At 44.5% G+C, this 72,089-nt stretch overlaps 1 protein-coding gene across 1 annotated transcript; it reads right to left on the reverse strand.

Moving 5' to 3' along the window:
- Positions 1–11,934: 11,934 nt before the first annotated feature.
- Positions 11,935–52,501, reverse strand: LOC149748310 (E3 ubiquitin-protein ligase PDZRN3). The gene is made up of 3 exons (XM_089919557.1): positions 51,307–52,501; positions 36,195–36,281; positions 11,935–29,796 (listed from the first exon to the last, which is right to left on the reverse strand). Exons 1-3 carry the CDS (start codon positions 52,027–52,029, stop codon positions 29,659–29,661), a joined length of 948 nt encoding a protein of 315 aa, XP_089775683.1. The 5' UTR covers positions 52,030–52,501; the 3' UTR covers positions 11,935–29,658.
- Between the last annotated feature and the right edge of the window lie 19,588 nt (positions 52,502–72,089).

Consider the following 72,089-nt stretch of genomic DNA (forward strand, 5'->3'; position numbering starts at 1 on the left):
AAATTAAGCAGGTTTGTGTCAACAGAATTTTGACTCATACCAAGAAAAGATCTCAAGAATTGCTTCATTTAGCATCTTCCTTACACAGAGAGGGGAGCTGGAGTCAGGTCTCCAAAGGAAGTCTCTCTTTTCAAATCCGATAATCACAACAATAAAAACAACACATCCAATCTGGTTGCTCACAGCTGTGTGTTTTCTAACTTTTGACTGATTTCATGGGTGGTCACATGGACTGTCTTCCTCGACCTCTTATCCCTCTTTCAAAAATTTTAATCAGTTCTTCCCGAGGATCAAAGTCCATGTGGTCAAACTGCGAGTTTTGCTAACTCCTAACTCCGCTGGGTGGAAATCCAATGCTACGTTTTACTCCAGGAGACTCTGGTTGATTAGAGAAAAGAAAAGAAGTCCTGGATCAATTCACCACAACGCTTAGAAATACCGTGAACTTCCCTCTGTTCCTTGGAGTGTGCCTCCAGACCTCACATGGATGGCAGGGAATTAAGCTATCTGCTGATCTCTATGTCAACAACCCCCATAAATCACACTGTACATTCCGGCTGTCATAGTGCATATAATTCAGCCACAGCTGAATTACTGCGCCCCAGTTACAGGCACACCAGAGTCACTGCAAGCAGTAGGACAGAAGTATTAAAAGGAGCCACTCATCAGGAACTAATAAAAATAATCACACCAATCCAAGAGCGGTCGGGCAAAGAGGGAGATGCTTGATTTTGCAAAAGCCCCCTCCCACAGCTTTCTGATAAAAATGCAGATTCCTTCCTGCATTTGAGAAAACACTACATATATTCTGCTTGGATTTCAACAGTTTAAGGAGAAATGTGGAAAAACTTCTGGAGTTTTGAAAGGCACTTACTAAAGCTTTCATGCTGGAGACCTCGGATAAACCAAAAAAATGCCACGAGCTCATCAGCAAAAGGGAGGTTTTCAGCTCTCCTTTGGTGCCCCACAGCGTGTCCCTGGAACTGTGGCTTATCTCAAAGGCTATAGCAAAATACAGAGCTTGCTGATCCGTTGGCTGGAAACCAGCAGCGGCTTGTACAAATGCTGAGCTGTCTTCCTTGCCCCAAAAGTCTCTTTGAGGTCCGAAGGTGACCATCTCCTGCAGTACAAGAACCCAGAGCAGACAGCTAGGCATGATCTCCAGGGCTTTCTGTGGCCAGGGAAGAACAAGAGTGTGTACGATGCACCCCAGGATTGGTTGCTTTTATTACAAGGTGTAGCAAGTGACAATCTGGAATGCTGGAGCCCCGGAGCACCAGGACAGAACGTAAGGGACAGACTGGTCTCTGAGATGAAATCTAGCCACAAAGCCAGACCTACAAATCAGAAGCAGTACTTTCTACCCGAGGTGAGCACACCACAGCCTGCAAGCCAAACCTGGCCCACCACCTGTTGGTTTTGTTTTGTTTCAACCAAGTTTCACTGGAACCTAGCCACATGCATCTGTTTACACACTGTCTGTGGCTGTTTAAACACTAAGATATTGTTGTGTTGATTAGTTTCAAGGGACTATATGGCCCCCAAAGCTGAAAAGGTTTACTATCTGGCCCTTTTACAGAGCGTAAACCCCTGTTCAATGAGAAAATGTCAGTGTTATGGGCCATTTTCAGTCTTCCAAATCTACACAAGCCCTCCAAAATTACCTTTTATAAGGCTTCTTAATAAGCCCAAAAATATACAGTTTACCCCTCCCAGCCATGGGTCGTTACCACACTAGGCCCTCAAATTCACCCATGCTGTGACACTTTCAAAAAATCACAGCAAATAGTGAAGGGTGTTTCCACCCCACTCAAGACAAGCTGTTCACTCCTGCCTTGCCATGAATGCACACTTCTGGCTGCCAGGAAGAGTGTGTAGCTGGATCTCAGCACAACCTCTGGACATGAGCAGTTTGCAGGAGGCAAGAAGGCCTGGAATTAAAAGGGCAAATACCCGTTACTCTACCATCATGAGAGAAGTAACAGTTGTCAGGATTAACGAGCTGGCTCTAGCCCTGTCCCATATTCGACACTCAGCCTCTAAAGGGAAAAAAATGTCCAACATTAATTACCTTCTAGGGCTAAAGGCCGTCCTCTAAGTACATTCTAACCCCCATACTCAGAGCCTCTTCACTGCTAATCTCCCCATGGAGAAAACCTGCCCCAGGGTAGAAGTGCCTTCTTGGCTAAAGCTGGATAAAGCTTCTAAAACCCAACAGAGTATGCACTTGACCACGTTAATTAGGCAGCGGGAGGCTGTGGGGCTGAGAAATCCTTCTCAACTCAGCCTCCTTCCCCAGACGCTTCTTCCAAAACAGAAGGAAAATCAATGAGTTCAGTCAAACAAGCACATTGAGGACTGCAAAACAGCCAAAAGGGAGAAACCAACATTGACTCAACGTAAGAGACAGGAAGGCGATTTTTAAAACGAATTCAGGTTTCTTTCTTTTTTTTTCCAGCTTAGTATTTTTCTTTAATCGATGATACTCTGTGTGAGAGACAGTCCAGTAATACAGTTCAGAGCATGTTTTTTTCTCTATGGCTAAAGTGCCTTCTTTGGACCTTGACTTTGCATCTGATGTGGCACGAACCTTTTTCATTTCTTCCCACACATCTTTGATTTTATGGTCTTCAAGCATGACTTTCTCCACACTGGGTCCAAGAGTTGAAAATGTCATTTTTAGCAAACAAATTTTCAAGGTTTCCTGTTTCTCCTTCCCGCACCTAGCCCGTTTCTATCTCTGGCAGTTCAGTCCTCGCTGAACAAAGGCTTCATTTACAACACAAGTCCTATTGGGACAGCTGTCATATACAACTGAGTTTTCTACCTCTCAGCTTCCCAAAGAGCTAAGTTGTCACTCCTTTGAAGTGTGGGACAAGAGAGCAAAGTGATGGTTTTTTAAAGAAAGGGGGAAAAAAGTTAATAAGTTAACACACAGAAAATCTCCAAGCTCTGAAGGATTTCATCTTTATTGCAAAAACCAGTACTTCTGTAATTCGACATGATCGCCTATAAAAACAATGAACACAACCAGCATTATACTGTACTTAAAAGGAAGCACGGGGTTTATAATTACACACGTAATTCTTGAGATGGCTCACAAACAACTACAGAGCAAATACGATATGTGTGCTGCTCACAGATCACAAAGGTGCCTAGAACCTTCTGGAAAAGCCATCCTTGCAAGACCAACTCGAGTGTAACACCTTATACCGCCAAGAGTGCTTGGAGATCCCATTTCTAAGGCAAGTCCTCTTTCCCAACTAACATCGGTGACAAGCTCAAGGAAGAGCCACACAAGAAGGAGTCGCTCCTAGAACGTTCGTCTCATCTTTTTCTCCCAGAAATCTAGTGACTTTCTCAAGGAGACACTTGAGAAATGGCACTCAGGTCTAATGGAAAACTAACCATCAAACTTGATCACGTTGATAGGTGGGCCAAAACTGGGACGTGTGTTTAAAGGACAAAGTGCTTATAGAAGCACAAGAACTTTCTAAGTTCAGAATGAAGAAACACAAGAGCATGTGACAAAACACACAGGGCTGTGTTTGTACACCTTGACAGTAAAGCCTGGTTCCAGCCCAGCTCTGCCACCCATCAGCACGTCCTTCGGCTTGACGTGGCTCCATTTTCTCACTACACAAGGAGGAGACTGAATGAACTGGTCTCTAAGGATCATCCTACTGTTTCTACAATTCTCTATGTATGTTGATCAAAATCAGTTTCTGTATCGTAACTCTGCAGCAACGCTCTTAAATGTTATGTTTGACTGCCAAGAACACTTGAAGAGTGATGTAATCTGAAAGTTAGGGTGAAATATTAGAGAGAGAGAGAGAGAGAGAGAGAGAAGAGGGGCATCAGGATGAAGAAGGAAGGGAGGGAAGAAAAGGAGAGAAAGCCTCAACTAAGTCACCTTTAGGTATCTATCATTCTGCAAGGAATAACTATATGCCCTTTAGAAAAAATTACACATGTGTGTATGCCCCCGCACATACATAGGTGCACACATCGGGGTAGGGAGTCACCTATTTCCTGCCCAAATCATTCCCTTACCGCACCCTGCCAGCCACCCCAAACTGGGGAATTGAGCTCTAGCAGGAGTTAAGGACAGATGAACCAAGTCCAAAGTGAGACTGATTAAAATAATGCAGTTGACATACCTGATGAGAGGAGTTACCAAAGCCACTGAAAAATAAAGCTGATTAAAAGGACAGTCCCCTACCTAAATAACTGATACAGGCTGAGGCAAACTGCATCTTCCAGATCTGAGCTGCATTCTGCCCCCACCACCAATCTACAAATCAAGACAGCTGCATATCTTTCCCGGATGCAGTGTGCCAAACAACGATGCCACAGCCCTGGCTCTTAGCGGGCACTTTCCATGTGCCTTTCTCTGCATGTAAAAATAAATAAGTGATCCAAACTACAAAAATGCAGAGAAACAAGTTTTCAGGATGATGCAAGGAGAATTCTAAGTCTCCAGAATACTAACAAATTATCTTTTCAAGATAATTTGTCAGAATACAAGCATCGACACCAAACATAAATTCCCTGAAAAGCCTGCTGAGATCATCGACCTTTAGCCTTTTATTATTTTGTGTGTTTAAGCTCACTGACTAGATATACTTGTTGATAGAAATCAAGACCTGTTTACCCCGGTTCCTGCAAAAGTGGACTTTAAAGAACTGACATCTTGTTGGTGTGGGTTACTATCCATTTAGAGTGGTATTTAAGAGCTGCAAATAAAGAAGTCAAGGTCCTAGAGATAAGTACAATTTCTAGAGAAAGCACCACGAAACTGAATTATGGGCAAAAAAAAAAAAAAAAAATCAGGAGTGGGGAGAGACAGTATAGCGGTGGAGGAGTAAGACGTACAAACTATGAAGTATAAAATAAGCTACAAGGATATACTGTACGACACGGGGAATATAGCCAATATTTTATAATAACTATAAATGGAGTATAACCTTTAAAATTTGTGGATCACCCTAATATACACCTTATATAACATATAATACTGTATAACAACTATACTTCAATAAAAATAATTTTTTTAAAAGAGAAAAAGAAACAGGATAAACCAAGCATAACACGCATTTTCAAGACACCTATCTTCGACGTGTCTATTAGTGAGGACTACAAGGTTATCAAGACATTCACTGTGCTGGCCGCACTTTAATCTGAAATGTGATGTGATATTTTGGGACATAACTCAAGTAATACTTTCCGTAAATGGAAGCACTCGCTCATGCATCGTTGACGTCTCATTCGATAGAAGGTCAATTTCCATTCATTCCTTCTGGCAAACACGGTTTCCCTGCTCTCAAAGCCCAATTGAGAGCTTAGTGTAACGTCTTTCCAAAAGCATCCTTGCAGAATGAAAAATCCGGAGGAGCGCGTGACTGGCCCAGGGGATTAGAAACTGTTACATGACGAGCTTCTGCATTGAGTAGGTCTCTAGGGAACATTCTGTTCATGCTCTCTTTACTCATTGACCCTTTAGATTGTAAATGGAAAGCATGCATGCAAACCCTACATGTAATCAGAGATGCAGGTGTTTACGACTACTAGGATTAATAAACAAAAACAGGAAAACAATGTTTACAGAGCCCTTGGTGCTGGGAGAATCCATGCTAAGTGTGTTGGGTGCCGGACCCCATTAACTCCACCTGCCAGACAGGCTGCCTTTTCCCACCCTGATCTTTACTCCCAGGGAGGACCCCCTTTACAGAACAGGCTAATGGGCCCCTCTGCTCAGCTGGCTTCAGTCACAGCAGAGGAGAAGAAAAAAACAAAGGAGAAAGAAGACCTCGATATTTGTCCTCCTTGTGCAGTGGCTTCTCAACAGTAGCATCTTTCCAGAGACCAGCGCTCCTGTCTGTGCAGCCCGCTCCACAGTGCCCTCTCCTCCTGGCTTCTGTACCTCCTTCCTGCCCTTCAAGCCAAAGCGGGTCACAGCACTGCTCCTAGCCCAGGTTACTGCCCCATCACCTAAGTGTCCCTGGCACTAGGGGTCAACAAGCAATGGCCCATGAGCCAGACCCAGCCCAAAGCCTGTTTTTGTTAATAAAGTTGTATTGGAAGCTACATCCCTTCAGGTGTGTGCTGTCCACGGTTGCTCTCACACCAGAACAGCAGAGTCAAGGAGCTCAAACAGAGGCAATGTGGCCCCAAAGCTGAAAATATTTACTATCTGGCCCTTTATGGAAAAAGTGTGCTAACCCCTGCCCTACACTCTTCCCATACCCTTGAAAAGATGCGTCTTACTAACCTCTCCTGACTTATCCCACTGCAGGTATGCCGTCTGTTTACTCCTGGGATTCTGAATGCCACTCAACTACTCCTGTGGAGTACCTTTAGTTACTATAATTATTCCCATTTCACAGGAGACAAGGAAATTTAAGATTCCTTCAGGAGGAAATATTTAGGTGAAAGGAAAAGAGAATGAGAATGAGTTACCAAAAAAAAAAAAACAGGCCAGCCAAAACGAAATTTAAGGGCACGGGGGGAGAGAATGACCGATTGATGAAGTGTTAAAAATCTGTTGATACGTTAAGCATCTGGAGGATTTTCCTCCCTTATTTAAAAGATAAATTAAGAGCAGCCAAGAATCCAAGTTGCTTTGACAACTGATGAGAAGCCTGCATCCCTTGCCATTTCTTGCTCTTTCCTGTTGGATATGAGAACCATTCATACTTCAGTGAGCATAAAATAGATTCTGCTACAGAATTCTTTCTTCATTCATGAACGGTGGGAAAAACAATTGCATGGGTTCTTGGCGAACAGAGAGCTACATGGTTAAACGCGGTCCCACTTGGCCAGTCCCTACTCCCTGGATTTTGCAAACTAACTCAGTAGTTTGCCCCATCCCTCGGTAGGTAACATCTGAGTCAACTCTGAAGACCCAAATCTTCCAAGGCACGCTGATCCTGGAAGGCCCCACTCCGTGTGGCCTGAGACCAATCAACAGCTACTACTAGATAATAATAAATGGTCCTCGATTCCATTTACCAGTTATTTAGCACTTTAGACACGCCAAGGCCTATGCAAACACTTCATGTTCTTCTTTTTTTTTTTTTTTTCATTTACTGACCCAACAAACTTATTTTTTTTCTTTTTTGCGGTATGCAGGCCTCTCACTGTTGTGGCCTCTCCCGTTGCGGAGCACAGGCTCCGGACGCACAGGCTCAGCAGCCACGGCTCACGGGCCCAGCTGCTCCACGGCATGTGGGATCTTCCCGGACCAGGGCACGAGCCCGCGTCCCCTGCATCGGCAGGCGGACTCTCAACCACTGCGCCACCAGGGAAGCCCCCAACAAACTTATTTTTTAAAACACTACTGTCACTTTTATTTTTTTGGATGAGAAAATAAAGGTGAACAGGTATTGAAAACTGGCCCAAATTTATACAGAGCCTAAACTTCTACTAGCCTTTCTGAATGAGGCACATCGAAAACTGTCGCTGCATGAGAGGTGTTGTCACTCCTAAGAAATGAGCAACCTGCCACTGACATTCCGACTATAACAACAGGACAACTCAGAGGTCACTTCGTAAATCACGGCACCATTGTTCCTGGAGCTCCCGGTGGTTGGAAACTATTAATGTGATCCCAACCCTAAATGGACAGGTAGAATGTTTGCTCCGCGGGATCTACTATTAGGTACAGAATGTGTGTGTGTGTGGGGGGGGGGCATGTTTACATCATAATATTAGACTAAGCTCCTTCAGACCCGTAGAGAAAAAGTTATGTGTGAAACTTCACTGGAGAAGCAATAACTCCAGATAAACTTATCCCAGAAAAGGAAGGTCCTTCCCAGCACTCCGAGTCACCATCTATCATTTTCCGTGGTGTTTGATACCTCCTACCTTCAAGTCCTTATTTTGGGCAGTGCTCCTGTGGATGTTCCTTTAACCAGTTGGAAAATGGAAAGGCTGTTTTAGGACTGAGTTGATCTTGGCTGAAGGAGAATAATGATTTTCAGAGCTTTGTCTAGACACTGCAAACTTAAGAATCTTTAACAGGGGGCTCAAGGATGGGTTCCAAACAGTCTGTGTGTCCCATGAAATTGTGTGTGTGTGTGCATGAGGGAGAGAGAGGGAACGGGAGAAGATGAGGGTATGCATTTTTTGGCAAAAAAACCCCAGAACTCTCATCAGATCCTTACGGGGGAGGGCGTCCTCAAGAGGAGTCCCCTCCTCTTCATGCCAGCGGCTCACACAGCCAGGTGGGCCCAGGGAGAGAGGCCAGCAGGTCAGCCTGGAGCCTGTTCCTCTCCCTAACAAGCCTACAGCACTTCCCATCACTCTTTGAATGATGCCTTATTCATCAGTGACTCAAAATCATCCTGTGATGTCACTATTCCCCACAGAGTGGAATCCGACACAAAGAGGAGAGGGCTGGATTGGACTCCATCCAAATGGTGTAGCTACTCAAGTAACATGGGGCCTCTTCTGCGGCCGTTTCACCTATAAGGCAACTTCTTGACATCCAGCCTAAGACACAAAATAGGGTTTTTCTTTCATCTTGACTTCAGTATGATGAAAGAAAATGAAACAAAATATGCATATGGACCTCTTCACATACCATCTCTGTGGTTTGGTAATTCTCCATAAATAACTATGTTTTGTTACTGTTGTTATTTTTCCAGAGACTGGCTTGAATTATACCTTGCTTCGTAACAATAAAATTTACCTCAAATGAATTCTGAAATACAATACATCCACCTTTGCAGTATCCAGTCCAAAGCTTCCACAGAACACATCAGAAGCAACTAGCAACTGTTTTTATTTTAGTAAAATGCCGTTTTTTTGTGGAAAGGGTACGAATTCTGGGGCTTGAGGTTTACCCAAGTATAAAATTTCAAAGTTCATACATACTCTCGTATACAGAAGAACAGGCCTATGCAAAAGCATAAGCAACATTCCTTCGGGATTCTTCTTCGTACAAAGAACTGTGTGTGTACGTCAATGAGTATGTGCACAAGCACGTGTGTGAGTGTGAGCGCAAGCGCGTGTGAGCGCAAGCGCGTGTGAGCGCAAGCGCGTGTGCGCGCGCGGCTTTCTCCCAGGCAGCTGAGTAGGCAAAGAGAACTGATGGTTTGCTCACTACGTTTACTAATTTCTCCCCTTTATAAAACAAAAACACTCCCTGTGCCATGACCGTATGTCCTTAAACATTATCTTTTACTACAGAAGCCCACAATATCACCAGTGAACACCCAACTATGTTACTTTAGCCTTTGAATTAATGTGACTCTGCTTTTGGAAGCTACGTCTTTCCATACCAAGCCCTGGGGTTTGTGTGGTGCGTCTGTGCGGGGGTCTGAACATGTGATCACCTGTTTCTATGTACTTTATGGGAAGTCTTATCTCTGATTACAAAGAAACATTTACTCATTGTGGAAAATAAAATCTCAATACTCATATGAATATATACAGCACATAATCAGCTTTTTGGAGTCCAAGGACCAGGTCCAAAGGGAACATCCACAGGCATGTTATGACGGCAATGTTGGCAGGTCCAAAAAATGCAAGATAACTGAAGGACGTATCAGTACATGTGGCATCGAATAAGCTGGGGTCACATGCGTGTGATGAAACAGCATGCATTATTAAAGCTGAGGAGTTATCCGTGTAACTGTTGGAGGCCTGTGCACGACACAACGTAAAGAAAGCAAGCCCAAAAATGAGTTCCACTGTGTAAAGACAACGATCTAAAGAAGAAAAGAAACGTCTAACACCCCGTGTGTGTGCATGTGTTTCTTTTTCTCTCTATTCACAGACAAGAACATGTCCCAGGCTGAAACACAACTTACCTCAAACACAGGAGGAGGGAGAAGAGAGGAAGGTAGGTGGAGATCTGCCTTTTTGTTTTAAAACTTCTACTGTCTCAGTGATTGTAGCAAGAACACATAACTTTACGACCTGGGCAGTGGTAATTCAATAAAAGATGCTAGTTAAGAAGAGAACTGTATATTTTAATAAATATCGATAAAAAGGTCTCAGCACCTATCCCCTCCTATCCTTCAAGTGAGGTCACTGCCGGCAACTCGCTGTGTGCAAATTCCCATTATTCTTTATGCCTACATTAACTAAAATAACTTTTTAAAACAAAATAAATTATATATATACAAACATACACATATATAGTTCTGTTGTATGCCTGTTCACTTAATGAGGCTTCGACCCACTTTCCATGGACATGGGATCTGGCTGGGCAGAAACGTGACATCAAGGTGAGCACACAGAGAGTCAGATGGGGATGTGGATCCTGTCAGCCTCAGCGGCCAGCTGTGAGACCCCAGACAAAGCCCTTCACCTGAGTCTCAGTGGTGTCAACTCTATGGTGGGAACAACGCTACCTGCTACTGCAGGGCTGTGGAGAGAATTAAATGAAATGACACATTAGGATAATGAAGTTCCCTGCTTGATATATAGTAGGTACTCAACAAATGCCAACCACCACTAAGAACGATGTAGTATTAAAAATGTCACTGAATACTTGCTGTGTACTAAAAACTCTTCTAAGAGCTTCTAAAATCTTGAGACACATTAACTCATTTAATCTGCACACAATTAATGAGATAGGCACCACAGTCCTCATTTCTCGGACCACAAAACAAAGTCCAGAGAAGTTAAGTAACTAGCCCAAGGCTACACAGCTAATTGTAGCAGAGCTGGGCTCCCAACTCAAGCAGCTAGCTTACCCTTATCCACTCCACAAACTGCTGCTTACTGCTGACATTGTGGCAGGAGTTTACAGAAGTAAGTTCTTCTGCAGGAGCATCTGTGTGGACCATGTCACAACAAATGAACCACACTAGCTAAAGCAGCCTCGGGCTAGCGGGTGATTTTCTCAGCACTGGTTCCCAGACCTTTTCGCTTGGGTACACAGGTGTGCACTTACCCGGACATCCCAAACTAGCCCACCTGGGACGTGCAGCACTCTCCCCCCATCTCTCCCCGTGTGTCCCACCAATTACACTCTACAAAGGAGACCCGTCAGCCAGGAGATTCTCCTTCCCCCATAAGCACTTCCAGCGTCCCGAACTAAATTTAACCAAATGGAGGGGAAAAAATGGCCCATGTAAAATAGGACAAGGTGGCCTCAAGTCTGCACCCACCTGAAACAGTCCTTCACTGGACCACCCCAGGAGTCTGCACCCCAAGGGGGCAGCCCTTGACAGTGGCCAGGCCTAGCCCACACAAGCTAGCCCATCACTAGCTTATGATGGAATGAAAGGTCTCACGGATCCTGATCAGGAGAATCCTATGACCAGCTTATTAAACATACAGGCGACCCCAATGTCATATAAAAATAACTTATTTCTAATCTGCACATCTAGCCATGTGTCTACCTCTTCCAGGACTCCCCTAAATTAAAAGCAAAGTGGCATTTCTGTCTCCTTAAAGGTCGAAAAGACCTCAAGTTCGAGCTCTGTCTCGTAGGTGGTCTGTAACATTAAACCATCAATTAGCTTTATACTTTCACTTTCAAGGCCACAGCAGTTCTTTTCTGTCTCTGACAAGGCCAGGACATTCCCTCTGTTTGGTGTAAATGAAAAGAAAGAGAGGAAAGAAAGAAAGAAAAAGAAAGAAAGGAAGGAAGGAAGGAAGGAAGGAAAGGAAGGAAGGAAGGAAGGAAGGAAGGAAGGAAGGAAAGAAAGAAAGAAAGAAAGAAAGAAAGAAAGAAAGAAAGAAAGAAAGAAAGAAAGAAAAGAAAGGAAGGAAGGAAGGAAGGAAGAAAGGGAGGAGGGAGGGAGGGAGACAGAAAGAAAGGAAGGAAGGAAGGAAGACAGAAAAGAAGGAAGGAAGGGAGGGAGGGAGGAAGGGAGAGAGAGAGAGAGAGAGAGAGGAAGGGAGGGAGGAAGAAAGAAAAAGAAAGAGGGAGGGAGGGAGGGAGGGAGGGAGGGAGGGAGGGAGGGAGGGAGGGAGGAAGGAAGGAAGGAAGGAAGGAAGGAAGGAAGGAAGGAAGGAAGGAAGGAAGGAAGGAAGGAAGGAAGGAAAAGCAGGCCATTTATAACCCAAGAGTTTGCTTCAATGCTCTTAATGAGCAGAATCTGGCATCCCTGTTACAGAAGCATCTTCTGTGATAGCTACTGAACCTCAGATATCTCTGGGGAGGGGGGCGGTGAAGTGAGGAGGGAGGGAAAAAAAGAAGGAAAAGAGAAAAAGAGCTACTTGTGCCCAGGAAACAGGATAATGGCAGATAGACCCATTTTGCTTAGGAGTTGAACTTGAGTGCCAACAACACATTTTCCTCAATTAAGACGATGGCTACATTTTCAGCAGAAGTTACCAACTTTTATTTCTTAATTGGATGCTCCACTGAATGGGGTGTGTGTGTGTGTGTGTAAGAAAATAAAAAAACTCATTTAGGAAAAGAAGAAAAAATTATTGCTATGAAAACAACCTAGTGTTTAAAAACTTTTCTTAAAGGTCCTTTAAGTATCTATTTCGAGACCTCTAGAGTTATTTTGGCTTGGATTCTAGTGTTACTTACAGGATGTCCTTAAAGAACATTTCACGGCAGGTCCTCTAAAGCAAACACAGATACGATTTTGCATTCTTTCACTAATATTGTGCATTCTTGTTTGGGCACCAAGCTAAGCAAAATGTTACATTAGATGCATTCAAACATCACTGACATATGTTAACAAAAGCGGCTAATTACGCACAGAGCTGCCCGTGATCCTTTCAACTGGTGCAAGAGAGATAGCACTTATTTTTTAAAACGTCCATTGAGTGAATTCTGCCATCCCACATCCTGAAAGGTGAGAGAAACTGCATGATTTTTCGTTTTATCTCCTCCTTTGGAAACCTTTAGCAAAAAATTAGTTTTTCAAAATACACTCCTTTTGATGAGTCCAGGCTGTGTCCACCCTTGAGAGAGAACATTTTCACTCTTAAACTGGCTGGCATAGCAACACACAAGCAAATGCCCGACTCTAAACCAGTTTGGTTTCCCTTCTTGGCTCAAGGGTTTAAAGGAAAAATTCAGACAGTTGCTCTGTATTAGTCTTCGCAGTTTAGAGCTTAGGAATTCACGTTTTAAAGCTTCTGCTACCAAACGGTGTTAGAAAACAGAGCAGGAACTGTCTATGAAGCCATTTCTACCTGATTTCTTCATTTTTATTCACATTTGCATTGTTTTCAGCTTAATGTTAATTCTATGAGGACGTTCATCTTTTTCAATATTGTAATTTTATTGGAGTATAGTTGACTTACAATGTTATGTTAGTTTCAGGTGTACAGCAAAGTGATTCAGTTCTACATATATTCGTTTTTTTAAGATTTTCTCATATAGGGTATCCAAGAATACTGAGCAGAGTTCCCTGCGCTACACAGTAGGTCCTTCGTTGGTTATCTAAATAGCTTATGTATAGTAGTGTGTGTGCGTTCATCCCAAGCTCATTCATCTATTTTCAGCTTGTCATCTTTTCTCACTAATACAGCACAGAAAACATATCTCAAACATTCTAGCACAAAGATAACAGTGAAAGGGTAAAATACATCTGTTTACTACGCTGGGCTGTAAACCTCATCCTGGGTGTGATCTGGGGGCAAGAAGCAATGAAGGCCTTTCCCAAGGCCTTTGTTTAGTGCTCTAAACGTGCATTTCCCTGCAAAGGAGCCCTCGGAAAGTCCTACCACGAATTACGGCTTCACTGACAACTTGGTCTGATAAACAACCGAATTATTTCCCGGAACAGGCATAAAAATTCCATGGCAACAACAGTGGCTAAACTTTCATCTAAAAACGTGACACACTCAAAATAAAAGGGGGTGAAGGCATCTTCCAGAACTTAGTTGCTCTTGATTTTATGCTGTTAAACGTGGGTCCTACAGGTGCGAAGACCGAAGTCCATGAGAGGACAGAGGTGGCCAGTGTCAAACATTTTCCAAATACGGTGGCAAAGCCTGCAGCTTCGTAAGCAAAGGCCACAACTGTTAAACGAAACTCATACTCTATCTCACAGAAACTGAGTTAACCAGAGAAGACACAACTTCCTATATCTTACTGCTAAACATGACTAAAAACGTTTTCTTAAAACATAAAGTCTGGGATTCATAAATGTAGGAGTTTTTTTTAAAGTTTAGTTTATAAAACCCAACGTGGTATATCAAAAATTGAACTCTTGATTTTCTTAGGGTCTCATTATATTTATATTGCTTCCCAATAAAGGAACTCTACTCCTGAGCTCCCCCTGGCACTAGGAGATACGTCTATTTTCAGCTGGTGCTATTCCTGTATGGACAGCTGGTAGATTCCACCTGTCCACAGGAGGTGTTGTCAAAGTCTCAAATGTCCCCAAGACCTCATGACATACTGCCACCTGCCTTTAAGGCTTCTAATGTTAGACTTCCTGCAGTTTTACCCTCAGAAGCTGGTCATGTGACTTGAAAATCTATTTCCAAGTCACCAGGCACCGGGCCAGGCCCCAAGAACACTGCAAATCCAGGGCTCAACCGATGTGGCCCTGCTCTCAGGACCTGACACTCAAGCAGGACCCGCCTTAGTCCCTCCATAATGAAGTAAATTTCCCAGGGGGCCCTCCTCCTCAGGAGAGCCCAACAGAGGCTGAATTCAGCAGCCATAGTGGGTATAGCTTACAAACTGCCCCACAGACTCTGGAAGTCAGTCACCACACGTGGCACAAAAAGCATCCACATCAGACACCAGGCAGATACACATTTCCTCAATGTGTAGTGAGGGGAAATCACCCTGCACACCAAAGCTTCGCACATAGAAGCAAGTTAGGCTTCCAAAGGCTGGACCTAGGTCCCCTTTGTAGTTAGTCCATTGTGACGCCAGTGACCGCTAATGAATGCCCTCCATCTGCTGGTGGCCTGCACAGCCCATGAACTTTGCCTCAGGCAGGAAGTTCATAAGCGGAGAGTTGACAGGTAGTGGAGCTTACTTAGTTTTTGTCAATACAGTCATATATCCTAATAGACCTGACTCCATTCTTTGGCCGGAGGCTGGGGCTTCCATGGGCCATCAACAGCTCATGTGCCATCAATAGGGCATAATGTCAGAAAAAAAATCTGCTGCCAACATGGAACGCACAGTTCTTTCCTCCACAGGAATGTTTCCAAACTGCTGGCCACTGCCTTTCAGTGAGCCATGAAATCAACCCACTCGGTGGCAGACAGCATTAAAAGAGAAAGAATAAAATAGAAATACCAGACAGCTCTGCATGTCCTAAGGATAAATATCTCTCAAGAACTTCTTCCTCAATTTTTAGACACATATACCAGGACCTGCTCACGTTAGTGAGTGCTGCACTGGGTTGTATATAAAGCATATTTCTTACCAAAAAAGTTTGCAAAATGCTCTTTCAAAGAGCAGGGTAGCAGGAGAGGCTGCTGGGGCAGGACTTACGTATCTATGGGCTCCATCAATGGACAAACGGGCACACTATACACAGCTACAACTGGAATGCATAAAGACAGTACAGATTTTCAAAAATTTATAAAAACAAAACTGTATCGAAGACGCATTCCCTGATGTCTGGCCTATTACACTATTATTCACCTTTCTGCCTCTGAAATTCTTTACCGGTGATGAAATTATTCCTCCCTGTGGTGGACTCAAACTTCTAAGAGCTCCTTCATCCCTCCACCAACCAAACTCAAGCGCCTACACAAAGTGTAGCTCAGACTGGCACATGGCAGCAGTGGGCAAGGTGAAGTCTGGAGCGTTTGACCTTATTGGAGGTGGCATAAAAGGACCCGAGGGACAGGATGCGCAAGGCATCCCACTGTCAATCTCCAACTTGTCTGACTGTCTCTAGGGGACAGAGTCAATCTGGGCCTAAGTGTTTCCAACACCATTTGGTAAAATAAGTGTTATCTACATGTAACATACCTACACAAAGTGTACGTCTCGGTGCGTATTCACAGCCTGAGCACATTCACTGACCATATCCAGATGAAGAACATGACGGGACCAGCGCTCCAGAAGCTCTCCTGGGGCCTGTTCCCAGTCACCATCCTCACTTCTAACCCCACAGGATAATACTGCTCTTAATCAAAGAGAAAGCAAGGTTCAGGCTCAGAGTCTTCCCCAAGCAACAGTATCTAGATGAAACTGACCAACTCTACACTTTTACGGTATTTATTTTTACTGTTACCTTCTGTTTACAGCACGTGAAATGGCTTTCCACTTGCAATCATGACATAGGTTTCCTTTTAAAATAAATCTAGGCGAAACAAAAGCTTTAAGGACAATATGAAGTGTTGAACAAAACAGGTGGTGTATGAGAGGCAAAAACTGAGCAGGTGGTATACAACTGACTCGAGTTTGCGAAATGCTTGTTCAGGTTTGCTGATCAGCGTGAAATGCTAAACTGGCTTAACTGACTGTACCATACCCTGATTTTCCAAGGAGGATGGTGGATTCTCTCTCTGTCGCAGGGTCTATCAGAAGGACTAATTTCCTCTCTTACATAGTCTTGAAACAGTTTAAGATCAGCACTCCCTGGAGATGATACGATGTTATTTTTTTTGCGGTACGCGGGCCTCTCACTGTTGTGGCCTCTCTCTTGCGGAGCACAGGCTCCGGACGCGCAGGCTCAGTGGCCATGGCTCATGGGCCCAGCCGCTCCGCGGCATGTGGGATCTTCCCGGACCGGGGCACGAACCCGTGTCCCCTGCATCGGCAGGCGGACTCTCAACCACTGCGCCACCAGGGAAGCCCACGATGTTATTTCTATAACCGTTCTGACTTGTACTTCTCACACGCATCACGCTTGAAAAAAAAAAAAAGACTGGACTAAGCTGATTCCGAATGAAAAGAAACATCGATTTTTCTCTTCTTAAATCTCTACTATTTTAAGTTTTAAAAGATCACTTAGAACTGGGATCAATTATAACAAAAGGCCACAAACAGATCACATTGAATGCCTTTAGTGTTCTAATAATGGCAAAAAATAACGAACCCTTACATGGACTTAACTTTTAAACAAACTGAAGAAGAAAGGAAAAATATCATTGCAATGGAAAAAGCAACTTCCTTCCCTGGCCTCTTCTCTCTGAATTAGCGTAATTCCCTGTACGTTCTGTTAAATCTAGTAAATTTAAGCAGAGGAGACTCTGAATTTCACTTTTAAGATGTACTTAACGTGTCAGGCAAATTAACCTAATCTTACCTATGAATAGGCTTCGCAGGTAATTCAATAACCTTGTCAAAACAAAGATTTCCTTGCCTGCACTTTACATAATACCACCTGCCCAAAGGATTCTCCTTTCATTTCTCACAAAGTGTAAACAGAGGTTATTAAGCAGGGACTACATTTGAAACAGCTTAAAACTTCATCTGATTTGTCTTGGGTCTCCAATGAAGACGAAATCTCACAAGCAACTCATGTGAAGTCAATGTATTCAGGCATATACACTTACTCACAGATTCATATAAGTGTATACTCATACATGGACTCACATATATACATACAGTTTTCACAAGCTCTTGAAGCAGTCCTAAAACAAATCTTATTTGTCAAAACACGGTCTATTAAAGGTTTGTGGCTAATAAAAGTTTAAGTGCGGTTTAGAGCTTGATGAAAACGCAGATACCAAGGTTAAGGTAACGTTTCTCTGAAAATGATTCATCCCAATGCGGCATTTAATGTCCTTCCTCTATCTGATCATGTTTCCCTCTGCCGCTTCGTATACCAAAGCAATCAGTCCTTCAGATACCAGGATGCTGATCAGGGCAGCTGAACGGAGAAATTATAAACTTCACCAACTTTGTTACCACCATCATTAGTCCTTTAAAAGGAAAGGGGAAAGTAGATCTTTTTGCTAGCTTTCAATCTTACCTTTCAGTCACCAAAGAAAATTAAGATGTTGCTCCATTGATAGTGAGTTTCCAGCTTTCAGTAAAAATATGACATATTTTTTTCTTGCTTGATTCCCTCTTCTCAAGTTCCTTTATCACCAGCAATTCTATTCCAAGCCCCCAACATATGTTAATGTTACCCCACCCCGAGGTTCCTATATAAGCACACTGACTCTTTCAGATATTTCAGAGAATGATACAAAGTATCTGAAATCCATTAACATGGTTGTAAAAAATCATACATCGTCCTGTTTTACTTGTGCTCCTACCATCTCATTTAAGCTAGGGTTTAGAGCAAGTAATATTATGTGCTCCACATGCAATTTCCATGTCTCATCAGATTCTAACAAGTAGGCCATTGTACCCTGTGATTAAGCAAACTGATTAAAGTTTTTTCAAGACACTGCTTACTATCCGTAAGGTTTTCTATTTTCATCTTTACTGTTTACCATATTTCTCAATTTTTCTACGTTGGTGTATTGCACTGACATCAATTTATAAACGTTACCCTAAAGACAAGTTGATGTGAGTTGCCATCTTAAGGGAAGATTTTGTTCAAAGAAATACAAACTCCACAGTTTCAAGAAAATCCCAATATTCCTCATGAGTCAATATAAAAATGGAAATCGTAATCGGTTCAGGCACTTTAAAAATAGCTGATATTAAACATGAATTGTTTTACTTTATTTTTAGAACACTGAAGTCAGCACATATGCAATGAATTACCAGGTTCACACTAACATGTAAACTAAGAATTATTCCTGATTGATCAATTACCGTGATATATATGGCCTTAGGAAGTGATAGCTGTTTCTCCATCCAGATTCAAAGGGTCACTAATTAAAGAAAAGAAATCTAAAACAAATTAAAATTATCTATTCACAACTGTAATTTTGGGTTTATGAAACTGTGCCATAAAACCGTCATCAAAGCACTGGCTTGTTAGAAGGTCCTTCCAGCCCAGCCTCTACAGAATGACAAGAAACAACACCAGCAAAGCTAACCACCTGGGGAGTGTTTATTCTGGAGCCAAATTTACAGTTTTCAGACACATGCATTATATTCTTTATTGTAGCAACTTTATGATACACGTACAGGCAGACCTCGTTTTATTGCGCTTCACCTTTACTGCGCTTCGAAGATCACTGCATTTCTTACAAATGGAAGGTCTGTGGCAACGCTGCGTCAGGCAAGTCTATTGGCACCGTTTTCAATAGCATTTGCTTGCTTCGTGTCTGTCACATTTTGATAATCTGCAATATTTCAAACTTTTTCCTGCTTGTATTTCTTATGGTGATCTGTGATCAGTGATGTCTGGCATTTTTTAACAATAAAGTGTTTTTAAATTAAGGTCTGTTACATTTTTTTTAGACAGAATGTTACTGTACACAATAGATTACAGTGTAGTATAAACATCACTTTTATATGCACTGGCAAACCAGAACAATTCATGTGACGCCTTTTATTGTGATATGTGCTGTACTGCAGCGGTCTGAAACTGGACCCACAGTATCTCCAAGGTGTGCCTAAATGGTGTCCATAATTTACAGAAGAAAGCAATGCTCAGACGTGAGGAGAAACTTGTCCAAGGTCGCAAGGCTAGCGATGGTAGAATTAAAATTCAAAACCTGGTGTGATTCCAGAGTCTGTGACGGCTAACCCTCTATACAACTGACTGCCTTTCTCAGGGCCCTAGTATCAGCTACCTTCCTCTGTCCATCAGTCTGACACGGAAACTCCCCAGAGCCAGGGACCACATATGAGCGCTCTATGCATCTTGGCCTATCTCAGTATTAGGGAGAATACAACTCACCTCCAAACAAGTAGAACACATGCCTGCTGATGGTTCCTCTTCCACTGTGAGCCTGAGAACTCACACAACATGAAGATTTTCAACGAGCCATGATGACCAGAGATCACTCTATATAATGCATCCCCCTCCCGATTTTTAAAATAAACACCGAATAGGAGTTGTATGTGTCTGGCTAACAAATTCTCAAATCGACGTGTGTAGAAACATGAATGTCCTAGTAACAATCATTCCAGGAAAAGAACAAACACTGCCTTCTTTGGACAGTGACTGCCAGCAACTTCTAATCCACCCCAGAGTTTCTCCAGATAGTGAAAAATAAAACATAAATATATTTAGCTCATTTTAAAGAAAACAGACTGGCACGTCTCTTTGGGGAGGTGGCAAGTGGCTAAGAAAGCACACACGCTTAGGCTTTCAGTTCTCTTGGTCCCCGAGAGCTGTCAAGTGACCCATGAGGAGTAGCAGGAAAAGAGGAAGTGATGAAAGATGGAAATTAAGAGAATCAAAAGAGCCAAAAAGGAAGCAGGGAGCGCTAGCTACCCTCAGGAGAAGAGAGATGGGACCCAGACTGTCTGCAGTTCAAATGACTGTCAAAATACACACAGACAAATAGACAAAACAGAAGAGCCAAAGGTCTTCTTGGAGCAATGTGGCACTCTGTGTGGCCGAGAACCCCGTCCCAGCTGCCCTCCCCCAGAGGCTCATGGGAATCATTCATCACCATTGCACGAAGTCGTGCTGTTGCAGCTTCCCACCCTGGGGTACTGGGAGTTTTCAGTGAAAGTGGCGTAATTGCAAATCAGCGTTTGCAGCCGCCAGTCCACCTGAGTCTTCTGCGTGTCATTCCCAGTGACAATTCCTAATCTAACTCTCCCTGCTCCTGTTCCCAGCCCCCTCATCTACAGGCTCCCTGCTTAGTTTTTGTTTTCAAAATGATGTGGACCTACTTACTGCTTTCAAAGGTTCTCCCAGGGCCTCTCCCACACAGCTTATTTTACATATACTTCATTGTTGGTAATTTAAGTTAGACCATTCCAAACATACCTTTCAAGTCCGATAAAAGTGCACCTAGGGCTTCCCTGGTGGCGCAGTGGTTGGGAGTCCGCCTGCCGATGCAGGGGACACGGGTTCGTGCCCCGGTCCGGGAAGATCCCACGTGCCGCGGAGCGACTGGGCCCGTGAGCCATGGCTGCTGAGCCCGCGCGTCTGGAGCCTGTGCTCCGCGATGGGAGAGGCCACAACAGTGAGAGGCCCGCGTACCGAAAAAAAAAAAAAAAAAAAAAAAAGTGCACCTAACTCTTTGTGTCTTACACCAACAGACTGAAAGACACAAACTTAATTTTTAAAAAAATAACGTGGGTTCTTGTTCTCAAAACGCCCATACTTAAAGATAAGGGTCTAGATATGGTGCACAAAGAAGACAACTGAATATAAACTGTATATTATCTGTACTGTTGTCAAGGGTTTGTTGTTTTGTTGTTGTCTGGGAATTACCAAAGATTTAATTTTTCGACCTAATCTTTATTCAAAAAATTTAATGGGGATGCCAGTCACTTCTGATTTATTCTTGATTTTAAAGTGCTTTGTGGATGATCTAAATAACTCTTATTTACTAAGGGTTGACCATGAGGGGATAGATTTAAAACTTCTGGGGAGCCACAACCCCCACAGAAGTACACAGTGTCAAGAGGAAGCAAACTCTGATCATCTGGACAGAGAATGGGAGGGAGGAACTTCCAACAGCCTGGTTCCAGAGTCTCAGCATGAGCTGCCCACCCACCTCATATCTGAGGCCATCTGCTAGGCGCTTTTGGAAAAGAGAAGGACAAATAACGTACAAAAGGAAACACACAAGCAGGAGTCAGCTTTGTGATACTTAAAACTCAAAGGAAACTTCTAACTCATCATTTTTCCTCTTTACTGTTTTCTGGATTATAAAAAAGAATACTCACTTCTCTGGAGAAGTCCAACATTATAGAAAGGTGGCTTAAAAAATGTAAAGTTCCCCCATAATCCCACTCTACAACTTTATATATAACTTTAAAATGTTTTATTACCTCAGAGTACGTTTTCCTATGAAAAGACTAATATACATAAATGTCTTTAAAACAAACAAATTGCATCACGCCATATGTTTTATTCTTCACCTAACGTTTATCTGGCTGGTGTGCAGTGATGTCTGTTACAAAGATGTTCCCTGAAAACCTAGTGTTTTTTTTTGTAAAGCTAGTTTTTATAGCAAAACAGTAATAAGAAAATAAGAACAATAATAAATATTACCAAGTCAATACATCAGTACAGTCATTAGAAAAAAAATTAATACAAAATGTTATTTGTTTAAAGGCAACTGGGAGTAAAGAGGAAATATTTGGTATTAATTGGTCACATTGTTAATTCTGAAAAGTATGTCTGCCTGAAACAGTCCAAGGTTTCCTCAATAATCCTGCAGCAGCACTACATTCTGGCTAAAACACACAAGAGGAAAACAGATCTCAGAAGTGTTTTGCTGACTTCTATAATTGGCTTTGGTATTAAGTTCTTGTATCAGATACTAAAATTTGAATTTGAAAAAAAAAACCCAAACAATTCTTCACATTGGCACTTAAGAGCAAAAATCCTTTGACCTATGTTATCTCCTTGCTCTACTCAGACAGCATGACAGGTAGGGGAGACAGAGAGTAATGCTCTTCCCGTTTTAGACATGAGGAACGCGAAGCTCAGCATTTAGGATACTAAGACCACAGGGCGAATAACCTGGTAGAAACCGAAACCTGGGGTCCTCATTGAAATCTCAGGGCTCTTTCCACTTCCGCACGTGCCTGCTAACAGGAAGGAAATCAGTTGCTTTCATTTTGCCAGAACTTCTATTGCTATGGTATAGGCTGTAAGAGTAAGATGAAAGTGAAAAGCGTCTTTAAACAGGGGGAGGAGGGAAAAAAAACTGAGATGCAACAAAGGTGTCCACTTTCTTTTACATCTGAAGACCAAAAAGAACGACTGATACATTATTATGAAATACACACCATCCCAATGAAAGGAGTCATTACTTCCAAATGATAATGACGTCATTCCAAAAACATCGTATGAGTCCAGCCAGAGATAACAAATCCAGAGTCGAACTGTCACCCCTCCTCTCTTGTGTCCACGGTAAACATCACTAAATGATCACCACACTCACCCCCACTCAATCCAGACATGGCCTCAGAATCCTGCCGCACAGAAATCCAGGGTACAACACTGTCGACCAACCGAAACTGGTAACTCAGATGAAACTCTAGTCTCTGCCTCTGGAAATGGAGAGTTGAGGCCCATTACTAATAAGGGGTCTCTAAAACCTGCTTATTTTTGCAGCTTAAAAAGAATCTTCTCAACGTAGCTTGAATTATACCACATCTCTTTCACCAAAACAGATTATTTGTGTAACTGAGGTAACAGAGATTTCAAATTGACACGAATAGGTTTTACTTCTCAGGAGGATAACTGCCACAGAATTTTTTCCTCTCCTCTGCTGAGTGTGGTCCATGGCTATCAGTCACTACAGAGGACAACAGCACAGCCCCACGTGTTTATTTTTAATGTCACCCCCAAACGGCTTGTGCATATCTCTGCCTGTTGAGCAATAATAGGTTTCCTGCAAACAGTTACACAAGAAATACCGAGACTTTCTTACCTCATAATGAAAGAAAAATATAATTACAAAATCACCTACTTTAGAGCACATTTTTCCTCCCAAAATCAAACCAAAAATAATATAGAAATGTTTTAAACAATGTTCATCAACAATTTTTAATTCACTGATAACATCTAAGCAAAGATCAGAGTTTTGATTCAAAAGAAAAGAGTACATTCATCACTATTTCAAAAGGGATTCCTCTAGGAGTTGCACATCTTCAAAGAAGCAGGAGAAACTTAACCATGCAGACTTGGACTGGAATTAGAGGTACTGATACAGGCATAGTTTTCAAAATATATAAAAGGACGAATAGGGAACTAGGAGGGAGGTGTGTTGTTGATGATAACGCTGTGTGTGCATATTTACATTTTCTAGCTCTGTTTGCTGAAAGTGCCTAGAAACAGTGAAACCTCAATTATAACCTCGTATAACTATATATGATCACCCTAGCAACCACATTTTGGTTTCTAAATGCCACTCACTCTTCACTCAATGGAGTTAGAGCTACTTGGAAAAAGAGCTGATTCTAGGGTTGGGGCAAGGAGAGTACAAGATAAGCCTGGGACATCTCGTGGTGCCACAAAGTAAGGAAGTGCTCAAAAACTGATGGAAACATGAGAAAAGGACAGAGGTACTAGCTTGAAAGAGCTCCTTCTGGCCCAAACTGGCCAAGGTGACCACCAAATCATAAGAATCCGTGAGTCCATACTGAAACAGACAGACAGACAGACACATGGAGATAGGCAAAAAAAAAAACAGGGAGGAAAGGAACAGTTCTTCTTACAACTCATAAACAGAGAAGGAATGTACTTAGTAAATCACCATTTGTCAACCATTATAATAATAATAGTCAAGTAAAATCCATAAGTGGGTGCTAAAACCAGTGTATGAGAGTTTGAGTCGCAGCAAGATATTTCCACAGCCTCAAAGTATCCCCCCACCCTCCCCGACAGGATACCAGACAAAGGAGAAAACAGTACCTTAACAGCAGAGAGACGTGGCAGATAAGACTTTAACCAAGCAGCCCAAGTTAACATCACTAATAAAGGGACAAAGTGGCATCGTGTGAACCCCGACAGGATGCGCTGAGAAGGACACACTATCACTTCTTTGGTATTCCTGCCCAAAATGTAGGGCCTGAATCCGTACTCATGAGGAAACATCAGACAAACTCAAATTGAGAGACATTATACAAAAGACCTAGTTTGTGTTCTTCGAAAACGTCAGTAGCATGCAAGACAAAATACTTGAGCCACTGCTCTAAAGGAAAGGAAATCACGAACTACGCCAACTCAGTAAAACCTATGATCTGCGGTTTTCTCTTGCTATCAAGGACACTGTACGGATTATTAGAAATCTGACTAAATTCTGTAGATGAGACAATAGGGCCCTACCAATATTAATTTCCTGACTTAGATAAATGGATTGCAGTTATGTAAGAGAAGGTCTTATTCCTAAAAAAAAATACACACTGATGTATTTAGGAATAGGGGTAGAGAGAGAAAGGGATAAACTAAATGTAGTAGATGTTAATGCTGGGGGAATCTGGGTAAAGCCTGTACAGGAATTCATTAATGCAAGCCTGAAATTACGTCAAAATAAAAAGTTAACAGAAGAAAAAGAGCGTCTTCCTTTTTCTAAAACTAAATGCTTTTGCAGGTGAATTCACATGCCACTTTGCCATTTTAGTTGCTGGGAGAACATTATCTTCACTAACAAATAGTAAAATCTCGCTTTACCAAGTAGCCTAGCTCGGGAAGGGAAGGAAGTGTTAATCTGTTCTAGTCAACCCTGTAACCCAGCCTTTTTAGCAATGACAAACAAACAGAGAATGACTGATGTACACAAAAGCCACTGAGCTCACACATCTTCTGTGACCACATGCTTGGGTCTTCAAATCATAACACTCCCAAGATGAACACGTATTTACAGAGGATTGTACAAAACAAAGGTTAGTGGCAAAAGAGGGCTTCACTCCCTGCCTTCACTACACTCGGAGAATTGCACTTACTACCTCAAAGCAGGAGAGGACATTGCATTTAGCCCAGACAACTGTCACAGAAATTCACTTACCGTCAAATGAGAGACGAGTACAATGCAAGAACGAGCTTCTGAGCAACACACCTTGCATCATAAGGTTGGGAACAAGACAAATCTCTACCCCAGTCATTCTCCCTGGGGTCCCTATCATAACCCGAGGTACTGCTGGAAATCTATGGAAGCATTTTTCATTGTCACAAGGATTGGGGTGGGGACCAAGGATGCTAGAAGCCCTAAACGCACAGAGTCTCGGGCAATGAAGAATTATTGGGCTTCCTGAATAACCGTCCCGTATCCTGCCAGACATTAGTAAAGGTAAAGTGACAAACTTTTTATAATTACCTGAGGGTACACCCTAACTCTGTGTTACATATAAAACCTGAGGGGTTTTTTTGTTTTGTTTTGTTTTTGCAATTTAAATGCATACAGATTACACACCCATGTACACAGCAGTATTATTCACCACAGTGTAAAGATGGAAGCAAGCCAAATGTCCATCGATGGATGAATGGATAAACAAAATGTGGTATATACTTCTATACATACAATGGAATAGTATTCAGCTTGAAAAAAGATGGAATTCTGACACATGCTACAAGTCCACAGATGACTGTGGAGGCCATCATGCTAAGTGAAATGGGCCAGACACAGAAAGATAAATACTGTATGATTCCACTTATGTGGGGCACCTAGAGTAGTCAAATGCATAGAAACAGAAAACAGAAGGATGGCAGCCAGGAGCTGGGGGAAGGGGAGGAGGGGTGGGTTAACGGCTACAGTTTCAGTTTGGGAAGACAAAAAAGTTCTGGAGATGGATGGTGGTGATGCTTGCACGATAAAGTACTTAATGCCCCAGAAAAGTACACTTATAAATGGTTAAAATGGTAAATTTTATGTTACGTATATTTTACCACAAAATTTAAAAAATACACATACACACACACACACACACAGAGACGTGTGTAAATCAAAGGAAGACTGTATTTAATTGTGCCGTATCTTAACCACAATCTGTTCACCACCGTGGAAAATCCAATCGTGGACGGCGATGCTGCTTGTGGTGCCAAACTCCACAGCACCGCCTTCCTGGACCAGCAACTTCTGTCGCCGGTGCACCGTGCCGAGACCACAAGGAGATGCCAGCGTCTGGCAACAAACATCACAGTGTCTTCTAATGCGGCTGTGCCCGAGCATTTACACACCGATACATACATTTTATTATAAATGATCTTCCTATTATTTTTCTATTAATGTCAGTATATAGGTTCTACCATTAGGTGTGCATGTATATAAATATTATTTATGAATTTCGTTTCATGAGAGTATTGATGGCATTTCACAATACTTCTGATAAAAAATGAGGCGGGTGTGCTTGGCTCTGATGTGGGTGAGAACTACAGCTCCGGTCTCAGGGAACAAAGAGCGGTAGGAACAGAGTAACCATTAACAGCTCTGCGCTGAGGACGAGATTTAGTCAGTCTCTATGGATTTAATATAAGCTTCCTTTTGCCAGGATGAAAGTTTTTATGGTGAAAATCTAGTGGGAGTTTGTTCACTCCTCTGAATAGGAAGAAATATGGAGGAAAACTAGAAAGCCGCTGACTCTTCTTAGTGAACCCACGTGCACACTTAAAATAATCAAATTCATGCCTGGTAATAAACTCAGATACAGACAAGGTGAACAGGAGAACATCGTTTTCAGGCATGGGAATCACTGTATCATGTCAAAAGAGATTAGGATTTGACGGAGAATGGCACGGGGTGTCAACTGCAATTACACATATGTTGTTTCTCTATTGTGATCATCCTTCTTTCCATCTCAACACTGGGACATGATTAATATTTTACATACTGTCCAAAAGGGGAATATGACTCACCAGAAACCGTACTAAATGTTTCAAACACAGATCCCCCTTTGCCAAGAGAAAATCCTGCCCAGCTGTACATTTCTCATTTGCAAAACGTAAGAGCAATGAAATTCCATTACTTACAGAAACTGGCTGTTCCACCGAACCCTTGGCAATAGAAGCTGTACTTATCTTTTGGAACAATAGTCTCAAAAAATGTATTCTCGGGCTTCCCTGGTGGTGCAGTGGTTGAGAATCCGCCTGCCAATGCAGGGGACACGGGTTCGAGCCCTGGTCTGGGAAGATCCCACATGCCACGGAGCAGCTGGGCCCGTGAGCCGCAAATACTGAGCCTGCGCTCTGCAACAAGAGAGGCCGCGATAGTGAGAGGCCCGCGCACCGCGATGAAGAGTGGCCCCCGCTTGCCACAACTAGAGAAAGCCCTCGCACAGAAACAAAGACCCAACACAGCAAAAATAAATAAATAATAAATAAATTTATTTTTTAAAAAAATGTATTCTCTCTTTATTTAAAAAAAGACAGTAAGGATGCATTTGAGCTCGTGAAAAAGCATCTTGCCCAAGCAAATTCCTGGTAGGGAAAATCCACTCCCCTGACCGGGGAAATATGAAGATTGACCCTAAAACGTGCAGCAAAAAGATCTCCAAGTTTAAGAACCCTTCAAAAAGTCAAGGGGGATGTAGCAGTATTAATGATGTCCTTAAAACAAAATCAAGTATCCTTTTTTTTTTTTTTTAATAAAAGCGTCCCATTTTTTTTTTAAGATGTTGGGGTAGGAGTTTATTAATTGATTGATTTATTTTTGGCTGTGTTGGGTCTTCGTTTCTGTGCAAGGGCTTTCTCTAGTTGTGGCAAGCAGTGGCCACTCTTCATCGCGGTGCGTGGGCCTCTCACTATCGCGGCCTCTCGTTGCAGACCACAGGCTCCAGACGCGCAGGCTCAGTAGGTGTGGCTCACCAGCCCAGTTGCTCGGCGGCATGTGGGATCCTCCCAGACCAGTGCTCGAACCCGTGTCCCCTGCATTAGCAGGCAGATTCTCAATCACTGCACCACCACGGAAGCCCCCAAGTATCCTTTTAACATGTAAACTGTCACACTGCATCCACTCTTTCAGAAAAGTAACTCTTACACCCTAACTCGTTCAGTTTGTTTTCTTGGGGAGATATAACCGCCTGTTCCCCTAAGGATATAAATTGACCTGAAGTATACTGCTTTGCACATTGCAGAATTCATCCAAATGAGACCAGAAAAGCGAGACTCTGTCGTCCTCTCCCCAACGCTCCCTCCCCCGGAAGCACATGGCCACATTCCGGCGGGTTACGGGAACTTCCCTCGTGGCTTATCCCATGGTCAGAGTTCCCACTCGGTCCAAGGTTTGAAAGAGACCACAAATATACTCAAGAAATATAGACGCTATGCAAATGTGTGTTTGGAACATAAAACATCCAGTGGTCACAGTGCCATTTTTCCAGTTTCCTGTTTCATGTGCTATATTATGGCTACGGCCCATGGGCGAGTCTCTTATGGGCTTCAACAACTCATCCTGGATTCTCGTATTTAATTTTTTCCTCATAGGAGAGCCAACAAATTGAGCCCATGTGTATATATATATATATATATATATATTTACCCATTAAAAGAGCAATCAACATAGTCAAAAACACCAGCAAAATATAGTCATTTGTATCAAACTTTGCAACAGGAGCCCACACAAGCAGGCCATGAATCACTCTTTCCCTTTCAGCAACTCGGAGCATGCTAGGACACTGTGTGACCCTATTCCAAAGTGTCCTGTGGCGGGGCGGAGGGAGCTACCTACCTCCCCCGGTGAAAATCTATAAAGCCCCTAAGTAAAAGTTTAAAATGATGCGTGAAAATTGAAAACGAGGAAGTCGGTGATGAGACGAGTGACCATCCTGAATATCAACCTTTGCCTGCACGTCCCCGGACAATCAACTAGTACACGTGACAACAGGCAGAAAAGACACGCATAAAAGAGGGATATGTAGAAATAACTGTGTGCTGTGAGCTCTGCGGACGTTAGAGTGATTCCAAAGCTGACACAATGATCCCCTCCCTGGTCACCAATCTGAACAGAGTCACCATTTGCACCACAGGGACTGCTCATCTGGTTCTAACTAACACACGACTCCCCAGTGGTTTTCACACGAAGCTCTAACCGAAGAACGCAAAACAGATGCGCGGCCGCGTGACAAGAGCCAAATCGTGAATAAGCCACTCGTAATCTGGCTTCTCTGCACTGAACATGAACAAAGGCTTAAGAGCGAGGCAATCGGCACCCAGTCTGGTCCCACACCATCGGAGAGGTCTGACTCCTGCGCCTCAAGAGTCACCAGCTGAGGCCTCCCTGCCCCACCGAACACCCTGCCTTGAGCCTGACGAAGACGGGATGCCATTCGGCCTATAGAAGACCCTGGCAGTGTCCACATACCTCGATAATCCTGTCGTGAATTTGCAGGCCTCCGTCCTTGGCTGCAGGTCCACTGTCAACTATTTTGGATACAAAGATTCCTTCACTGGACGATCCATCTTGGTTGTCCTTTGGGTTAAAAGAAACACACACATGAACGCTAGGCATTAAGTTGATCATGAAAATCAAGCTTACACTCTTAAAACAGTAATGGGCTCCTGCTGGTGGCACAAGTGGCAAGGGGGTAAAAGCCAGCTGTTTCCCCCGATTTCTGTTTTAAACTAAAAGTAACGTGATAAAATAAGTCAAGCCATACCAAAAGGTATAATATGACAAGCCCCTGCCATCTCTAACCCACTGTCCTTCTACCCCTTCACTGCATCGAGTGGCAGTTTATCCATCCTTTCCAAAACATTTTAATGTATTTCCTTCTTTCTTACACACAGAAATGGGATTATGCTCCGCACGTTCTTGGGTGCCTGGTTGGAGATTCTTCACCATCAGGCCCACTGTCTACCTCACTCCCTTAAGTGACTGGACAGTAACCCCACACAGGGATAATGAGCACTGTTACAGTTGTTGCTATTAGAGACTGTGTCACCTCTAATTCCTTTCTATCTGTACTCTGAAATATCTTTGCTAGTATATATCGGGGCAAATCCCTAGCAATGGAACTGCTGGGTCAAAGGGTACGTGTATTTGACAGACGTCGCCAAACTATCCTTCAGAGAGCTTGTACTTACAGCTCATTAGACAGAGTGTATTCTCATATCCCCACAAGCACAGAGTATTATAAAACCTTTAAATATCCAATAATCTGATGGTGAAAATAGGCGTTTTATCTTTGTTCTGATTTGCATCAGAAAAGCCCACCACGACCCCTCCCCCTTCCTAATAAATTCTGATCTCCAATCTTCTTGAATTCCTTTAGATCTTTCAAAGTCCAGACTGAAACTTTCTGGGAAAGAAGACAGCTCCATGCTCAAAGTCCTCCCTTTATTTAAAATCAAAAAGCTCCAACAAACTCATAAAAAAAAAAAACCCTCACAGCTTGTTCATGAACTTCTTTCCAAATAGCACTGGGATGAATGCTCTCCAAGTGTGTGGATTAAATTTCTCGTGATTAACAGATGGATTTATAAATGCAATGGCAAAAGCATGTGTTGTTTCCAAACAAAAAGCATTTGGGAAGTAAGTTCAGGATGTTCCACAAAAACTCCAAAATCTACCATCATGGCAAGTTCCCTGACATAACGCCATAAGATCTACTTCACTACTAATTTCTCTACATGCAAATACACCAAATTCCATTTGTTAAAAAATAATTATGAAAATACAACATTTTCCTCTTTAAACTGCAAAACAACAACAAAAACAAACCTATATTCTAAAGAAGGAGAGACATGGCTTTAAAGTGGTTCCATCTACCCCTTGAAGTGTAACATCAGTGTCCAAGGGTGGGAAAATGCACATTCTCCACCTCTTCTCTCCCCTCCCTCCCCCGCTTCTCACAAAGACACACAGACACACTATATAATGTTATAGATATGATTCAAAAGACCCCAAAATCACAAGCAAAAATGAACCTTAAGTGTTTTTCCCAACATTTATCCCCACAAGACAAAGATAAGTCTCTCACTGCCATCTGGATTCTATCAACACTCTTCCAAGACAGAAGGGTCTGCAAGTCTGTGGGTGTTGTGCTGGATCAACCGGCCCCCAAAGGCACCCCTGGCCAGCATCACAGCACTCCGCTCAGGCCTTCACTGTCTGAATTTCTATGAGCCTCCTTTCTCTCTCACAGCCACTACTAATGATGCACGACTCCCAAGGCATCTGTGTAGCTCCCTACGTGCCTATATCAGATACAAAGCAGTGCAACAGCTTCTATTTACTGAACACACATTAGGTACCAAGTACGTAGTGAGCGTACTTTGTCCGCCATTTAATCCTCATAATAACCACAACTGGTATGTAATATTATTATTCATTTCGTAGATGGAAAAAATCTGAGACAGAGAGGTTAAGTAACCTACTTAAGGTCACACAGCTAAAGAGTGACATAGGTCACTTTCAAACTAAGGATAGGTTGATTCTCTTATACAAGCTCTAAGTGCAATGCTGTCTCCCATTGAGAAAAGTCTCAAAAATACACATGAATTCCAACATTCCAGGCTATGGGAATATTCCACTAGAGGAACCTGAAGAGTCTCAATGGACCAGGATTTATGGACAAGCTTGACTTCCCTAAGGGATGATGTCAATGTATCAAATGAAAACAGATCTGTGTTTACTCTGATTTAACTGTTTTGCATTTCTTGGCTGGGGAGGAAGGGGGGAAAAAAGGGGATGGGATTTGGGCTTTGGCTTGTTTTGCGGAAAAATACATCGTACACAAGTCATTTTTCTTAAGGAGCATCAGAAAGTCCAAGCAAAAATCAGAGAGCAAGAGGCAAGAGCAAACACCACAACTGAGCTTAAATAAAGACAGTGGTAGGGGATGGTAACAGAATTCAAAAAATACAGAAAGCACAAAATAAAGAAAAAACCAATCAAGCCCATCCCTGATAGCGACACTTTTCTCTTAAGAGCCATCTCTTTAGTCTTTGTTTGTTGGCTCCTCTCCTAACACATTTTAAGGTAGAGCTATGCACCAAGGTGAACCAAGATGAATTAGGATTTGTTTGCTTTTGTTGGCTTGAGAAACAGAAAAATGAAAGGGACTGTTTTCATCCCAGGGGTGCCTGACAATGAAGTATATTTGCCAAAGGCTGAAGGTAAAGGTCTGATACACCAGACTGGGGGCTGTTTCTTTAGGGATACGAGCACTCATGAATGGGTGATATGATTTTGCTAAGAGCATCACGTACTGCATCATGCAATGAAAAGCCTTATGTCAGAGCCCCCGGCTGCGCTTATGTCACAACCCAACCAAGCATCCAACACAGGAATTCCTTGGGAAACACACACGTCATTCGCACGGCGTTCTACTTCCAGTAACTGACAACGAGTGCGCATTGTTGCTTATGCTGGCTTTTTAGCATGTTCTCAATGACCTGCCAGATTTCCAGGCAACAGTGAAGAATCCATTTAGGTTTCCCTTTGCTGTTTCTGCTAATCAGGACAAGTTTTTAAAAACACAACGGCAAACACATGCATATGGAATTCAATCTTCCTCCCCAGGGCCATGCATGGAGTTCTTGCAGAAAGACCACATAAACTGAGAACACTTTTGAACGCTACAAAATTGAGTCTGGTTTGTGCTTAAATCACTTTTTTTAAAGGAAAAAGAAAATGACCTAAAACATGTTCTTTGGTAAGTCTGAGAAAAATAAAAAACAACAACTGCATTCTAGTGAGGCTGGAAGCATCCTTTCACCCCTGGGGAGGTGCGGAAACTAAACACCATCTTTTCGGGCTTTCCCATAGTGGGCTGTCCAACAATTGTCAAGCCGTAGGCTTGCCTCTCCATTTCAGGCATTTTGCAAACATCAGGCTCCCTTCTTCTATATACGCTTTGGTGTGTGCAGAAGAGATCTTCCTAGTTTGGGCGCTTTTGGCTGCAGAAACTTCTAAAACATCTAAAAGTGAAATGCATCTTCGTTTACGGTAGTTGTTTCTTAAAACTAGCAATGATGGGTATGGAGAGGAGGAATAAAAATTATGAACAAAAACCAAGTACAGGGCTTCCCTGGTGGCGCAGTGGTTGAGAGTCCACCTGCCGATGCAGGGGACGAGGGTTTGTGCCCCAGTCCGGGAAGATCCCACATGCCGCGGAGCGGCTGGGCCCATGAGCCATGGCCGCTGAGCCTGCGCGTCCGGAGCCTGTGCTCCGCAACGGGAGAGGCCACAACAGTGAGAGGCCCGCCTACCGCAAAAAAAAAAAAACAAAAAAAACAAAAAACAAGTACAGTCAACTCTCTGTTATTTGTGCCAAACGGCAAAAGACGTTCTTGATGGTAAGTTGGAGAACTTGGGTCCGTCCGGTCCTGGTGTTTCCTAGGGACAATTACTGAGCCAGTCAAGCCCCAGTTGGCTCCCTCACGCCCTCCCAGAGCTGGAGAGCCTGACCCCTGGCAGCAAGAACTGAATCAGAGTAGCAGCGGGACATGCCATCTAGGACCTGAGTCAACTGGAAAAAGGGGAAAGTGAAAAGTCCCAGCCTGACACAGTGTTAGTTTCCTTTTTTTTTTTTTTAAATGGGTGTCAGGAAAACCCTGCTGGGATTTTTGTTTGTTTTTTATAAATTTATTTTATTTATTTATTTTTGGCTGCGTTGGGTCTTTGTTGCTGCGCACGGGCTTTCTCTAGTTGCAGCGAGCGGGGGCTACGCTTCGTTGCTGTGCGCGGGCTTCTCATTGCGGTGGCTTCTCTTGTTGCGGAGCACAGGCTCTAGGCACGTGGGCTTCAGTAGTTGTGGCACGCGGGCTCAACAGCTGTGGCTCACGGGCTCTAAAGCGCAGGCTCGGTAGTTGTGGCGCAAGGGCTTAGTTGCCCCGCGGCATGTGGGATCCTCCCGGACCAGGGCTCAAACCCACGTCCCCTGCATTGGCAGGCGGATTCCTAACCAGTGCGCCACCAGGGAAGCCCACAATGTTAGTTTCTTAAGAAACCCCTCGAGACGATGGGAGGAACACAAGGGTGTGTGCACAGTGCTGGGGCCCAGCCAAGTGGGACCGGCCCCTACCCCTGCCCACCTTCGTTCTCCTCATTGTCTAGAAGTGTGCTTTTTTAAGTATGTTTTATAAGGCAGATAATGTATTAGTTCATCATTTTAATGACTACGTATCACCTACAACTAAGCTGTCACTTCTTGCAATAAACGGTGTGGAAGTTTCTTGCAAGAAAATGTGGCCTTGGCTAAAAGCAAAGGGAATTTAATCATAACCCGCCTGTGCTTCTCCAGCCTCCTCCTGACCACTTCCTGCCACCCCTCAACTCTGTTCCTGCCCTTGTCTGGGCTTCCCTGGGTCCGTCCACTTTCTTTTAGCTCAGTGGTCTTCAAAGATGGGTACTTGCAATGCAACACATTGGAATGACAAAAAAGCATTTTAAAAATCATATTCATATTTTAACTTCATAATTTAAAATGACTCTTTTGCATGTAACTTTTATAAGACAGGTAACATTGGTTCAGTAGTCAATATATTTATAATCTGTAGCTAACTAAATATGCTCAATATATATATATTTTTTTACAGTTAAGACTGCTCAACTAAATGTATTATATATGGACCCTCTGATCCAGCAAACTCCTACGTATCCTTCAGAACCCAGCTCCAATGGCCCTGCCCCAGGAGGCCTCCTTCCCTACGGTTAACGGCCCCCCCACTCCACTGCCCCCAGGCATCTTTAGCGGGACCCAGGCACAGCCTGTATCAGTGAGAACAGTGCTTTCCTCTCCTAACTCATCAGTTCCTCCATCTGGACTTGAGCTCCAAGAAGGAGGGGGGCAAACATTAACCACAGCTGGATGGCTGACATCTTCTTATCCTTTAGGATTTGCCTTAATATCCCTTCTTCTCTTTCCTGATTACTCTAGCCAATGATGGCTGTTGCTCCTCGGTGGCTACCACATGCCATCCTCCCACTTTTTACCCTTCATTGTACTTCTCCCATCTGTAATTACTGTATTTACTTGTTTCTTGCCCAATATCACCCAGGACATAAACTCAATGACCACAGGGACCCAGTCTCCCTGGCCAGTATCTCCAAGCCCCTAGCAAACAGCCTGTGTTCAATACTTATTTGTTGAATGAGTGAATCTGATTTTCTTTTCCCTTCCCTTGACAATCTTCCTTCAAAGCTAACAAACAAGGAAAGGGTCAGCCCAAAAAAACAGCAAGAGATGACACATACTCGGGCAATCCAGCGTGAAAGGTGAGATCCAAAAACACATCCTCTGCCCGCCCCCCCGAGCCCTCTTAGCAGACATTTTCTTTGCAATTAAATTGACAGATTTGAATTCAGTCTCTCCTTGCTGGAGGAGAGGATCATTATGAATGGGGTGAACAGCTCCAGAGGGAAGAAAGAGCATGGGATGCACTATGCCACAAATGGGGGAATTGCCCCTGACTGATGAAGGGCAGACAGAGCAGAAGCCCCGATCACACGGCCAGTCTCAGAGCCCCCAGTCTAGCAAAGTCACTCCGTGCAACTGCACATGTCTCACGCGACGTGCCTCAGCTCAACTGCTACCCAACCAGACACGCATCCCCAAAGCTAAACAGCTAAGATGAGCTATTGTATGACTAGGACAATGCTACATTGAGACCACAATGAAATAAAAATCCCCCAAACGGAATCACTTCGCTGTACAGCTGAAACTAACACACTGTAAATCAACTATGCTTCAGTAAAAAAATAAGATAATAAAAATCCCTGAGCGTGAAGATGTTAGATACACAATTAACTCTAATAAGAGCAGAATGAAGTGACCAAGGTCTCCTACCCCTCGCCCCCCAAACCCTGACCCCTCTTCCAGCTGCATTAGGGACAAGAAAAACCCATTTCAGCAATTAACATACCACACACGGCCGGCCACCGATAATATTGAATCCCAGGGAGCCGGAGTCCCGATGCAGGACAAGAGTCAGGCTTTTTGTTTCTTCACCCTGCAGGGAACAAATGAGTTCAAAATTTTATTTACAAACAGCGAAAAAAATGGAAGGAATTTTCTTTCTATCTAATTGGACTCATGGGCTGCTGAGCGTTAAAAATCCTATGTCTCTAGGGAAGTTTAACCAGGGAGAACTTTGGGGGCCCATGATGAAACTCTGTCCTGTGCTGAAGAGGTTACAAACATTTCTTGATACCATCTAACCCTGGAGGAATCACTTAAGAACATGTGGAGATGTCCAGACACGTGTAATAAATATTTCCTCTCAGTGACACCTTGGTCTGCAAACGCATCTTTCCTATGGCCAGTCCAGCGCAAGCTGCCTGTCTAGATGACTACTGTCTGTCTGTTTCTCAACCACTGTCAACAGCAGCATTCACGTTATGTCATGAAAGGTTCCAACAGCAATCCCCTCGGAAGTCTGTGTGCACGTACGGCCCATCAGTAGTCATCTGTGTTTGGGAGACTTGGGGGGAAATGGCTCTTGAAAAGTCAGATGCAAACATGGGTGGGAAAAAGAAAAATCCTGAATCTTACTGAAAAGGGGAGAGGGGCCATTTTCACAAAGTAATGACTGTCCAGTCCTGAGAGGATGCAGAGTGTTCAACAGAAAACACTCTGTTTAAGGTGGGGGGGGGTCCACGTGAGCCCCTTTAAATCAACCAAGCAGAAATGGCCCCAGCAGGTCTCAGAGGCGCAACGTTCAACAGTCAAACAGGATGGAGATGCCAGGGCACCCCAACTAACACTCTCAAGTAACAGATAAATAAAAATAGATTTAACCTTCTGCGCAAACTATCACTTAATAGGCTTAGACATAAATATTAAACTTGCTGATACACCTCTGAAACAGTTCCAACTACCTGAATGGTATGCAAAACTCCACATGTACTGGCTATAAATTTACAATTGCTTCACTCCTGTTTTCTGTTTAAACAGGGTATCATTTAAATGCGGTACTGTTTTTCACGCTTCTCAAAAACAGCACTGACAGCTCATCACAAAGAGGTTTTATTCTGATATTTATTGCTTCCTGATGAAACCTGCGCTTTCTACTTCTGCTGGGGAAACAAATGGCAACATGTGAATGACATGAATGCAAATATCTTATTCGACCTCCACGGTGGCAAAGAAAACCACTCTTGCCAACTGTGCAGGGCCCAGTGGTTTTTCTGGAGCACTGCTTCATTTATTGCTATAGTTGTCAATGTAAAACACTGTTCCATATTTGGCGAGGAAAACTGTATGTAACACAGCCACACACACACACTAAAGACTAATGGGTCTCAGGGACTTCCCTGGTGGTCCAGTGGTCAAGAATCCATGCTCCCAATTCAGGGGGCACAGGTTCAACCCCTGTTCAGGGAACTAAGATCCCACATGCTGGGCAGGGCACGACCTAAGACATTAAATAAATAAATAAATAAATAAATAAATAAATAAATAATAAATAAAGATTAAAGTTTCTAAAAAAAAAACCTAACGGGTCTTAATGTGTAAAACTATCTCCAAGCGCTTAAAGTTCTTAGCAACAACGGCTGTTTCTCATGACTAGTTCATGTATAGCAGAATTCAAAATATTTTCAAAAATGTCATAGAAGCCTTAGCATCAATTACTAAAACCCTGTAAAAACAAAAATGATAATTTATTAGTAGAAAAAAGCAGTTTCCGATGAAAGAACTGGGTGTCCTATAAGAACACAACAAAATCTTCATTTCTGCAGCGTCGTTTACTCAATGCAGAAAATACAGTAGGTAAATATAAAAGAAGCGAGCCTCTATCAAGCTACTGTACTTTAATAAAAAAACAGCAGAGCCTCAGTAATGACAACCTATTTATGAACTTAAAAAAAAAAAAGTCCTATTCACAGCACCACCACCCAGAGCATCTATCAATGCTATCAATCTTTATTGTTCATTTGACCTGCAACAAGAGAAGAGGCAACAATATTCACTGCTGTTAAGAGAATAAAACTTCAGAATCACCCTAATAGTTTTGAGATGTAAATACAATGATGTGCAAACTGAAAGAGTTTATATCTTTCTGCCTTGGAAACAGAAAATGTTGCTAACTCCATTTCTTGCTTTGTTATCTTAGAGAGGTGAAAAAGTTAGACATACATGGGAATTTGAGGGAGTTATCATACATATCTTACATTTCTGGCTTTCATAACTAATCAAGGATAGACACTGTACAGTCACACAGTAATCCAAGGCAGATGTCTCTGGTTGAACAAGCTCAAATGATGCACAAAGGAGAATGCACAGCCAAATGATTAAAACAGACCAGTTTTAAATCGACTGTGACAACTATTTATTCTTCTAAAAAATGAAAGAAAAATAAAGATATCTCATTGCATTGCATTAACAATGATAACAGCTAACCTTTATTGGCTCTTCATGTGCCAGAAATTATATTGAGCACTTAAGTGCTTTATTTTATTTAATAATCCAACCAATGTTATCAACTGGCACTATTACCACCCTCATGATACAGGTGGGAAGACTGACCGAGAACAAGAAAGAAAGCTGTCCCTTGTCAAAGAGCTAGTAAGAGGTCAAGCTGGGATTTAAACCAATGATCTCCCATTCTAGACCTTAATTACTGTCTACACTAACTCCCTTTTCGTGTGGAACATAGAAAAGAGTGCCACGTAGACTAGCAACATATTTGGTCTCGCCTAAGATCGTTCCCTTGTTGGAGTTCCAAAAAGTTCCACAAAGGAACTCATCATAGGAGGTCTTACCCAGGAAACCAGTTTCAGAACAGAACTCCAAACGCTTTAGTGAACTATTTATCTCCAGAAGACCCAACCTGAGATGCCCAAAGACACCTAGGTCTGGTCCCAAACTCAGAGATCTCTCTCCAGGGACAGTGGAGACCAACTGAGACGATGCCTGAAATCAGATTCCTCAGCCAAATAGCAATGTGCAAAGAACAATCAAGTTAACTGTCTACACCTCCTTGCCAGATGCAATCAATCCCAGGGAAGAAAGAAAGGAGGTTCTCCTTTTCTAGAAGCGTCTTGACCCAGTCTGTTGTCCAGGACGGACAGACACAGGTTTTAGGTGACATTGCCTATTTTAGGACTAATTTACAGGACTGAGCCATCATGTGGAAGATTCAACACATGATACCGGGAGCAATGACAGAGAAGAGAAAAGCTCTGTCTGAGCCGAATTCCTTTCATTTCTCCATCTAATGATCAAAGGTCATTTCCTTTTCTCCGACACCCCGAGCTTGATCCTGATATCTCCTTTCCACTCCCCTTCTCACAAGCAACCTTAACTATCAATACTTTCATTGAATTTCTCATTCTTCAGAAGAAATAATAGAGAATTTAAACACCAGGCTTCACACAACACCACGTTTAACAGGTTAACCTTACTTCCTGCTTAATTATTTAACCTGTTCCTGGGTTCAAAACGCATCAGATCCAGGGCATTTAAATGAGTCTCATTCAATTATATCGCACTGAGTGAAGAGATGAACAAGTGGAATAAGGATAAAGGCTCTCATCAATACTGTGTTCCCGGCTGCTCACAGACATTATGTTAATAAGTGACACTGTTCATCCAAAGGAAAATTTAACCTATACTGCTGTGTTTTGGTAGTTTATCAGAGCCCATGCTTTGAAACTTTCTCAGTGGCTTGGTATAGTAAAAGAAGGGAACGAGGACTTCCCTGGTGGCGCAGTAGTTGAGAATCCGCCTGCCAATAATACAGGGGAAGTGTGTTCGAGCCCTGGTCCGAGAAGATCCCGCCTGTCATGGAGCAACTAAGCCCATGCACCACAACTACTGAGCCTGCGCTCTAGAGCCTGTGAGCCACAACTACTGAAGCCTGCGTGCCACAACTACTGAAGCCCGTGCGCCTAGAGCCCGTGCTCCACAACAAGAGAAGCCACGGCAATGAGAAGCCTGCGCACCGCAACGAAGAGTAGCTCCTGCACGCCGCAACTAGAGAAAGCCCACGTGCAGCAACGAAGACCCAACACAGCCAATAAATAAATAAAGAAATAAAATTTTAAAAATATATATATACCAATTAAAAAAAAAAAAGAAAGAGCTCTGTTTCACAAAAACAACTGAATAACCGTAGCACTGGCCTTGGGAGGCACGTATTGTATCAATGCTCTACACCTGAGAAACTGAGGCTCCAGAAATGCATACACTTGCTGAAGATCACGTGGGTCCAAGAGGGAGGGGCAGGGTTGGAACCCAGGTCCACAGGACTCCAACACCCATGCTGTCCCTCCTGGGCTGGTAAACGTGTGCACCCTACCCTAAATTCCTTTGCCTTAAAAGACACGGCTTTCACATTAAAATGTCATGAAGGATTAGACATCTAATTAGCTTTGTAATCAGAGTTTTAAGCAAGGCTTCTTTGGACTATGCAATAACGGTGGCAAAGATCAGAGTATCTATTATACCCTGAAGGGTGTCATAAGAATACTATACCTTTGACAGGAACAGGGTGATGGTTAAGATCTTGGACTTCACAGTCAGAACCTGAGTTGAGTTTCCTCATTCTTAGAATGAGGATAATAATGGTTTCTTCTTGAAACATGAATGAGATAGACTATCACTGCCTAGTGCCCCCGTACAAGGCCTGGCCAATAGCAAGGGTTCCAAACACAAGCAGAGCACAGGGTGGGCCGGACACTAGCACATCTCAGCAATGAGGCCATGGTGCTGTTTAACCACATAAATGACTCTGCTACAAAAATCTGGAAATGAAGAATGTCTAATCCTAAGTTAACTTAGTCTACAGCAAGTTTGGGAGAGCTGAGGCCTGAAGTTAAGGAAATAAAGACAGTTGTACATTCATCCCAACATCTGGCCATCTGATAGGAGCTATTACATCCACCTGCACGTTCCTCCTTTCCCCAAGTCTGGAAAAAGAGCAACACATTCTTGGAGGACTGCACAAGTGCCAGGAGACAGATTTTATCCTGGAGGTAGTGGGAGAGAGACATGATAAAGAACACGAGGGGAGCAGCTCGGCGTGGACCTTCGGGGGCACGGAGATGGCACGGGCAAAGGGTGCTGATCAGACGGCTGTGAGGCACGGGGAGGGGAAATCGGACACCGGCCCAGGCCTGGAGGGAGATGGCCCTGGGAGCAAACGGGGTGGGGGAACAGATGGTGGCTCGCAACAGGACAGGAGAAACATCAAGTCCAAGGAAGTGTGGGCTTGGATATGGACAGTGGAGGGAGGAGTGTGGGGCACAGGATACCCAGGTATTTGCTGAGACACTTGGACACCTCCCAGTTCTATCGGATGAGTGAGTCTTGATGGGCTGGGAAGAAAACAAAAAGAAAACAAAAGAAACAACAAAAATGGAAATGAGATAGCACCTCCTTGGCAGCTTTTCCTAGAGCCACCCTCTTCCTGAATGGCAGGGTCTCTTCCCTTCCGGAGCCAGGACTCAGGAGGGAGAGGCGCTCTCACCAAGAGCCCGGGGTGGGGGATGGAGAAGGAAGATGCCTTCATATTCTGGAGTCCAGTGCCAGCACTGCCTTCTTGGGAGAAGGGGCACAAAGCTCTAACAGATGCTCAGCACCCTGTCTCTACCCCAGAATCCAAATCTAGTGGACAGTCAGGCCCCTAGTGAAGTGTAGGGTCTCCTTGGGAGATGCTTAGGTCTTTAGGATTGAGAAAGGGCAGAGAGAGAGTAACCCTGGAGAAGTGGGTGTGGCATGAGCCATCCACAGCCAGTAAGTTACAAGCAGAAATAGAAGCTCCAAGTTCAGGAACATACACTAGATTCTGCTTAAAATAAGCTTGGCTATCATATTCAAACATGTAACTACCGATGAGTGTTAAAATCACCCAATTTGTAACCTGCTCCATTCAAGGTCTAACTGGACAAGAATTTTGGGCGGGGGGGGGGGGCGGATAAAAGCCACAGCGAAAAAGCAGAACTCAAATGTACTTTGTCAAAAAGACACCTTATGGTGGCTGTTTTTAAGTCCAAGAATGCAAACTGTCTTCTATGGTAGAGTCCCTCTTCCTTTCAGCATCACTCTGTCACTATTCTCCTCCGAACAATCCAGCCTCAGAAGCTTGGACGCCAGCCATCTCCTAAGCGGTGTGGCAGCCCCCAAAGTCCATCAGGCCGCTGTCAATGTGGATTCTTTCTAAAAACTCCTTTCTGCCCAGTGACGGGTGTTCCTTGATTATTGCTGTTGTGGGACTTGTAGCCGAGAACGGGCTAGACTGGAAAGCTGCCCGGCGGGTTGTGAGAACTGTAATTGACTGACCACTAGTCTGTGTATCTGGGGTGACACAACACCTCTCAGCCTCAGATTATGCAAAGCTCCCAGAGACTCGCACAGCTGGGAAACAGCTCTGTCTGTTGACTAGTGACAAGCGAGCGCAAAAATGTGGAGGGGCGGGGCTGGGGGGACCAGGAGGCAGAGATGGCTGCCAGAAATTCTGTCCTAAAGAGAATGGGGATGCCTTCTCTCCCTGCACCAAGATGTTTCTGTCCTCTTCGTTGGTCAAACTATGTTTTTAATGAGGAAGCAGCTTGGACCAAGCCCTCCCTGTAATTCCAACTTCAGTTCTAAAAGAAGGGATTCTTGGAGGAAGAACAGAAGGGGAAAACTGTTCAAGTCTAAGACTGAAGGCAGTCGTGGGAATGATGCTTGAAAATGAATTGGAAACGGATGAGACAGTCAACTGAAGTATTAGCAGCGTTTATCTGTCACCAGAATAGGTGCGGAGAGGATGAAAAGAGACAAAGGGCAAGGGAAACTGGCAGAAAGGAGCAAAGGTATAGCTTTTATGGAGCCATAATATCTACAGAACGGGATATATTCATCCACAGCCAAAGAAGATGTTTCTGAAAAATAACCTAAGACATTAAGATTGTCAGTGCTGCCCGAGGCCAAAAATATACACATATTTTAAATCTGCTGCTATATTTAGATAACCTAAGAAATCCCTCAGTCTACTTCTCTATTTCCATGAGTTTGACTTCACGTCTGTATCTCTCATTTTTATCATCCGCTCAGCTGTTTTTCTGGTGAATGCCCACAAGCGACGCTTTCACCAACATACGGACGACAACAAACCGAATCAAGGTGCTGCAGCATTTTCACGTTTCCACTTGACGGACTACAAGGTGATTTCAGTTTTTGAAATGGGATCATCCAACTACCCTGGAGCATTTTCTTGTCCAAATCGGCAACAGAGCAAAGGCTACCCAGCTGCGAAGCCCTACATTGTCACTTACAGGAAGGTGGGGGCTTGGCCTGGCCCATCCCTCTTTACCTTTGTTAACTGCAGTTGGAAGACTATAAATTCAGGTAAACACACAGTAACCTCATCTTATTCGCGCCTTTAGCCTCCTCCTTTACACCTTAGCTCAGAGTTGCTACCCAGATGCAGTGAAATTGACTTGAATATCCCTCTCTCACAAAGTTTCCAGCACTGACAAGCAGTCAGAGAAGAGAAAGACAGAGATTCTGGTCACCCAAGGGCATTCCATGGCTTGCAACGAGCCTGTAATCCTTCGAGTAAAAATCCCTTTCCTTCTTCTCTATTAAACCATCTCCAATTTCTAACGTTTCCTCAGTGATTTACTTGAAGAACATCCCTAAACCTATAGGTACTGAATAAACATTCACTTAATAAACGTTCAACAAATGCTTGGTAAGCCTTACTGGTGCACATTGCGTTCATCATCTAACCCTAATGCCAGTCCTATTAGCATTACCCCATTTTGGAGATGAGGCAATTAAGGCTTAGAGGAGGTTAGAAGATCCTCCCAGAGATGCTCAACAACAAGGCAGAAGGAGCACAGGAGCCCGGCTGTCACCAACTCCAGGGTCTGATACTCATCACATGGCAGCTCAGTTCAGGGTACCCTGGAGCTGCTGGTGACACATCCAACCCTGACCCACAACCTTAAAGCGGCTTCACCCCCTTCCTGATCCACGTGCAGCAAAGACAGAGGGCACCTGAAAACAGCTTCCAGCAAAATTCTAGGGCTGACCCCTCTGCCCAGGAATCATTTCTGCACACCCGTCCCCCTCTGCCAGGGTAAAAGCTCATCCAACCACCCCTCCTGGAGAAGGGGCTGCTGCAGGGCCCACGTGCAGCTCCGCCCCTTAGGCTCCCTGTAAATAGACATACAGGACAGGGGAGAAAGATGGACGCTCGGGTCCATCTGTTAGTTATTTTCTTTACAAGCGTAATCATTATGTTACGCCACTTCCCTTTCTTATTGGAACAGGCTTTTTAGAACACCATTAGTCTGGGGGGACAGAGGTGACCCGCGGCTAAAAGCTTCACTGAGCAAAGAACAGCAAGACGTGTTGTTTTCAAAGGCACAAGTGGGTGTCTGACTGATCCAGGGGTGAAAGCCGCTCAAGTTCCCCTTTGCACCCAGCGGTGCCTATCGCAGCGCCTGAAACGCAGTGTGTAAGCATGTGAGGAGCTGGACTGAAAGAACACAGTTGGAAGCATTTCATTTACTTCCTACCATCAACCACTCTTTAACTTACTAGGTTCGAAATTAAGGAGACGAGGTGTGATTCCATCCAGGACACCACCTCTTTTCTCTTCTTTTTCTTCCCTTTCCCCTTCCCTCCCTTCCTTCTTTCCTTTCCTTCCTTCCTTCCTTCCCCTCTTTCTTCCTCTAACTCTCTTTCACAGGCACAACCTGTTTTGTTTTATACTGCATGTATACTTTCAGACCTCTGAAAACAAGAATTACAGCGTGGGGTGAACACACCTCATCACCATGGACCAGAAGCCATCAGACCAACTAAACGGAGCCAGAAAATGATGCTGGGAAAGCTGTTTAATCTTTGGAGGCTCTCTTTTTCCATCTGTAATACGAAGGGTAATGGGCTGTGGGTACTAACCTCACAGAGTCTTCCTGAAGATGCACCCACATCTCTAACCTGCACAGTGCTTGCACGTATAGTAAGAGTCCTTTGGAAACCCCGTATGAGACTTTGGAGGGGACTCTGCCTCAGGAGAAAATACTGTTCTTATTTTGGTAACAGCCTGGAGTCGGGTGCTGAGTTCAAATCTCAGCTCTACACTTAGAATCTGTGTAACTTCTGGCCTTAACCTAGCTGTTTGATAATGTTTTACAATCCTCCTCTCTTACCAAAAAAGAAAGGGGTCTACCAAATGAATAAGATGGGGAAGCTAATGTGTGTACATATACAATGCACCCTAAGTGTATGGCACCCAGTTAAACTCAATGAATGTTACTTCCTTTCCTTTTAAGCTCCTTAGTCTACAGCCAACACAAAACCACCTTATAAATAGATTCTCTCACATCAAGTATTTTTACAGAGGAGCAAACAGCATCTGTGGACTCAGAAAGAATCACTTACAGATAAACGGCAACAGAGCTCCCAATTCAAATTATTCGGTTAAGATCATTCAAGCCAGTGTAGCTGGGTAACATATTTGTAAGCCAAATCCTAATTTTCTTTATAAATCACTGAAATGAAATGGACACAACAGCCCACAATTCCTTTAGCTGAACTGGGCTGTTCTGTAAGATACGCCATGGAATGGCCACTTGCTGACACTTTTCAGAAACAGAAAAGACACTGAACTGTGAACATTCTAATAGATACATTTCAAACTGTGTGGACATCTGGAACACCTTTTCATACAATTGTCTATTAGATTCACTTATCTCCAGGAGTTCTGAAATGGACAAAACCGTTTCTGGGATTTGGGAGTTTACACAAATGGATCTGGGGAAACAAAAGCATGCCTCCCACAAACCTGGAAACAATTTTGTTAACTTGCAGGTCACGGAAAAACTCGTTCTTTTTAAAGAGTGCGCTAACAAGCTCACTCTTGGTTAGCAATCTGAAAAGTTTCGATGGCTGACAAGACAGCCCCTTCGATCTTGAATGTATTCACTGAACAAAGACATATCGAGAGTTCACAGGGTACATGGTAATCGAACTGGTGGCGGGATACGCAGCCCTGAAGAACACACACATGGTCCTTCCTTTATTGTCCTTCACAGACAATGAACAGCTCTTCCCATTATTCAGTTACAGCTGTGATGAAGGCCATGCAGGCGGAGCACCAAGGTGAGGGTCTCAGGGCACCAGACCTAGTCTGTGAGGTCAGAGAGGGCTTCCCACGGGCAGTGATGCTTGAGCTGGGATGGGAAGGATAGAAAGGTTATCTAGTCAGGAGCAAACCCTAAGTGCTGACAGAAAGGCAGGGGCTAGAAGGGGAGAGTTGGAAAACTTGCCAGTTACCTAACAATGAGCAACTGGAAAGACTATTCCAAGGAGAAAAAAGAGCAAGTGCAAAGGCCCAGGGGCAAGAAGGAGCTCAGGGACATATTCACGGACCTGCCAGAAGCCAGTGAACCTGGGAAGAGAGACTAAAGGGGAGAAGAGCACAGGCAGGTGGAGGCCAGCAGGACCCAGAGTGTGCTTGGCCTTATATCCACCCAAGAGGAACTCAAGGCAGAGCAAGGTTGAAAGAAGAGTGACATCAGATTTACGTTTCTAAGAAACGATTCCCAGCTCCAGGTAACTGGAGGGGAGCAGGAAAATACACAGAGGGAGCAGCTGTGATCTAGGCAAGAGATTATGGGGGTTGAGACCAAGGCTGATTTTTGTCCCACAGGGAACAAGGGCAGTGTCTGGAGCTATCTGTGACTGTCACGACGTGAGGCATGCTTCTGACATCTAGTAGGTAGAGGCCAGGGATGCCGCTACACATCCCATAATGCACACAATACCTTCCCCACAATACACACACAACCAAGAATTATTCACCCCAAGACTCTAATAGTGCTGAGGTCAGGAAACCCTGGTTTGGACCAAGGTCATCATCTGATGGGACTGGAGAGCAATGAAGAGATTCAAGAAGTGCTTTAGAGGTATAATCCACCTGATTTAATGACAGACTGGAAGTAGGGCTAAAAGAGCAGAAGCTATCAAGGCTGGGTCTCAAGTTTCTCAACAATTCCAAGGAAAGTTACACCCAGAACTTTCTCTTTCCCAGAAAGCCAAACAAGTTTTTTGCTGTGGAATGCCTTTGTTCTTAGAATCAGGTGGACAAGTCAGGGTAGGAAACTGAGGCTGGGAGCCCAACTCTTTAACATCCTCAAGCATAGCATCACCAAGTCTGTTGTAGCCCGGATGAGGCTTCAGACTGGTTCAAGAAGCCTTTCTGGACCATGTTACCTATCATATAACTGCTAGGCAGTCTGGGTTTTAGAACTTCACCCTGGTCTTTCAAAAAACGTTCAGGGGGCTTCCCTGGTGGCGCAGTGGTTGAGAGACTGCCTGCCGATGCAGGGGACGCGGGTTCGTGCCCTGGTCCGGGAGGATCCCACGTGCCACAGAGCGGCTGGGCCCGTGAGCCATGGCCGCTGAGCCTGTGCGTCCGGAGCCTGTGCTCCACAACGGGAGAGGCCACAGCAGTGAGAGGCCCGCGTACCGCAAAAAAGAAACAAACAAAAAAAAAACCAAAAAAACCGCGAAATGTTCACAAGGGATGTTCAGACGATGATCAGTAAAATCGTAACTGTGTGAAGACCAACATGTGTTGATCTATATCTGTACTTGAGCCCACACTCTTTGTCTAGCTGAGTAGCTACCTAAAATGGGATAGGTGGCCCAGCATGAACTGGTAGCTTGTTAGAAACGCAGAACCTCACGCCCCATACCAGCCCTGATGGATCAGAATCTCTAAGGGTAAGAATGTGCGATTTAACAAGCTTTCCAGGTGATCCCCATCATGTGAAGGTTTGCGAAGACCCGTTCCAGCTCACCTTGCAGGGCAGGAGAAACAATGCCTAAGTAGGTCCAAACCCTAAACGCTCAGCTGGTATCAAAAGTCCGAAACCTTATATTATTTAAATAATGCCAGATCATTTTATGGAACAAGTTCTAGCTCTTGAAAAAAGGGTATGGAAAAATCTTCTGAGTCTTTCTTATCTACTTCAGCTTGTAACAGAGAGGTAAATGATAGATAGGACTTTTAAAAAATAAAATAAAAGTGTTGTGCATGTGAGTTTCCAAGCAATATAAATCCTTCTGCTTTTTAGAAGAGCATAAACAGTACCCAGCAGGAGCAGAGAGTCTGGCCAATGAAATAAACAAGTTCTTAAACGGCTTGCAGTGGGAGGGGTCCGCCTGGCAGGCGCTGGAACAGCAGAAGCTTTCCACAAGGGCCACTGAGGGTTAACCAAAAGGCAAAAGGAGGGAGCTTCCCCCTAAGGCCTGGGCTGGGACCAGCCAGGGTCTGAGGCCAGAAAAATGAACTAGTGCAGCTTTCAGGCCAGGCCATTCTTGGCTGTCCTCAGGCCCAGCAATGAGGTCCATAAAAGTCCCAAGCAGCGCTCCAACTCCAGAAGGAAACTCTCTCTGTAAACTCAAAAAGCAACAACATCTTGTCCCTAAGCTTAATGCCCCTGATGAGCCAACTGACTCACCCAACAGAGCTTCAAAAACTTGCACAGTTTCGATTCAAGTATCATATTTTTGATTCCGAGACGGAGTTTACCCAAACACTCCAGAAAGAAAACAGAAAGGCAAGAAGAAATAATAAACTAGCTTCACAATGAATGATGTATAAACTCTGGGGGAGTGAATGGCTTATTTATAAATAAGCATCACTTAAAACTATGCAGGAAGTCCAGATGACAGCATAAACAGGAGAAACTCCGGAAACTCCTTCACCCCAAACCCGGCGCCTGCTTGAAGACCCAGCTTTGCCCCTTACTTTGGTGACTCGCAAGCTCACGCCAGTCTTTTGTACGCCTGTGCGGTCCTGGGTGAGCCTCAGAGCTGTAAATATTTGCCCTTCGCCCAGAGCCGGCCAGCTGCTGACAGACAGGCCAGGGGCCAGGATGGGGTGGAGGTGGGGAGGGGGGAGTCGGAAAACTGGCAGACCGGGTGTGCGCTGTGGAAGAGGGGGCTGGGAGAGGGCAGGGAGAGGCAAAGCACACAAGCAGACACAGGGCCCTGGGGGCCCCTCAGGCAAATACATTCCCCAGAATGGCAGCAGCAATGGCCCGTGTCCCTCCCCAGCTGGTGAAAATGTGGCCTTTGCAATCAGGGAAATCTTGGTTCTCATCTTGTGACTGTGCCCCACTCAGAGTACAGGTGACGGCACATGGAGACATTTCTGGTTGCACCACTGGGCAGGGGGCGGTGCTACTGGTATCCAGTGGGTAGAGGCTAGGGATGCCGCTCAACATTTAACAATGCGGGCTTCTCTGGCGGCGCAGTGGCTGAGAATCTGCCTGCTAACGCAGGGGACACGGGTTCGAGCCCTGGTCTGGGAGGATCCCACATGCCGCGGAGCAACTAGGCCCGTGAGCCACAACTACTGAGCCTGCGTGTCTGGAGCCTGTGCTCCGCAACAAGAGAAGCCGCGATAGTGAGAGGCCCAAGCGCACCGCGATGAAGAGTGGCCCCCGCCTGCCACAACTAGAGAAAGCCCTCACACAGAAACGAAGATGCAACACAGCAAAAAATAATTAATTAATAAAAACTCCTACCCCCAACATCAAAATATATATATATATATTTTTTGACAATGCACGGGACTGCCTCCCATAACAAAGAATTTTGGGGCCCAAAATGTCAAAACACCCCAAGGTGGACAACTGAGGTAGAGCCTGAATGCCAGCTCTGAACGAGTTCTATGACCTGAGCCTGCTTTCTCATCTCAGAGGATTAAATACGGAATGCCTCCAAAGTGCTTTGCCACAGTCTCTGGTACATAATAAACCCTCAGTAAATGGCACCTGTGGTTACATTGGGAGGCAACACGATAGTGCTCGCGAGCTTGGTCACCTGTGGGTTCAGAAACCAATTCTGGCACCTAGAAGCTGTGACTCAGGCATCTGACCGCGTCTCACTGGTCCTGAGTTTTCCTCACCTACAGAACGAGAAGCAACGTGCCTCCCTTACTTGATTACAAAGGAAACAGCTGAGAAGAAGTGCTTAGAACGGGGCCTGGAGCAAAGCAAGCCTCCAGTAGTGGTGGCTGTTATAATTTCACCAACTCCCAGCACAAGGGGATGGCTTACAAGGGGAGGAGGTTAAAGATAAGTGCAGGGGATACTTGCTGAGCGTTGACTTTCCACCAGGCACCGTGCTAGATCCTTTTCACGTGTCCTCTCCCTGAAGGGGGTAAACAAGCTATTTTACATTTAGGGAAACGGAGGCACCTGGAGATTAAGCCACAACATGACTCAGCTGTTTAGCCAAGAGCCCAGATTCGAGAACAGTTCTAATTCCAGAGGCCTCACTGTCAATTATTACTTTGTACTTGGTGGCGGTTCCTTTACTGCTTTCTGGAATTCTTTCAATCCTGGAGGAATACTACAGAAGGAGCCTGTCTGTGTTTCACCCCCCGTGTCACATCTCTAGGGCCACACTTTCCAACTTGAGGGAGCGTGAGCTGCTAGCTCAAGGTCAGCCGGCTAGTTGGCAGCAAAGCCCAGGTTGGAATCCAGCTTTTACTCCAGAGGCCTCTCCTCTGGCAGTCTTAACTTAATCTACACGGGCTGTGGGCTCCCTCTATTCTTTCTGGAGCTCCTGAGGGTGCATGGATATAGCTCACGCCGTGTGTCAGTATCTTATCCTGTGGGTCACGTGTACAGGAGCCATGTTTCCCAACCTCCAAAGAGGCTAAGCGACTTCCCCAGGATCACCCAGCTGGTCTGCAGCACAGCCTTTGCACACTTCTGACTCTGGAGCCACACTGATTCTTACTCTGCGCTGGTCGTGGATTCCTTTGAGTCTTTCCAGAACCCCTGAAGCTGCTGGAGCTATACTTCACCCTGAGTCTAATCTGTCAAAGGACCACAGTTCCCAAGTTTAGGCCGATTCCCCGACCTTGCTCACGGTGATCTATCCGGCAAGCAGTGTCAGAAGAGGGAGGCAGAGATGCTCCCGGGCAGCTCCCGGGACCCCAGTGCCCAAAGGGACTGGGAGGCGCCCCGGGGACCCAGGAGCCCGGCAGGGGGTCGGGGCGGACGGCGGGTGCCTACCTTGCCGCCGGGCGGCGTGGCCACGCAGCGGCTGAGCGAGTCGAGGCGTGCGCTGTACTCGGTGAACTTCTTCTGGTAGCGCAGAGCGGTCATCTGCAGCTCCAGCTGGGCGGCGGCCAGCTGTGCCACCAGCGACTTCTCGCGCTTGCCCGCGCGCAGCGCCTCCTTCTTGAGCGCCTTGTGCAGCGCGCCCAGGCGGGCCTGCAGTGCGCCGTTGTGCGCCCGCAGGGCCCGCGCGCAGCAGTGGCCGCCGGCGCGCTGCTCGCCGTGCGTCAGGGGCAGCCCGCAGCCCTCCTGGCAGCGGCCCACCGGCCGCGCGTCGCACGCGTCGCGCATGTGCGCCTCCACGTCGCGCCGCAGCAGCACCTGGCCGCAGCCCGCGTGGCGGCAGCGAGCGGGCGCGAAGTCACAGCGCTCGAGGTGCTCGGGCAGCTGTTGCAGCTTGACCACCCGGCCGCAGCCGCGCGCCGCATGCGCGCACTTGATGTCGAGCTTGAGGATGAGGCGCTTGAGCGGCAGGACGTGGTTGAGCTCCTTGGCCGAGAGGCGACCGCGGCAGCGCGCCGGGCAGCTGCCCTCCTGCACCACCCAGGGCAGCACGCAGCCGGCGCAAAAGACGTGGCCGCACGGCGTGGTCAGCGGGTCCTCCAGGACCTTGTGGCACAGCGCGCACTTCAGGTCCGGGTCCACGTCGCCGTCGAAGCGGTCCAGCTCGAAGCCCATGGTGGCGGCCGGGGCCCGGGGTCGCCGCCGGGCGGCCGGCCGCCCCCTCCTTCCCTGCGAGGCAGCCGAGACGCGCCGGCTGCGCCGCCCGCTCTCTCGCTGGCTCTCCCCGGACTGAGCCTAACTGCTCCAGACTTCCTCGGAAAATGCCCGAGGAACAGAACTCCTCAGCCGTATTTGCGTGAGCGCGTGCGCACGCACATCCTGCCTCGGCTGCCTCCCGCCCGCCCCCTGCAAAAGGGAGGAGGACGGGTGGCGAAGGAGGGTAGGAAGACCCAGAGGCTCGCCAAGGAGACTGGCCCGCCCAGGACGCCAGCCTGAGCCTTTCTCTCCGGAAACTCCACTCCGCTCTCTTGCAGTTTTCGCTATGGGAGACAAAATGCCAGCCGAGAAAAGCTCACTAGGTTAGGCGCAGAGGGTGCTGCTGTCGCCCAGACGAGTTTTCCTGGAGCCCCTTCCGGGCCAGATCACGACTTTTTACTACCCTCCCCTGCCTCCTCTTTTTGCGGCTGATTACAGAGAGCGAAAAATATCGCGGGGCCCGCTATCTCAGCATTTACGGTCTGTATTTATTTATTTCATTCCGGGGAAAGTTACAGAGCCTGCGGGACGCTCCTGCAACTACAGGTCCCACCAGAGGTTCAGCGGACCCGGAGGTTTGCCAGGCCAAGGTTTCCAGAAGCAGAGGGCGAATCTACGAGGGCCAGTTTTCGGGGACGAGAGCTGCTCGCCGGCTGCCAGGGTGGGAGAAGCTGCCGGGCTGGCTCCGTTCACTTCACCTAATACCTCTGAAGTGTCTGCACTAAAGTGTGGCTTGCACTGTGCTGGGCCCTGATAAGTCGGTCCCTTTAAAAATCATCAGTACAATATTGTGAGAGAGCGTCGTACTTAAAACTTATTTCCCCCCATTACAAAAGAAGTAACGCTGGTCTTACAGCGTTAAAAACCGCACAAGTGTAGAACTTGGAGAAGTTCCCCATAATCATCCCCACAATCATGTGAACTGCGTTCCTTCAGTTTGGTTTTTTTTCCTATGTATGCACTTTGTTATATTTCCATTCTCCAGTTGAGGAAATTCAGGCTGAGAGAAGGCAAAAAATAAACTACTCTTGAAGGCCCCGGAGAGCAGCCTTTCTCAAATTTTAATGTGCATGCAGATTCTGATCCGGTAGGTGTGGGGTGGCGTCTGAGAATCTCCTTGTCAAAATTGCCTCCACGTGGTGCTGATGCTATTACTCAATGGATTTCCACCTGATTGGGAAGTGGCCATCCATGAATCTGGACTTTTTTCTTCTGCTGGGGGGTAGCTTCAAGCAGGGCAGTTTTCAGCAACAGTTCTGAGTGTTGAAGAAATACTTTGCGATTCCAACCTAGGTGATCAATTCGTAGCATCATCCATGGATTTCCTGTTTTGTTTTCTGTTGTTTTTCCTCTCCCCAGGCTCTAGATGGCTAAGAAACATCCAGCCAGCATTGGTAAGAAAGAAAAATCAAGCTATGGCATTCTCATTTGGAATGTGCTGTCAGATCCTGAAGAATGAAGTGGAAAAGTTGCATCTCTGTGTTTAGTGTGGCTCTGGGGTCTGGAAAGTGGCATGACAGCACCCATTTTGCCTAATTGCTTTTACTTCTCTCCTTTATGTGGCTGCGAAAGCCCCATGACCTTCACTACTTAACTGTTTCACCAGAGTGAAAGGGTTGTGTTGATGTCCATAAGGATTACTTGTTTTGAACCGACCTTTAGAAAGTTGTCACTGGGCTTCACTGGTGGCGCAGTGGTTGGGAGTCCGCCTGCCGATGCAGGGGACACGGGTTCGTGCCCCGGTCCGGGAAGATCCCACATGCCGCGGAGCGGCTGGGCCCGTGAGCCATGGCCGCTGAGCCTGCGTGTCCGGAGCCTGTGCTCTGCAACGGGAGAGGCCCGCTTACCGCAAAAAAAAAAAAAAAAAAGTTGTCACTGATTAGATTTCTCAGTGCCTTCCTGAGGTCACTGGACAGTGTGCTTTCATCAGTGTTGGTGGCATTTGTTGTCTATTTGTGGTAGGGGCTTTCGTTTAATTGCTTAAATCGATTAATGCATTCCTTTGCAAGTCCTTGAGGTGGAATATAATTGGCCTTTGTTCAGATAAGCATGTTCCAGAAATCCTCCTTCAGTGTATTTATTAAGCTGCTCACAGGTTCTCAGATAATGGGTAAGAAACACATTCTTTCATCAAAGGTGTGTGGGCCTGTCAGTTTCACAAGGTGGGCTAGTGTCAACAGGGTGATAATCTTCAAACCAAACTGGTTTTGAGAAACAACGAAAGCGCATTATACACCATAAATGGGAAAAGACTGCTTACTTTGGGTGTAGGCTTCTCTGCAGACTTGTTCCCCCCCATCCCCACCCTGTTGCCAACTGAGAGGCTGTTGATGAAATGCTACAGCTGAGGCCACAGAAAAGCTATAGCAGACTGTGGATTGGCCCCTTTCGGCACAAGAAAAAGAAAAGTCTGTCTAAACCATCCTCGCTGGTTAATTTTAGAAGCAAAATTCTTGGAGGTCAGAAAAAAAAAAAAAAGACTCCTAGAATGTCAGAGTTGGCAGATCCTGCATACTATTTAGTGGCTGAATTTAATAGGGGAATTGAGAACCAGAAAGGTTACAAGAAAGAACAGTTTAAGGACAAGTTTTCTCAGTTTCTGCTTTCAGTCAAGTAATATTTTGTCCTGTGCGTTGTAGGATGTTTAGCAGCATCTCTGGTTAGATGCCGGTGGTTACCTTCCCCACCCCCTGCAGTGGTGTCAACCAGACATTGCCAGTGTCCTCGGGAGGTGAAACTGCACTGGGTGGAGGCTGAGAACCACCGGTTTGGGGCAGCCTTTCATTCATTGCTAACGTCAGACAGTGCTGGCAGCCCGTGTCCTCCGCTGGCTGTGGAATGACCTAGTGAATGCAGCATAGTGAGAGAGGCGTTACCTTGAAAAGTTGGGGCACCACAGTAATACACATGAATACAAATGGTAGGAAGCTAAACGTTTGGTGTGGCAAGTCATCTGAGAAAAGTAGCTGGTTGTTCTGACATGGATTAGATACTTACTCAGGTGTCTCAGAAGCAGCCAAATGTTGATGAAGGGATGACTGCTTGTGGACAAGAGCATCAGTCCCTTTGCAAATGATTCTTACGGCTTCCGCCATCTCTGCCATCAACGCTTCCTTTTACGGTCCGATTCTGCACTTTCTAACCAAGGCGTGGTCCCAAGCCTAACAAAAATGCAATATTCCCCGTCACTCCGATTTAGATTCTGTTCTTGACTCTCCGTTCCATCAACCTGTTTATTCAGATGATGATAATAATGTCTACCATTTTTGAGCTGCTACTCAGTGCCGAGCATTGTACTCACCAGCTGACCTTCATTATTTCATTACTTCTCACAGCACATCAAGAGGCAGATGTCTTGTTGGCCCATTTTACAGATAAAGAAACTGAGGTTTACAGAGGTTATGTAGTTATCAAAATGGCAGTCAGTAACATAGACAGAAGGATTCCAGCACCCTCACTCTTAATGTCTGTGAGCACGTGCTTCCTCCTCCACAACCCCTAACTGGGGACTTATTATCTTACAAATGGTACAGATAATCACTCCACACCTCCAACATTACTCATCTCCCCTTTCCCTCTATCAGTCCTCAGTTTCCCCTGGGCTTTAGATAACTTGTGGGTTCAGTACTGGAGAAAGCAAAAAAAAGGCAAGTTTTTTTCTTCTTGTTTTTGGTGGCTTCCCTAGGCTTAAATATTTGTACTCCACTAGCTGAAATAGCACCAGACAATTAGATTAATAAGCATCTTTTTTTTAACCAAATAAAAGGACCACCAGAGAGTAGTAAGGTATATCTGTCATCCACAAACAAGTGTGAAACATCTCAATCAGATTGCTTGCCTCCTACCATAGCCAATGTCACCCATTCTGGGGCCCAGGAGATTCATTTAGCCTTGAGTAGGGAGAAGAATAGGTAATTTTTGACCCTGGAGACTTTGGAAGACTTGGGTTAGTCAGGATGATCTATCACAGTGGACGCACTGGACAGAGAACAGGAAGAGTTGGGAAAATGCTTCCTCCAAATTCGTGCAAAAGTCTAATGCTGCACATTGGCAAGGCTTCCATCACTGTCTCTCCAGATGGGATTAGCTTCTACAGCACCATGTACATTCCTTGCTGTAACACTCATCACACTTGAAATCTCTGAATTTATCTAGTAGTTATTTATTTAGCGGATACTATATGCTAGGCAGGTGCTGTTCTGGCACAGCGGTGACAGGGGTAAACACGATGGGCGATGGTGCCTTCCTGAGCCCTCGTTCCAGGCTGGGCAGAAGGAAGCATCCAGAAACAAAGAGCTTCCTGAGACAACAGTGGGGTGGGATACATTCTCTAGAGCAGGGCTGCTCCAAGTGTAGTCAGAGACACAGGCATAACCCTGGAGCTTCTTGGAAATGCACAGTCTCAGGCTTCACCCAGGACCTACTGAGTCAGGACCTGCATTGTAACAATATCCCCAAGAGACTGGTGTGCACTTGAAATTTGAGAAGCTCTGCTATAAAGACCATAAACCAAGCCGACGTGCTGGAGAGAAATTAGAGGAGGCTGTTCCCAATAGGAAAGTCTGCTGAGAGGAAATGAGATGTTGCTTGAAAGATGAGATGGGCCAGCAACAGTCAGCAGAAGACTCCAGGCAGAGAAGCAACAGAAAGTGCAGTGGTCCACAGGGAGTCAAGCTCTTGGTTTACTGAAGTTGGACAGAGCATGCCTGGAACTTACAACAGGCTGAGAAGAGGGGAGAATGAAATCAGATAAGGGTAGAAAAGTCGGCAGGAGCCAGACATCCAGGGAGTTGCAGGGCATACATAGTAAGGAGTGTGAATTGCTTTTAGGAGCGCTGGACAGACGGCACTGAAGGGTTTTGGGTGGTAGAGGAGCACATTTGGTCAAATTCTAGTTCTCACCGAACGTTCTATTAGAGAGTCGGGGCCTCGTGTCCACGTTCTATCTCACGTATGTAACGCTTAATTCATGTTGAACAAATGAGTGCTCCTACTGCCTGCTCCATGTAAGTTCCTGCTCCTAGCATCCTGAGTACAGGCTGATGCTAACAGCACGAGTATCTGTGTCACAGGATGGGCTAAACAGGCCTCTGTGGCCTCTTCGGAGTACGTATCATCACTTAGAACATTGTTCCCAGAACAAAATTTATCCTGATATTGGGAACAACCAAATCCCATAGGAACAGCTGGACCATAGTCTGGTTGTGAACTGGCAGGCTTTGCACAGAAAAAGTGTGTGTACGACAAATATGATTCTACATGGCATTGTAGACATTTGGAGCTGGAAGAGACCTTCTCTCTTATTCCACAAATACTTACGGAACAACTATCGTGTAGAGAACTTAGAAGGAAAGAATATGAAAAAGGACACAGGACCTAACTCCTACCTTTAGAGCACTTACAAGGCCCCCAAGGTGGCCAACTGAGTGAAAGTACAAATAGTTCTAACACAAAAACAAATGTATTAAGTATCTTATCCAGCCCCTACTACTCATTATCTGATGAGGAAACAGAAGTTCAAAGAAGTTAGATGACTTTCTAAATATTTATGATGAAACATAATGTCGTTGGAGATACCCTGCACCCCAGTTCAGTGGAGAGAGAATTGGACTAAGTGTCAGGAGACGTGTGTGACACTGATCAGTGAGTGGCCTGGGATCCGTTATGCGAGTTTATGTAAATATGAATGTGTATGTATAGGCAATTGAATTAGGATAAGCAAACCCCAAATTCTCAGACACCTCACGCTGAAGAATTTTTTTTTTTCACTCTTGTCCCCTGGTGTGGATATCCATGTGGTCACTCAGAGCCCCAGGCCCCTTCCATCTCATGGCTCTGCCCTCCTCAAGTCCTCTCCTCAAAGTCATCTCCGCTGAGTCAGCAGGTAGGGAGAAAGAATGAAAGACTTCCATTGACCAGGCCTGGGAATGGCGTACATTACTTCCACCACATTCTACTGCCTATAGTCCAATCACAGGGCCACAATAATAGCAAGGAAATCTGGGAAGTGTACTCTAGCTATGTTCCCAGGAAAAGGAAGAATTAGGCTTCGTGAGCATCCAGCCAATATATCCATGTGTGTGCATACGTATATGTGTGTACATACTTATGTGTATACACACACACACACACACACACACACACACACACATACACGAAGGAAAAAAGAGGATTATGTTGAGCTAATGTAACAGAACATCCAAATAGCCAGGGAATAAACAAGCTAGAATTTTATTTCTCTCTCAAGTAAAACCATATGATTCATACTTTGGAGCCCAAGGCTGATGTAGTAGCTTCCAAGTCACAAGGACTCAGGATTCTTTTATCTTCCTGCTCTAACATCTATACGACCTGGTCTCTACGCTCACTTCATGGACCAGGAGGCCTGCTGCAGAGCCGACAATTCCAGGGCAGGAAAATGGAGGAAGAAAGGAAAGGCCAAAAATGACGACCCCTTACTTAGCCAGCCTTCTTGCACAGCTTCTCTGGAAGCCCCATCCAATTATGTTCTCTTACAGCTTAACAGCAACCCCTAAATGCAAAGAAGGGAATCTGTGAAATGTAGTCTTTTATGAGGGCACATTGCTTCATGGAATATTAAGAGGGTTTTACCACACGCTATCACTTCACACTCACTGGGATGGCTCATGTCAAAAAGACAGATAATAACAAGGGTTGGCAAGGATATGGAGAAATCGGAACCCTCATGCGGTGCTAGTAGGATTGTAAAATGGGGCAGGCACTTTGGAAAACAGTTTGGCAGCTCCTCAGAATGTTAGACATTGAGTGACCATCTGACCCAGCAGTTCCACTCCTAGGTATATTTCCAAGAGAACTGAAAATATATATCAACACAAGAACGTATACACGAATTAAACATTCGTGAGAGCCAAAAAGTTTAAACAACCCAAATATCCATCAACTGATAAACATATAAACAAACTCTGGTGTATCTATGCAATAGAATATCATTTGCCATAAAAAGGAAGGAAGTACTGATTCATGCTATAACATGCATGGACATTGAAAACATTATTCTAAGTGAAAGAAGCCAAACACGAAAGGCCACATATTGTTGGCTTCCATTTATATGAAACCTATAGAGACAGAAATTAGATTAGTGCTTGTCACAAGCTAGGGGGAGGGAGAAGTCGGGGGGTGCCCGTAATGAATATGGGATTTCTTTCTGAGGTGATGAAAATATTATAAAATTAATCGTGCTGGTGGTTACATAACTCTGTGGATATACTAAAAGCTACTGAATCATACACTTTAAGAGGGTGAGTTTTATGGTTTGTGAATTATATCTCAATAAAGCTATTATAAAAACACAAAAATATTAATAGTAAGGAAGAAGGGAATTGTGGATATTAGATATGCAGGTAGTACTCTGCATGTGTCTATATTCATGCATAAGCTTTTTTTTTCAAAATTACATCTATTAAACTAGGGTTGATTTTCTTATTCATACCAAAGGCTATATATTTTTTTAAATTACTGATTTGAATTGCACTAGAACTCTTTTTACCTACAAGTTTTTAACATCTAATTCACAGTGACTCAGGCATTCAAAAAAAAAAAAGACTAGGCCACATCATTGAAAAGTCCTGGAGGTGAGAACGGCTACAGGTATGTCTAAATCCAGGTGTTCACAAGAACACAGTACAAATCTGCCCTGCTTTCCTCTCGGTCGGCTTGCTTCTCAGGCAGGCTCTCCGCACACAGTTACACAGCCCCTGCAGTCCAGGTTTGCATCTCACCAGCTTATCAACCCCAGCAGAAAGAGCATCTCTTTCCGAACAGTTTGAATAAATGTCCTAGGCATTGTTGGCCTGGCTCAGGTCATGTGCCCATTCCTGAACCAGGGAGTGGGGGACAATCACACCCAGACCACAAGAAATGAAGGTAGGGGAGGGAGTGGTTTCCCAAAGAGATGCCAAAAAGCCAAAAAATGGGTGCCTACTACAATCTTATTACAGGATTCATCACTAGTCCTAAAGGGGGAAGAAGCATCACCTGTAAAATACACATAAACCCGTTGTCTAGGAATAAAATTTTAAAAATCCATCAGCCTCCCTAACTGCTATATCCTGATTTGAAGCAATCGTCTGTGAAGGGAAAACAAATACACATAACAAGGCAATGTAATGCTCTTTTTTTCAAATTTGTCTTTTAAAAACACAAAGTTTAATCTCTTACAGTTCTAGAGGTCAAAAATCCAAAAAAGAGTCCTATGGGGCTAAAATCAAGGTTTTGGGAGGACTGCATTCCTTGTAGAGGCTCTAGGGGAGAATTCTTTTCCTGACCTTTTTCAGCTTCTAGAAGCACCTCACATTCTTTGGCTCACAGCCCCTTCCTCTATCTTCAAAACCAGAAGTATAACATTTTCAAATCTCTCTCTCTCTCTTTTTTTTTTTTTTACAGTACGCGGGCCTCTCACTGCTGTGGCCTCTCCCGTTGCGGAGCACAGGCTCCGGACACGCAGGCGCAGAGGCCATGGCTCACGGGCCCAGCTGCTTCGCAGCATGTGGGATCTTCCTGGACCGGGGCACGAACCCGTGTCCCCTGCATCGGCAGGCGGACTCTCAACCACTGCGCCACCAGGGAAGCCCTCTCTCTTTTTAATAAAGACATTCAAAATGACTTTTTTTTTTTTGCAACAATAGACCCTCGTCCTTCAGCTAAATTACATGAAGATACAGTTTCTAAAGTCAAATTTAAACTATTAAAGTTTAAAAGATACCTGTCTTGTCGGTCAGTGCTGGATCCCTAGGCCCCGGGACAGTGTTTGGCTTACAGTGGACACTCACTCAACATATAGATTGCATGTGTAACTTATTCAAATATTCACTGGTCCAAAAAAAAAAAAAAATTCTGGTTTCTAAAACCTCTCAGATCTTTGATTATTCCTAAAGAGCAAAAAACCAAGGAATGCAATTTGAAGAGTGCGAGTTATAATCGCATGGGATACCCCATCAAAAATAAGACCCTCACAGATATATGGGAAGATATAAAATCAGACAAAGAAATATTCATAAATAAAAAACAGAATCCCAGCACTGGTTTCACTGATAAATAGGACATTTTTTTTTAAATTTGGAAAACCTGCTTTTCCGATATTTAAGTTTCACTTTAAGAAAGCGTGTTCTTTAAAATAAACAAGCTCTTTAAAATCCTTGCAGCTCGGGCCTGTGATCTAGGAACTCATTCATTTTAATTTTTCTCCTGGTACCGTTTCCATCATTCTCATTTACTCTGTCTGTAAAATTGTGATAATAATAATCCATGCTTACCTAACCTACGGTAATAATTACTAATTAACTAATTTTTATAAGTAGAAACCCTTGAAGAATGTACATACACAGTTGCTAAATATAATAATTTTAAGCTGATGGGGAAGATAGCACTTTCTGTTTTCAAGAATGCTGTCCCCTCCAGAGGGATGGAATTTCATACACTGCTTCCATGTACCTTCCATTACTGATGGATTTGACAAGCCAAGCCCTGCAGAGTGATATCACTTTCTCTTGTCACCTAGGACCTCAAATAGCCAGAGCTGTGCTTGGTGTTTCCTCTTTACAGCAAGATACAAACCACTTTGGCACTGGCAGCAACAGAGGTCTGAGCTCAAATCATGTAGAATGGCAGCTCTCAAACTAGCAGATTTCCAGAGTGCCTCTCTACCGCCTCCATGAAGTATAACACAATTGCTTTCATTTAAATCTCATTGCATTAAAAAGAGGCTTACCCATGTTTGTGGGGTCTTTTTGTTTGTTTTTTTGCCTTGCCTTTTCTTTTTATAATTTTTACAATCAAAGAATAACTTCTTTTCTTCTGGGAGGGCTTCAGGCAAAACATTTTTGAGATGTCAGCCAACCAAGAGAAATGTAAGGTCGCCGTTCTTTGAAATCTTGTCCATAAACTGTGGTTTTGGTACCCAAATCAAGCGGGCACTTGGCAATGAAAAAGCTAAAACATAACATGAACGAAAATAGTGCTGTGATGGTATGGGGTTTCTAGGATAATCGTTTGTTATATTTTAACAAACAAAAGTCACTTTAACCTTTCGTTCTCTTTTCATCACTTTACAGGAACAGACACAAAGCTGGCCCTGTGATTCTTTTTACAGGGGCAAAAAGCAATCATGGAAAAAACCCTCAGCAATGATAACATTCTTTGATACAGGTAAAGATCGAAAATATGTCCCAATGCTGGCGTACTGTCTGTAATTTTGGCAAATAGCACACTCCATCTTGACAGAATATAAAGAAGCTTAGAAGTGGAATCCAGAGAGACGAAAGGACTTGGAGGACAGTGAGTCAGTTTGTCGTTGGTGGAAATCTTTGTCATAACTTATAATTTATCTGTGGGTTGTATAAGCGTCAAGGTGAAATAAAGCTGGAATCAGAGAGCTCATACTGGTTTTCTTTCTATTCCAGAATGGCAGAGTTTCTGACGGTTCTTTCAGTTGTAGGAGATAAGTGCAAGTGTGTTTCTAACTTGTGTATTATATGCTTTGCTTTTGTTTTTGTTTTCCAGTAGGGCAGTAACTGACTAGCCGGGTTAGAGACTACCCAGTTTGTAAATGGAATCAAGGGGTGATGTTCTCAGAACTGCACACAACTCCAGATAGTAGCAAAAACGTAGGGGTGCCTTTTAGAAAAAGTCAAAAGAAGTTTCACATTTTTCACACGTTAATTGGGAATGATGCATTTTCTTCTTCATCCAGAAATCCCCCATGGATGGACTTACGACCTTTTTCTTTGGGGGGCGGCGGGGGGGGGGGGGAGCGGCATTTGATAAAAATGTATTGAATGGAACAAATAATGTACACATATAAATTTAACAGTTAAACTGACCCTAAGCCTTGAATACCACCAGTCTGTTCACTAGAAAGAATTTAATCAAAGAAACAATATATATGATTGTGCTCTATATCAGGGTTTGGCAAACTTTTTTTGGTAAAGAAACACGTAGTAAATATTTCATCTTTGTGACAGCTTTCTGGGCTCTCTGTCACAGCTACTCATCTCTAATGGTGTAGCACAAAAGCAGCCACAGACAATATGCAAATGAATGACTGCAGCTGTGTTCCAATACAGCTTTGCTTTCAAAAGGGCTGGATTTGACCCACGGGCTTTAGTTTGGCGACTCTTGTCATCTGTAAATACACTGCCTTTGTGATGAGACAAAACCAACTAAACTTGAGACCATTAAGACCATCATAGTGAGATAGAGGGATATGGACTTTATGATAAATACATGCTCAATAAATAGTAATACTTTGAACAAAGGAGATAGTGTAGTATCATGAACTTGGGAGTCAGAAAAACCTACCTTCAATTCCGGTATCTACCACTTACTGGCTGTGCAACATTTGCAAATTTCCTCAGTTTGCAAAAGGTACAGGTTATTAGCGCCTACTTCATAGAGTTGAGGTAGACTCAACAGGATAACATTTAAAGTGTTAGTTACAATCAAAGAAGAACTTCTTTTCTTCTGGGAGGGCTTCAGGCAAAACATTTTTGAGATGTCAGCCAACCAAGAGAAATATAACGTCGCCGTTCTTTGAAATCTTGTCCATAAACTGTGGTTTATGGGAAGTGAAGTGCTTGGCACTACCGAGCTGAATAATATAAAGACTGAGTTATTGGCCATAGGGAGGGTGAGGATTCTAGTGAACTGGCGTTGCTCGTGCTTTCTGAAGTTATCACCTACAAATGAAGCCCAGATTCTCTGCCCTACAGCCCTGGAATTCCAGGATCCTAATGCATGTGAATACAGACTGTGGATACAGAGCCACAGATACAGTGATACTGAGAGGCAATTTACTGGCACCCTTTACCAGAAAGGAATTAGAGGAAGAAGAGGCCCTAACACAGCCACATATGAATCATCTCTTTCTTCTGAAGTTATTATTCTGCAAATTAGCTGGTTAGCCACTGTCACAATGTTGACAACCCCAAAAACAAATGAAGAGAGATGAATGCGATATCCTCTCTTTGTAGAAAAAATGGTGCCAATAGTCGTTTAGGCAATTCCTTGAAAGTGAATTACTGAGTGGTATTGTCTTTCAAGGTCAAATGTGTCCACCATGCTAAGTATAAAAACCAAAGGATCTCTTCAGGAGTTCTATAACTCAGATTGCCAAGATGCCTTCATTCCTGGAAACCCATTTTAAACCAATTAGGGAAATATTTATTCATCCTTCATTTACAGGGGCTGGGGGCAGAAACCAGAGAGCTACTTCATTGAGGAGGTCACACGGTCATGTCTTAATCACCTCTATGTCCCTAATATTGAGCATTTACTAAGCACCTACCTATATGCTAGGTGCTTAGTAGATGCCCACAGCAGTACTGATTGAAGTAAGAGAAGGTGCCATGGCTTTCTCAGGCTTCCGATGGCACAGACACACAGGACTGGAACATTCTACGATTCAAAGCCCTTGCACTGCACCACAGGGCATATGGGAGACAGAAACCAATTGCATCGTATTATATGCTTGGCATAATTATACTGTAGGCTTTTGCCTCCTTTGGTGCCAGTAAGACTCAAAACACGCTTTGCTTATGTCAAGCGCTGGGGTTGCCCCCTCATTACATGTGGGACTTGTGAACTCTGTGGCCACATCCTGGGTGACTTCAGCCCAGAGTCTTATGCTTGGGAGAACCAGGATGGTTTTTTTTCCCAGAAAAGATGTTGAACAATAGGTATGTTGAGTCCTGGAGGAAAAAGAGGAAAGTAGCAGACAAGGACCAGCTGGGGCTGGATCAGATGCCCAATGTGGACAACAGTGATCAAGTCTTTTCTGTTTAAAAAAATTAATAATGAAGCTGCGTTCTCTTAATTCCTCAAAAGGGAGTTTAATCTACAGGATGCTACAGATTCTCTCCTCTAAATCTCTCTCCCAACCATTTACTTCTTGTCTTTAACACCATCCTCATTCAAGCTACCGTCTCTCTTACCCGGATGGCGGCAGTATTTTCCAAAGTTGTCTCCCCACATCCCTGCAAGCCCCTTCCACACTGCTGCCAGAGTGATCTTTTTAAAATGGAAAAATGGCTCCGAAACACTGCTGCTTAAGAGATTCCCATTTCTCTTAAGAGAAAAATTGTAACCCTACCCTTCATTTCATCTCTGAGGCTGGCATGATCTCACCCTGCCTCTCTTCCCAGCCTCATTTTGTGCTTCTCTCTTAGCTTCAATTCAGCAGTTGAGGACACTGCCAATTGTCCCCCAGCATCCATTCTCCCTTGTGCATAAAAAACACAAAAAGCTGAGCTCCCCCTGGGCCCATGACTGCCCAGCCAAGAACTACATTGCCAGCCTTTCGAGTCCTGGACAATAGGATGTGAGCAGAAGTCACGTTGTCCTTCAAAAGGACATACGCCTCCCCCTCCGACTGGGCAACATGCAGACCAAGCCCACGTGACAAAGCAGGGGCCCAAACTACATCCTGTGGGCTAAACCCGGTCTATCGTGTTTACGTCAATAAAGTTTGATTCGAACACAGCCACACCCATTCGCTTAGGCGTTATCTGTGGCTGCTTTTACAGGACAGTGTCAGAGTTGAAAAAAGCTGTGATCAAGATTATATGACCTACAAAGCCAAAATATTTCCAGTCTGGTCCTTCACAGAGAAGTTTGCCAACCTGTGCCCTAGAGGACACAGAGCAACAAGGTAGAAGGAGGCTGGGTTTCTGGCACTAGAGAGCTGGCCATCTCAGCCAAATCAGTCCATTTGGGCTGTTAAACATATCTTTAAAAACCCTATCTTGTTTAATCCTCTGTGCTTGGGCTTCCTGTTGAACAGTTCCTCAACCTTGATACTGATGACTTTTTTGGGTGAGATGATTCTTTGTTTAAGGGGGCTGTGCTGTGCATTGTAGCAGCATCCCTAGCATCTACCCATTAGATGTTCAGGAGCGTCCATCCCCCAAGGTGTGACAACTAAAAATATCTCCAGACACTGCCAAATATCCCTTGGTGGCTAGAATCACTCCCGGTTGAGAACCGCTGTGTTAGAGCAGCTTAATCACCTGTTCTAAGCATCTCTCTCCCCTTCACTGTGCCCCAATCTCTCCCTCACTACTAGGGACACTCCCGTGCTGTTCTCTCTTGCTCTCACCCCACCCTCACTTAGTTATCTCCTATTTAACTGCCGTGTGTCAGCTTCCACATCACCTCCTCGGGGGAACCTCCACGGGTCCTCCCACCAAATAAATGCTCTCATTTACGAGAATATATTTATGTAGTTTCCCTGTGGAGCAGTAGTGCGATAATTGAGGTTGTTCACCATTCATAGACACACTTAGGCCACTCCATAAACAGTTGCCGACTGGCTTAGTGATGTGACATTGCAATTTTGAGGGGAAAGCAAGAGACTAGTAATGGTAAAGGAGGTGAACACGAGTCTTGCCACAGTCCTGACTGAGGGAGAGGGATTCATATTGCTGATTATAGGAGGGAGAAGTGGCCAGCGAGAAATGGGGTCTCTTTACTGCTCAGCCCCAGGATTCCCATAAACCAAGAAACCTGCCTTCCTTCCATAGCGGCCAAAACATCTGCTAAAGTGGGTGCATTTCAGAGCAACATACGGATTTCTACTTTGTCTTTGGTTTCGACATTGGTTGCATTTTAACCCTGTACTTTTCAGGCTAAATTATATATGATATGATTTATTAACCCTGCACTACCCTCTTTAAAGTTAAAAATAATCCCTACCATCACATTGTAAATTCACACATAGATACATATGTGCACCCTACATTCCCCAGCCCCACCATTATCCGAATTAAAAGGCTGGACATTCAGAGGGGTCTAGATGCTTCTTTGGCACGAGGCCATAAAGGGAGATGTGTGTGGTCTCCTGAATGCCTTTAGATGTTTCTCTCTAGTCAATGAGTCAGTCTTCTCTCTCAATCCCTCTCTTTAGATTGCTGTGCCTTTAAAGCCAAAACCTCTGTTTTCAAGAGTCTTAGCATTCTAAAGGTGAGCCTCTACGTGCTTATAATAAAGGCTCCCGTACCCGTGTTTATAATAAAGGCACCCGTCCCCGTGTTTATAATAAAGGCGCCCGTCCCCGTGTTTATAATAAAGGCACCTGTCCCCGTGTTTATAATAAAGGCTCCCGTCCCCGTGTTTATAATAAAGGCACCCGTCCCCGTGTTTATAATAAAGGCGCCCGTCCCCGTGTTTATAATAAAGGCGCCCGTCCCCGTGTTTATAATAAAGGCACCCGTCCCACCCTCTCTTAGTAGGACACTCACTAGGTGCTCTACTAATGGTTGCGAGAGACACGCCACCAACAGACCAAAAGCGTGCATTTCGCAGTCAGATCTGCTGTTAAGACTTATTTCAACCAATTAGTCAGGATGCTACGATGACTGGGAGCAACTGCATAATCTCCCTGAGCCTTAGTTTGTTCATCTTTTTTTGCAGTACGCGGGCCTCTCACTGTTGTGGCCTCTCCCGTTGCGGAGCACAGGCTCCGGACGCGCAGGCTCAGCGGCCATGGCTCACCGGCCCAGCCACTCCGCGGCATGTGGGATCTTCCCGGACCGGGACACGAACCCCTGTCCCCTGCATCGGCAGGCGGACTCTCAACCACTGCGCCACCGGGGAAGCCCTTCCCTGCTTTTGACAGATGAAGAAAATGAAGCCCATAGTTGCCAAGACTTCCTGCAGACCTGTGAGTGACCCAGCAGAACGTCAAGCTCCTGCGTGCTTGATGCCAGACCCTGAACTCACCATGCCACAGAGTGGGGTCCCAGGGATTCCACATAGCGGGAAGGCTGAAGATTTCTGTGGTGGAGGACGCTAGCGGCTGCACCCAATCCCTTCTCCCCACCTATGGCATGATGCTGTTGCTTCGACGCGGCTGCCCAGGCAGGCGTGACACTTGTACACCTCCTTGCGTGGAGGTGGGACTTGTCACTCACATTCAGTAATGGAGTGTGACAAGAAGAGATCTGTGCCATGGCAGAACCAACATTCTTAAGAGTCAGACATGCCTCTTCCACGTTGTTTTGCCCTTTCCACTAGCTCGATTCACAAGACCACCAAGAACCAAACTATGACAATGTGGAGATGGAAGGAACTTGGGTCTCTGAATCGCTGCATGGATGTAAGGCTGATTAGCAACACTGTCTGGGGACACTTCCATGAGGAAGAAATGAGCTTTTATTGGGTTTTTTGCCATCATAATATTTAGGCCTTCTTTGTCACAGCCATCAGACTATCCTAACTAATACAACTTCTCACTCTGCTTTAAGGAACAAAAATGGCCCCCAACTCGTCTAACCAGCTAAAAAGATGCCCCCAGACAGCATAAGTAAATGGAAAATGAATTACAGCTCCACAAGAGAAACATCTCCATAATATGGAAATAAATTCAAACATGACTTATTAGACATGGCTATTATTAAAACTGTTTATACCCCATCTTCTTCCCTTCCAATAAAGCAAGGCAGCTGTATGATAGAGAAAATGTGAGAAGACAGCAGACGATGCTAATAATATTTCAAACACTGGAAGGTGTTCTGACTATTAAATTATTTCAGGTTAATATCAGGAGAAGAGAACGAAGCATTTGCTTTTTTAAAAATTATTAGCTTCTTTTTCCTTTGGCCTGGAATTATTTTTCCTCATTTTCTTCAGTCACACTTTTTTTCAGTTGAGTGTCTGGCTTTCTGAGCCAGCTTGTCTTTTATGAGTTTTCCATGTGCTTTGAAACCCTGAGTAGTTAAGTGACTTCTGTAGGGTTACAAAGAGCTGTCAGATCTGCATCCTTCTCTCCTTACCTCCAGCTACCCCCTCTGTATATTCCTCTCCACCTCCGTGCACGAAACCTGACCGAAATGAGTCATATTTCTTAAGAAAGGAGCATAAAACCTCTTTTAACCTTAAAATTAAACTTACCTACTTACCATTTCTAAACCATTGCATTTTAAGTTTGGGAATTCATATTTGAAATGCCAAATCTCGAAAGCATAAAGATTCAGCACTACCTCTGCTAAGGCTGATGCCTGATGTGTATTCCCAGACAACTGGAAACCAACTCTGCTTTTCTCTCATGGAGAAAGGGAAAGTGTATGGAATTAAAACACAGACGTGGCACCCCGTTACAACCCCCTGTGGTTCTGGCGTTTTGCTTTTATATGACAGGCTCAGAACAGGGACAATAGCTAGTACATAAACCTAATTACTCTGTGTGCGCAACTTGAGAGCTGCGGTCTGGACTTTGGTTTGATTTAGCGTTTTTGAATAGAACATATAGAGTACAGCTAAGACTCATTACCGCAGTTGCGGTTTCTAAGCTGTCACACCCACGCAGAAAGTTTGGGTCAGGCTCCATTTCTAAAAGCTACACATATTTCACCTTGCTCAATACCCTTTCCCGCCAAGTTTAGAAATGGGCCTGTAGGCTTTGTCTTATAAACGTATCCCTTAGGGTATTTGCATTCAAAGTTTTCTTATTAGGACGCAGGCCCCTGACCCTGACAGAATTCTCAGATATTGGCCTTGGGGCAAGGGAAGACCGTAAAGGTTGCTTTATCCAATACAATGTCACCCACTCCTGTTAGAATCCTGAGTGTGGCCACTTCCATAAGCAGCCACCCTCATTTCTCTGACTTTCCCCATATCTGTCCATTTGTATTCTTACTCTTGAGGGTAGAAATCTGACCTCTTTCTTTTTTGACCTCTTAGTTTGGGAGCCATCCTGCAACAGCCCACCCCAAACCCACCCACAGCTACCTCCAGTGTTTCGTACATAGTGCCAACCCACTACAGGTAAGGCAACTTTTATGTCCCTTGCCTGATGGGACAAATGGAAATTTCAGATGCTTCTACATAGTCAGTGTACTTTAGAGACACAAGTGACCTCTAAGCATGGCTGTTGCTTTTCCTGGTCCAGCACCAACATCCTCTTCTTCTAGAAGGGCATTCTGCTTTTTCCTTTGAAGTATTATACATACACCTCCTGCTTTCAGGCCAAGTCGTTGTCTGTATCTCTTGGATCTAGGAATGGGCACAGGACCCAGCCTGGCCAAACAGTATATGCTGGGCACAGTGATTAGCATCAGGTTAGATACATGACCCAAGTGCCATAGACTGAATGTTTGTGTCCCCCACCAAATTCATGTTAAATACTAATATCCAATGTGATCGTATTAGGAGGTAGATCTTTGAGAAGGTGATTAGGTCATAAGGGCAGAGGCCTCATGAATGGGATTGGAGCCCTTCCTTATCAAAGAGGCCCCAGAGAGCTCCCTTGCCCCTTCTGCCACATGAGGTTACGCCCAAAAGATGGCCATCTAGGAAGCAGGCCCTCGTCAGACACCCAATTTGCCAGTGCTCTGATCTTGGACTTCCCAGCCTCTAGACCTGTGAGAAATAAGTTTTTCGTTATAAGCCACCCAGTTTGTGGTATTTTGTTGCAGCAGCCCAAACAGACTAAGACATCAAGGTAGTACAATTAGAAGACATCCACTTTTTTTTCTAGAGCTACTGGAATGGAAAGCTCTCTTTAACTTTGAGTTTGCTCATAGAAGAATGTAAGTCTGGCCCTGTGACACACCGCGTAGAGAGAGCTGGCCTGGAATGAAGCCAACAGAGAGGAAAAGAAAGCCAAGAAATAGTGAGTGACTGTGTTCTGGTAACATATAAGATTTCCTGGATCTATCTGTGCCTTTAGGCATATTGACTCCTGGTCTTACCAGTGTTTGAGCAAATAATTCCCTTTCTTGCTTAATATAACTTGATGGGGGTTTCTGTCATGGGTCACCAAAAGAGTTGATTACAATAAGGCCAGTGTAACTATATTCAATGATTTTCAACATGTGGGCCATGGAGAGACTTAAAACTGCTAAGGCTCCTTCCTTCAGTCTTTCTATTGCCTCATTCATTCATATGACTTTAAATATCTTTTGTATTACACTGACTCCAACATTTATATGTGCTGCCTAGATTTCTCCTTGGTGCCCAGGTTATCTCTCAATAAACTGTTTTCTAGTGCGTTTGCCAGGATGCTCAGAAACACCCCAAATGTTACTTTTCTAGAATTGAACTCTTGATTTCTCCTCCCAAACACATTATTTCCTCGGTCACTCTCATGTCAGTGAGGGCCATCACCATCTGTTCAGTTGTCCAAGCTAGAAACTGGAGACACAGCTTTCATTCCACCCTCTCCTTCACCACCCACGTTCAAGCCATAAACATGTCCTGTCTGTTCTACCTCCTAAATATATCTCAGATCTGCAGACTTCTCTCCATCTTTACTGTCTCTGCTCTAGTCCAAGAATGACCAGTTCTCTCCAGGATTATAGCCTAAGTCTATTTTCTGATTCTTTTACAGTCACTTTCGAATATATTCTCTACACTACAGCCATTAAAAATGGATTTAATTGGATCATGGCATACCCCTGCCTGAAGCACTCTGCTTCATGTTGGATGCAGAATTAACTTCTCACCGTGGTCTAAAGGGGCTCTCTTTCTCTGACTACATCTGCATCTCCGATATTTTGTACCAACTCATTGACCACGTATCCAGCCCCACAGGCTTTGCTTGCTGTCTAGGACATCTGCAGGCCACTTTAGGGGAAGCTCCTGGTGGTGTTCCCTCAACTGAGTGTGCTCACCCATCCCCTCCAGCTCTTCACACGACTTTGACCTTTTTGTCCTTCAGGAGGCCAGCTTTATGGGCAGGTCATTCTCCGTTTCAAACTCCATTCATTTCCTTCACATACTTCCACATTTTGAAACCACTTATTTATTGGTTTACCTATTTACTATCTGTCTCACCACTAGACCAAACCCCATGAGGGCACGTGGGCACGTGGTGAGCACCTGATAAATACAACTGAATGAAAATGAGTTCTGTGAAACTCAGACAGAGAAAGAAATATTGTATGATATTGCTTATATGTGGAATCTAAAAAGAAATGATACAAATTAACTTATTTACAAAATAGAAA

Source organism: Delphinapterus leucas, chromosome 10 (genome assembly GCF_059928025.1).
Source record: "Delphinapterus leucas isolate spDelLeu-1000000601 "Yukka" chromosome 10, BTC_Dleu_Yukka2, whole genome shotgun sequence".
In the NCBI taxonomy this organism is placed as follows: domain Eukaryota; kingdom Metazoa; phylum Chordata; class Mammalia; order Artiodactyla; family Monodontidae; genus Delphinapterus; species Delphinapterus leucas.

Bases quoted from the DNA above. Each gene is read 5' to 3' on its own strand.
- LOC149748310 (XM_089919557.1), bottom strand. From the start codon at position 52,029: ATGGGCTTCGAGCTGGACCGCTTCGACGGCGACGTGGACCCGGACCTG. The intron at 36,282-51,306 runs GTAGGCACCCGC...TGTTCCCTGCAG, and splicing joins CCACGCCGCCCGGCGGCAAG to GGTGAAGAAACAAAAAGCCT. The intron at 29,797-36,194 runs GTATGTTAATTG...TTTAACCCAAAG, and splicing joins TCGGTGGCCGGCCGTGTGTG to GACAACCAAGATGGATCGTC.